Source organism: Schistocerca gregaria, unplaced genomic scaffold (genome assembly GCF_023897955.1).
Source record: "Schistocerca gregaria isolate iqSchGreg1 unplaced genomic scaffold, iqSchGreg1.2 ptg000178l, whole genome shotgun sequence".
Classification (NCBI taxonomy): domain Eukaryota; kingdom Metazoa; phylum Arthropoda; class Insecta; order Orthoptera; family Acrididae; genus Schistocerca; species Schistocerca gregaria.
Genome location: NW_026061728.1, coordinates 12,316,802 through 12,388,890, shown reverse-complemented (window position 1 = coordinate 12,388,890; position 72,089 = coordinate 12,316,802).

Genomic DNA, 72,089 nt, shown 5'->3' with positions numbered 1-72,089 from the left:
TGTGCTTCGGAAACTACTACTGCTCTCCCAGGAATCGATCAAACCGTAGACAGTTTGAGAAATTACTCCCATGGAGAATAGTCGTAATGGTGACTGTTGTACTCAATCCCGATGCAATTTCTGTGTTTCATCACACTCTGAAGGTCCACAGATAACAGGATGCTTCCAGATGTGCTTCGGAAACTACTACTGGACACCCAGGAATCGATCAAATCCTAGACAGTTTGAGACATTACTCGCATGGAGAAAAATCCGCATTTGGCCTGTTGTATTCAATCCCGATGGAATTTCTGTGCTTCATCACCACTCTGAACGTCCACAGATTACGGAAGGAATCCAGATGTGCTTCTTAAACTACTACTGGTCTCCCAGGGAACGATCAAAGCGTAGACAATTTTAGACATTACACCGATGGAGAAAAGTCCGCATGGTGCCTGTTGTATACAATGCCGTTGCAATTTCTGTGTTTCATTAACACTCTGAACGTCCACAGATTACAGGAAGCATCCAGATGTGCTTTGTAAACTGCTACTGGTCTCCCAGGGAAATATCAAAGCGTAGACAGTTTGAGACATTACTCCCATGAAGAAAAGTTTGCATGGTGTCTGTTGTATTCAATACCGGAGAAATATCTGTGTTTCATCAACACTTTGAACTTCCACAGACTACAGAATGCCTCCAGATGAGCTTCGGAAACTACTACTGGTATCCCTCGGATCCACAGAGCGTAAACAGTTTGAGACATTACTCTAAATTAGGAAAGTATGCTTGGTGCCTGTTGTATTCAATGCCGATGCAATTTCTGTGTTTCATCAACACTCTGAACGTCCACAGATTACGGAAAGACTCCAGATGTGCTTTCTAAACGACTACTGGTCTGCCAGGGAACGATCAAATTGTAAACAGCTTGACATTATTACACCCATGGAGAAAAGTCCTCATGGTGCCTGTTGTATTCAATCCCGATGGAATTCCTGTGTTTCATCAACACTCTGAACGTCCACAGATAACACAATGCCTACAGTTGTGCTTCGGAAACTAATATTGGCCTCCCAGGAATCGATCAAAGTGTAGACGGTTGAGACATTACTCCCATTGAGCAAAGTCCGCATTGTGCCTGTTGTATTCAATCTCGACGCAATTTCTGTGTTTCAACAACACTCTGAAGGTCCACAGATTACAGAATGCCTCCAGATGTGCTTCGGATACTAATACTGGTCTCCCCGGAATAGATCAAAGCGTAGACAGTTTGAGACAATACTCCCATGGGGAAATGTCCGCATGGTGCCTGTTGTATTCAATCACGATGCAATTTCTGTGTTTCATCGACACTCTGCAATTCCACAGATTACAGGAAGCCTCCAGATGTGCTTCGGAAACTACTACTGGTGTCCAAGGGAACGATCTAAACGTAGACAGTTTGAGACATTACTCCCATGGAGAAGAATCCGAATTTGGCCTGTTGTATTCAATCCCGATGGAATTTCTGTGTTTTATCACCACTCTGAACGTCCACAGATTACGGAAGGAATCCAGATGTGCTTCTTAAACTACTACTGGTCTCCCAGGGAACGATCAAAGCGTAGACAATTTTTGACATTACACCCATGGAGAAAAGTCATCATGGTGCCTCTTTTATTAAATCCCGATGGAATTTCTGTGTTTCATCAACACTCTGAACGTCCACAGATTATATAAAGCATCCAGATGTGCTTCGTAAACTACTACTGGTCTCCTAGGGAACGATCAAAACGTAGACAATTTGAGACATTACTCCCATGAAGAAAAGTTTGCATGGTGACTGTTGTATTCAATACCGGGAAATATCTGTGTTTCATTAACACTTTGAACTTCCACAGATTACAGAATGCCACCAGATGTGCTTCGGAAACTACTACTGGTATCCCAGGGAACGATCAAACCGTAGACAGTTTGAGAAACTACTCCCATGGCGAATAGTCGGAATGGTGATTGTTGTACTCAATCCCGATGCAATTTCTGTGTTTCATCACACTCTGAAGGTCCACAGATTAAAGAATGCCTCCAGATGTGCTTCGGAAACTACTACTGGTCTCCCATGGAACGATCAAAGCGTAGCCAGTGTGAGATTTTAGTCCCATGGAGAAAAATCCGCATTTGGCCTGTTTTATTCAATCCCGATGCAGTTTCTGTGTTTCATCAACACTCTGAACGTCCACAGTTTTCGGAAAGACTCCAGATGTGCTCTTAAACTACTACTGGTCTGCCAGGGAACGATCAAAGCGTAGACAGTTTGAAATTATTACACACATGGAGAATAGTCCTCATGGTGCCTGTTGTATTCAATCCCGATGGAATTTCTATGTTTCATCAACACTCTGAACGTCCACGGATAACACAATGCTCTCAGTTGTGCTTCAGAAACTACTATTGGTCTACCAGGAATCGATCAAAGCGTAGACGGTTGAGACATTACTCCCATTGAGCAAAGTCCTCAAGATGCCAGTTGTATTCACTCTCGATGCAATTACTGTGTTTCCTCAACACTCTGAACGTCCACAGATTACAGGAAGCCCCCAGATGTGCTTCGCAAACTACTACTGGTGTCCCGGGGAACGATCTAAACGTAGACAGTTTGAAACATTACTCCCATAGAGAAAAGTCCGCTTGGTGCTTGTTGTCTTCAATCCCGATGCTATATGTGTTTTTCATCAACACTCAGAACGTCCAAAGATTACAGGAAACTTCCAGATGCGCTTCGGAAACTACTACTGGTCTCCCAGGGAACGACCAAAAGGTAGACTGTTTGAGACATTATTCCCAAGGAGATAAGTCCGCATGGTGCCTGTTGTATACAATGCCATTGCAAATTTCTGTGTTTCATCAACACTCTGAACGTCCACAGATTACAGGAAGCATCCAGATGTGCTTCCCAGGGAACGATCAAAGCGTAGACAGTTTGAGACATTACCCCCATGAAGAAAAGTTTGCATGGTGACTGTTGTATTCAATACCATTGAAATATCTGTGTTTCATTAACACTTTGAACTTCCACAGATTACAGAATGCCTCCAGATGAGCTTCGGAAACTACTACTGGTATCCCAGGAATCCACAAAGCGTAAACAGTTTGAGACATTACTCCCAATGAGGAAAGTATGCTTGGTGCCTGTTGTATTCAATGCCGATGAAATTTCTATTTTCGAGCAGCACTATGAACGTCCAGTGATTACAGGAAGCCTCAAGATGTGCTTCGGACACTACTACTTGTCTCCCAGGGAACGATCAAAGCGTAGACAGTTTCGGATTATTACACACATGGAGAAAAGTCTGCATGGTGTCTGTTGTATTCAATCCCGATGCAATTTCTGTGTTTCATCAACACTCTGAACGTCCACAGATTACAGGAAGCCTCCAGATGTGCTTCGGAAACTTCTACTGGTATCCCAGGAACGATCAAATCGTAGACAGTTTGGGAGATTTCTCACATGGAGAAATATCCGATTTGGCGTCTTCTATTCAATCCCGATGCAATTCCTGTGTTTCATCAACAGTCTGAACTTCCATCGATAACAGGAAGCCTCCAGATGTGCTTCGGAAACTACTACTGGTCTCCCAGGTAACGATCAAAGCATTGATAATTTAAGACATTACTCCCAAGGAGAAAAGTCCAATTGGTGCCTGTTGTGTCAATCCCGATGCAATTTCTGAGTTTCATCAACAATCTGAACGTCCACAGATTACAGGAAGCCTCCAGATGTGCTTCGGAAACTACATCTGGTCTCCCACTGAACGATCAAACGTAGACAGTTTGAGACATTACTCCCATTTAGAAATGTCCGCATAGTGCTTGTATTCAACCACGATGCAATTTCTGTGTTTCCTCAACATTCTGAAGGTCCACAGATTACAGGAAGCCTCCATATGTGCTTCGGAAACTACTACTGGTCTCCCAGGAATCAATCAAGGCGTAGACAGTTTGAGACATTACTCGCATGGAGAAAAGTCCGATTGGTATCTGTTGTATTCAATGCCGATGCAATTTCTGTGTTTCATCAACACTGAACGTCCACAGATTACAGGAAGCCCCCAGACGTGCTTCGGAAACTACTACTGGTCTCACAGGGAACAATCAAAGCGTAGAAAGTTTGAAACATTACTCTCACGGAGAAACGTCTGCACGGTGCCTCTTGTATTCAATCCCGATGCAATTCCTGTATTTCATCAACAATCTGAACGTCCACAGATAACAGAATGCTTCCAGACGTGCTTCGGAATCTTCTACTGGTCTCCCAGGATTCGATCAAAGCGTAGACAGTTTGAGACATTACTCCCATGAAGAAAAGTTTGCATGGTGACTGTTGTATTCAATACCGGTGAAATATCTGTGTTTCATCAACACTTTGAACTTCCACAGATTACTGAATGCCTCCAGATGAGCTTCGGAAACTACTACTGGTCTCCCAGGGAACCACCAAAAGGTAGACTGTTTGAGACATTATTCCCAAGGAGATAAGTCCGCATGGTGCCTGTTGTATACAATGCCGTTGCAAATTTCTATGTTCGATCAGCACTATGAACGTCCAGAGATTACAGGAAGCCATAAGATGTGCTTCGGAAACTACTACTGGTCTCCCAGGGAACGATCAAAGCGTAGCCAGTTTGAAACATTACTTTCACGGACAAAAATCCGCATTTGGCCTGTTGTATTCAATCCTGATGCAATTTCTGTGTTTCAACAACACTCTGTACGTCCACAGATTAGAGAATGCCACCAGATGTGCTTCGGAAACTACTACTGGTCTCCCAGGGAACGACCAAAGGGTAGACTGTTTGAGACATTATTCCCATGGAGATAAGTCCGCATGGTGCCTGTTGTATACAATGCCGTTGCAATTTCTGTGTTTCATCAACACTCTGAACGTCCACAGACTACAGGAAGCCTCCCAGGGAACGATCAAAGCGTAGACGGTTTGAGACATTACCCCCATGAAGAAAAGTTTGCATGGTGACTGTTGTATTCAATACCGGTGAAATATCTGTGTTTCATCAACACTTTGAACTTCCACAGATTACTGAATGCCTCCAGATGAGCTTCGGAAACTACTACTGGTCTCCCAGGGAACCACCAAAAGGTAGACTGTTTGAGACATTATTCCCAAGGAGATAAGTCCGCATGGTGCCTGTTGTATACAATGCCGTTGCAAATTTCTGTGTTTCATCAACACTCTGAACGTCCACAGATTACAGGGAGCATCCAGATGTGCTTCCCAGGGAAAGATAAAAGCATAGTCAGTTTGAGACATTACTCCCATGGAGAAAAATCCGCTTTTGGCCTATTGTATTCATCCCGATGCAATTTCTGTGTTTCATCAACACTCTGAACGTCCACAGATTACGGAAAGACTCCAGATGTGCTTCTTAAACTACTACTGGTCTGCCAGGGAACGATCAAAGCGTACACAGTTTGAAATTAATACATCCATGGAGAATAGTCCTCATGGAGCCTGTTGTATTCAATCCCGATGGAATTTCTGTGTTTCATTAACACTCTGAACGTCCACAGATAACACAATGCTTTCAGTTGTGCTTCACAAACTACTATTGGTCTCCCAGGAACCGATCAAAGCGTAGACGGTTGAGACACGACTCCCATTGAGCAAAGTCCTCATGGTGCCTGTTGTATTCAATCTCGATGCAATTTCTTTGTTTCAACAACACTCTGAACGTCCACAGATTACAGAATGCCTCCAGATGTGCTTCGGAAACTACTACTGGTCTCCCCGGAATAGATCAAATCCTAAACAGTTTGAGACAATACTCCCATTGAGTAAAGTCCGCATGAGGCCTGTTGTATTCACTCTCGATGCAATTTTTGTGTTTCATCAACACTTTGAACGTCCACAGATTACAAGAAGCTTCCAGATGTGCTTCGGAAACTACTACTTGTCTCCCAATAATCGATCAAATCGTAAACAGTTTGAGACATTATTCCCATGAAGAAATATCCGCATTTGCCTGTTGTAATCAATCCCGATGCAATTTCTGTGTTTCCTCAACACTCTGAACGTCCACAGATTACGGAAAGACTCCAGATGTGCTTCTTAAACTACTATTGGTTTCCCACGAAACGATCAAAGCGTAGACAGATTGAGACATTACACCCATGGAGAAAAGTCCTCATGGTGCCTGTTGTATTAAATCACAATGGCATTTCTGTGTTTCATCGACTCTCTGAACGTACACAGATTACAGAATGCCACCAGATGTGCTTCGGAAACTACTACTGGTCTCGTAGGGAACGATCAAAGGGTAGACTGTTTGAGACATTATTCCCATGGAGAAAAGTCCGTATTGTGCCTGTTGTATACAAAGCCGTTGCAATTTCTGTGTTTCATCAACACTCTGAACGTCCACAGATTACAGGAAGCATCCAGATGTGCTTCCCAGGGAACGATCAAAGCGTTGACAGTTTGAGACATTACTCCCATGAGGAAAAGTTTGCATGGTGACTGTTGTATTCAATACCGGTGAAATATCTGTGTTTCATCAACACTTTGAACTTCCACAGACTACAGAATTAGTACAGATGAGCATCGGAAACTACTACTGGTATCCCAGGAATCAACAAAGCGTAAACAGTTTGAGACATTACTCCCAATGAGGAAAGTATGCTTGGAGCCTGTTGTATTCAATGCCGATGCAATTTCTATGTTCGAGCAGCACTATGAACGTCCAGTGATTAATGGAAGCCATAAGATGTGCTTCCGAAACTACTACTGGTTTCCCAGGGAACGATCAAAGCGTAGACAGTTTGAGACTTTAGTCCCATGGAGAAAAATCCGCATGGTGCCTGTTGTATTCAATCCCGATGCAATATCTGTGTTTCATCAACACTCGGAAAGTCCACAGATTACATAATGCTTTAAGATGTGTATCGGAAACTACTACTGGTCTCCCAGGGAACAATCAAAGCGTAGACAGATTGAGACATTACTCCCAGTAAGCAAAGTCCGCTTGGTGGTTGTGGAAATTCAATCCCGATGCAATTTATGTGTTTCATCAACACTCTGAAGGTCCGCAGATTATAGAATGCCTCCAGACGTGCTTCGGAAACTACTACTGTTGTCCAAGGAATTGATCAATGGTTGGCAGTTTGAGACATTACTCCCATGGAGAAAAGTCTGCATGGTGCCTGTTGTATTCAATCCCGATGCGCTTTCTGTGTTTCATCTACACTCTGCAGTTCCACAGCTTACAGGAAGTCTACAGATGTGCTTGGGAAACTACTACAGGTCTCCCAGGAATCAATAAAATCGTAGACAGTTTGTGACATTACTCCCATGGAGAAAAGTCCCCATGGTGCCTGTTGTTTTCAATCCCGATGCAATTTCCTTGTTTCATTAACACTCTGAACGTCCACAGATTACTGGAAGCCTCCAGATGAGCTTCGGAAACTACTACTGGTGTCCCAGGGAACGGTCTACACCTAGATAGTTTGAGACATTACTCCCATGGAGAAAAGTCCCCATGGTGCCTGTTGTTTTCAATCCCGATGCAATTTCCTTGTTTCATTAACACTCTGAAGGTCCGAAGATTACAGGAAACTTCCAGATGTGCTTCGGAAAGTGCTACTTCTCTCCCAGGAATCGATCAAAACGTAGACGGTTTGAGAAATTACTCCAATGCAGAAAAGTCGGCATGGTGACTGTTGTACTCAATCCCGATGCAATTTCTGTGTTTCATCACACTCTTAAGGTCCACAGATTACAGAATGCCTCCAGATGTGCTTCGGAAACTACTACTGGACTCCCAGGAATCGATCAAATCCTAGACAGTTTGAGACATTACTAGCATGGAGAAAAATCCGCATTTGGCCTGTTGTATTCAATCCCGATGGAATTTCTGTGTTTCATCACCACTCTGAACGTCCACAGATTACGGAAGGAAACCAGATGTGCTTCATAAACTACTACTGGTCTCCCAGGGAACGATCAAAGTGTAGACAATTTTAGACATTACACCCATGGAGAAAATGCCTCTTTTATTAAATCCCGATTTCTGTGTTTCATCAACACTCTGAACGTCCACAGATTACAGGAAGCATCCAGATGTGCTTCGTAAACTACTACTGGTCTCCAACGGAACGATCAAAGCGTAGCCAGTTTGAGATTTTAGTCCCATGGAGAAAAATCCGCATTTGGCCTGTTTTATTCAATCCCGCTGCAGTTTCTGTGTTTCATCAACACTCTGAACGTCCACATTTTTCGGAAAGACTCCAGATGTTCTCTTAAACTACTACCGGTCTGCCAGGGAACGATCAAAGCGTAGACAGTTTGAAATTATTACACACATGGAGAATAGTCCTCATGGTGCCTGTTGTATTCGATCCCGATGGAATTTCTGTGTTTCAACAACACTCTGAACGTCCACGGATAACACAATGCTTTCAGTTGTGCTTCAGAAACTACTATTGGTCTACCAGGAATCGATCAAATCGTAGACGGTTGAGACATTACTCCCATTGAGCAAAGTCCTCAAGATGCCTGTTGTATTCACTCTCGATGCAATTTCTGTGTTTCATCAACACTCTGAACGTCCACAGATTACAGGAAGCCTCCAGATGTGCTTCGGAAACTACTACTGCTCTCCCAGGAATCGAGCAAAGCGTAGACAGTTTGAGTAATTACTCCCATGGAGAAAAGTCGGAATGGTGACTGTTGTACTCAATCCCAATGCAATTTAAGTGTTTCATCAACACTCTGAACGTCCACAGATTACAGAATGCCTCTAGATGTGCTTCGGAAACTACTACTGGTCTCCCAGGAATCAATAAAATCGTAGACAGTTTGAGACATTACTCCCATGGGGAAAAGTCTGCATGGTGCCTGTTGTATTCAATCCCGATGCAATATCTGTGTTTCACCAACACTCGGAAAGTCCACAGATTACATAATGCTTTAAGATGTGTATCGGAAACTACTACTGGTCTCCCAGGGAACAATCAAAGCGTAGACAGATTGAGACATTACTCCCAGTAAGCAAAGTCCGCTTGGTGGTTGTGGAAATTCAATCCCGATGCAATTTATGTGTTTCATCAACACTCTGAAGGTCCGCAGATTATAGAATGCCTCCAGACGTGCTTCGGAAACTACTACAGTTGTCCAAGGCATTGATCAATTGTTGGCAGTTTGAGACATTACTCCCATGGAGAAAAGTCTGCATGGTGCATGTTGTATTAAATCCCGATGCACTTTCTGTGTTTCATCTACACTCTGCAGTTCCACAGCTTACAGGAAGTCTACAGATGTGCTTGGGAAACTGCTACTGGTCTCCCAGGAATCAATAGAATCGTAGACAGTTTGAGACATTACTCCCATGGAGAAAAGTCCCCATGGTGCCTGTTGTTTTCAATCCCGATGCAATTTCCTTGTTTCATTAACACTCTGAAGGTCCGAAGGTTACAGGAAACTTCCAGATGTGCTTCGGAAAGTGCTACTGCTCTCCCAGGAATCGATCAAAGCGTAGCCGGTTTGAGAAATTACTCCAATGCAGAAAAGTCGGCATGGTGACTGTTGTACTCAATCCCGATGCAATTTCTGTGTTTCATCACACTCTGAAGGTCCACAGATTACAGAATGCCTCCAGATGTGCTTCGGAAACTACTACTGGACTCCCAGGAATCGATCAAATCCTAGAATGCCTCCAGACGTGCTTCGGAAACTACTATTGTTGTCCAAGGAATTGATCAATTGTTGGCAGTTTGAGACATTACTCCCATGGAGAAAAGTCTGCATGGTGCATGTTGTATTCACTCTCGATGCAATTTCTGTGTTTCCTCAACAGTCTGAACGTCCACAGATTACAGGAAGCCTCCAGATGTGCTTCGCAAACTACTACTGGTGTCCCGGGGAACGATCTAAACGTAGACAGTTTGAAACATTACTCCCATAGAGAAAAGTCCGCTTGGTGCTTGTTGTCTTCAATCCCGATGCTATATCTGTTTTTCATCAACACTCAGAACGTCCAAAGATTACAGGAAACTTCCAGATGCGCTGCGGAATCTACTACTGGTCTCCCAGGGAACGACCAAAAGGTAGACTGTTTGAGACATTATTCCCATGGAGATAAGTCCGCATGGTGCCTGTTGTATACAATGCCGTTGCAAATTTCTGTGTTTCATCAACACTCTGAACGTCCACAGATTACAGGAAGCATCCAGATGTGCTTCCCAGGAAACGATCAAAGCGTAGACAGTTTGAGACATTACCCCCATGAAGAAAAGTTTGCATGGTGACTGTTGTAATCAATACCAGTGAAATATCTGTGTTTCATTAACACTTTGAACTTCCACAGATTACAGAATGCCTCCAGATGAGCTTCGGAACCTACTACTGGTATCCCAGGAATCCACAAAGCGTAAACAGTTTGAGACATTACTCCCAATGAGGAAATTATGCTTGGTGCCTGTTGTATTCAATGCCAATGAAGTTTCTATGTTCGAGCAGCACTATGAACGTCCAGTGATTACAGGAAGCCTCCAGATGTGCTTCGGACACTACTACTTGTCTCCCAGGGAACGATCAAAGCGTAGACAGTTTCGGATTATTACACACATGGAGAAAAGTCTGCATGGTGTCTGTTGTATTCAATCCCGATGCAATTTCTGTGTTTCATCAACACTCTGAACGTCCACAGATTACAGGAAGCCTCCAGATGTGCTTCGGAAACTTCTACTGGTATCCCAGGAACGATCAAATCGTAGACAGTTTGGGAGATTTCTCACATGGAGAAATATCCGATTTGGCGTCTTCTATTCAATCCCGATGCAATTCCTGTGTTTCATCAACACTCTGAACTTCCATCGATAACAGGAAGCCTCCAGATGTGCTTCGGAAACTACTACTGGTCTCCCAGGTAACGATCAAAGCATTGATAATTTAAGACATTACTCCCAAGGAGAAAAGTCCAATTGGTGCCTGTTGTGTCAATCCCGATGCAATTTCTGAGTTTCATCAACAATCTGAACGTCCACAGATTACAGGAAGCCTCCAGATGTGCTTCGGAAACTACATCTGGTCTCCCACTGAACGATCAAACGTAGACAGTTTGAGACATTACTCCCATTTAGAAATGTCCGCATAGTGCTTGTATTCAACCACGATGCAATTTCTGTGTTTCCTCAACATTCTGAAGGTCCACAGATTACAGGAAGCCTCCATATGTGCTTCGGAAACTACTACTGGTCTCCCAGGAATCAATCAAGGCGTAGACAGTTTGAGACATTACTCGCATGGAGAAAAGTCCGATTGGTATCTGTTGTATTCAATGCCGATGCAATTTCTGTGTTTCATCAACACTGAACGTCCACAGATTACAGGAAGCCCCCAGACGTGCTTCGGAAACTACTACTGGTCTCACAGGGAACAATCAAAGCGTAGAAAGTTTGAAACATTACTCTCACGGAGAAACGTCTGCACGGTGCCTCTTGTATTCAATCCCGATGCAATTCCTGTATTTCATCAACAATCTGAACGTCCACAGATAACAGAATGCTTCCAGACGTGCTTCGGAATCTTCTACTGGTCTCCCAGGATTCGATCAAAGCGTAGACAGTTTGAGACATTACTCCCATGAAGAAAAGTTTGCATGGTGACTGTTGTATTCAATACCGGTGAAATATCTGTGTTTCATCAACACTTTGAACTTCCACAGATTACTGAATGCCTCCAGATGAGCTTCGGAAACTACTACTGGTCTCCCAGGGAACCACCAAAAGGTAGACTGTTTGAGACATTATTCCCAAGGAGATAAGTCCGCATGGTGCCTGTTGTATACAATGCCGTTGCAAATTTCTATGTTCGATCAGCACTATGAACGTCCAGAGATTACAGGAAGCCATAAGATGTGCTTCGGAAACTACTACTGGTCTCCCAGGGAACGATCAAAGCGTAGCCAGTTTGAAACGTTACTTTCACGGACAAAAATCCGCATTTGGCCTGTTGTATTCAATCCTGATGCAATTTCTGTGTTTCAACAACACTCTGTACGTCCACAGATTAGAGAATGCCACCAGATGTGCTTCGGAAACTACTACTGGTCTCCCAGGGAACGACCAAAGGGTAGACTGTTTGAGACATTATTCCCATGGAGATAAGTCCGCATGGTGCCTGTTGTATACAATGCCGTTGCAATTTCTGTGTTTCATCAACACTCTGAACGTCCACAGACTACAGGAAGCCTCCCAGGGAACGATCAAAGCGTAGACGGTTTGAGACATTACCCCCATGAAGAAAAGTTTGCATGGTGACTGTTGTATTCAATACCGGTGAAATATCTGTGTTTCATCAACACTTTGAACTTCCACAGATTACTGAATGCCTCCAGATGAGCTTCGGAAACTACTACTGGTCTCCCAGGGAACCACCAAAAGGTAGACTGTTTGAGACATTATTCCCAAGGAGATAAGTCCGCATGGTGCCTGTTGTATACAATGCCGTTGCAAATTTCTGTGTTTCATCAACACTCTGAACGTCCACAGATTACAGGGAGCATCCAGATGTGCTTCCCAGGGAAAGATAAAAGCATAGTCAGTTTGAGACATTACTCCCATGGAGAAAAATCCGCTTTTGGCCTATTGTATTCATCCCGATGCAATTTCTGTGTTTCATCAACACTCTGAACGTCCACAGATTACGGAAAGACTCCAGATGTGCTTCTTAAACTACTACTGGTCTGCCAGGGAACGATCAAAGCGTACACAGTTTGAAATTAATACATCCATGGAGAATAGTCCTCATGGAGCCTGTTGTATTCAATCCCGATGGAATTTCTGTGTTTCATTAACACTCTGAACGTCCACAGATAACACAATGCTTTCAGTTGTGCTTCACAAACTACTATTGGTCTCCCAGGAACCGATCAAAGCGTAGACGGTTGAGACACGACTCCCATTGAGCAAAGTCCTCATGGTGCCTGTTGTATTCAATCTCGATGCAATTTCTTTGTTTCAACAACACTCTGAACGTCCACAGATTACAGAATGCCTCCAGATGTGCTTCGGAAACTACTACTGGTCTCCCCGGAATAGATCAAATCCTAAACAGTTTGAGACAATACTCCCATTGAGTAAAGTCCGCATGAGGCCTGTTGTATTCACTCTCGATGCAATTTTTGTGTTTCATCAACACTTTGAACGTCCACAGATTACAAGAAGCTTCCAGATGTGCTTCGGAAACTACTACTTGTCTCCCAATAATCGATCAAATCGTAAACAGTTTGAGACATTATTCCCATGAAGAAATATCCGCATTTGCCTGTTGTAATCAATCCCGATGCAATTTCTGTGTTTCCTCAACACTCTGAACGTCCACAGATTACGGAAAGACTCCAGATGTGCTTCTTAAACTACTATTGGTTTCCCACGAAACGATCAAAGCGTAGACAGATTGAGACATTACACCCATGGAGAAAAGTCCTCATGGTGCCTGTTGTATTAAATCACAATGGCATTTCTGTGTTTCATCGACTCTCTGAACGTACACAGATTACAGAATGCCACCAGATGTGCTTCGGAAACTACTACTGGTCTCGTAGGGAACGATCAAAGGGTAGACTGTTTGAGACATTATTCCCATGGAGAAAAGTCCGTATTGTGCCTGTTGTATACAAAGCCGTTGCAATTTCTGTGTTTCATCAACACTCTGAACGTCCACAGATTACAGGAAGCATCCAGATGTGCTTCCCAGGGAACGATCAAAGCGTTGACAGTTTGAGACATTACTCCCATGAGGAAAAGTTTGCATGGTGACTGTTGTATTCAATACCGGTGAAATATCTGTGTTTCATCAACACTTTGAACTTCCACAGACTACAGAATTAGTACAGATGAGCATCGGAAACTACTACTGGTATCCCAGGAATCAACAAAGCGTAAACAGTTTGAGACATTACTCCCAATGAGGAAAGTATGCTTGGAGCCTGTTGTATTCAATACCGATGCAATTTCTATGTTCGAGCAGCACTATGAACGTCCAGTGATTAATGGAAGCCATAAGATGTGCTTCCGAAACTACTACTGGTTTCCCAGGGAACGATCAAAGCGTAGACAGTTTGAGACTTTAGTCCCATGGAGAAAAATCCGCATGGTGCCTGTTGTATTCAATCCCGATGCAATATCTGTGTTTCATCAACACTCGGAAAGTCCACAGATTACATAATGCTTTAAGATGTGTATCGGAAACTACTACTGGTCTCCCAGGGAACAATCAAAGCGTAGACAGATTGAGACATTACTCCCAGTAAGCAAAGTCCGCTTGGTGGTTGTGGAAATTCAATCCCGATGCAATTTATGTGTTTCATCAACACTCTGAAGGTCCGCAGATTATAGAATGCCTCCAGACGTGCTTCGGAAACTACTACTGTTGTCCAAGGAATTGATCAATGGTTGGCAGTTTGAGACATTACTCCCATGGAGAAAAGTCTGCATGGTGCCTGTTGTATTCAATCCCGATGCGCTTTCTGTGTTTCATCTACACTCTGCAGTTCCACAGCTTACAGGAAGTCTACAGATGTGCTTGGGAAACTACTACAGGTCTCCCAGGAATCAATAAAATCGTAGACAGTTTGTGACATTACTCCCATGGAGAAAAGTCCCCATGGTGCCTGTTGTTTTCAATCCCGATGCAATTTCCTTGTTTCATTAACACTCTGAACGTCCACAGATTACTGGAAGCCTCCAGATGAGCTTCGGAAACTACTACTGGTGTCCCAGGGAACGGTCTACACCTAGATAGTTTGAGACATTACTCCCATGGAGAAAAGTCCCCATGGTGCCTGTTGTTTTCAATCCCGATGCAATTTCCTTGTTTCATTAACACTCTGAAGGTCCGAAGATTACAGGAAACTTCCAGATGTGCTTCGGAAAGTGCTACTTCTCTCCCAGGAATCGATCAAAACGTAGACGGTTTGAGAAATTACTCCAATGCAGAAAAGTCGGCATGGTGACTGTTGTACTCAATCCCGATGCAATTTCTGTGTTTCATCACACTCTTAAGGTCCACAGATTACAGAATGCCTCCAGATGTGCTTCGGAAACTACTACTGGACTCCCAGGAATCGATCAAATCCTAGACAGTTTGAGACATTACTAGCATGGAGAAAAATCCGCATTTGGCCTGTTGTATTCAATCCCGATGGAATTTCTGTGTTTCATCACCACTCTGAACGTCCACAGATTACGGAAGGAAACCAGATGTGCTTCATAAACTACTACTGGTCTCCCAGGGAACGATCAAAGTGTAGACAATTTTAGACATTACACCCATGGAGAAAATGCCTCTTTTATTAAATCCCGATTTCTGTGTTTCATCAACACTCTGAACGTCCACAGATTACAGGAAGCATCCAGATGTGCTTCGTAAACTACTACTGGTCTCCAACGGAACGATCAAAGCGTAGCCAGTTTGAGATTTTAGTCCCATGGAGAAAAATCCGCATTTGGCCTGTTTTATTCAATCCCGCTGCAGTTTCTGTGTTTCATCAACACTCTGAACGTCCACATTTTTCGGAAAGACTCCAGATGTTCTCTTAAACTACTACCGGTCTGCCAGGGAACGATCAAAGCGTAGACAGTTTGAAATTATTACACACATGGAGAATAGTCCTCATGGTGCCTGTTGTATTCGATCCCGATGGAATTTCTGTGTTTCAACAACACTCTGAACGTCCACGGATAACACAATGCTTTCAGTTGTGCTTCAGAAACTACTATTGGTCTACCAGGAATCGATCAAATCGTAGACGGTTGAGACATTACTCCCATTGAGCAAAGTCCTCAAGATGCCTGTTGTATTCACTCTCGATGCAATTTCTGTGTTTCATCAACACTCTGAACGTCCACAGATTACAGGAAGCCTCCAGATGTGCTTCGGAAACTACTACTGCTCTCCCAGGAATCGAGCAAAGCGTAGACAGTTTGAGTAATTACTCCCATGGAGAAAAGTCGGAATGGTGACTGTTGTACTCAATCCCAATGCAATTTAAGTGTTTCATCAACACTCTGAACGTCCACAGATTACAGAATGCCTCTAGATGTGCTTCGGAAACTACTACTGGTCTCCCAGGAATCAATAAAATCGTAGACAGTTTGAGACATTACTCCCATGGGGAAAAGTCTGCATGGTGCCTGTTGTATTCAATCCCGATGCAATATCTGTGTTTCACCAACACTCGGAAAGTCCACAGATTACATAATGCTTTAAGATGTGTATCGGAAACTACTACTGGTCTCCCAGGGAACAATCAAAGCGTAGACAGATTGAGACATTACTCCCAGTAAGCAAAGTCCGCTTGGTGGTTGTGGAAATTCAATCCCGATGCAATTTATGTGTTTCATCAACACTCTGAAGGTCCGCAGATTATAGAATGCCTCCAGACGTGCTTCGGAAACTACTACAGTTGTCCAAGGCATTGATCAATTGTTGGCAGTTTGAGACATTACTCCCATGGAGAAAAGTCTGCATGGTGCATGTTGTATTCACTCTCGATGCAATTTCTGTGTTTCCTCAACAGTCTGAACGTCCACAGATTACAGGAAGCCTCCAGATGTGCTTCGCAAACTACTACTGGTGTCCCGGGGAACTATCTAAACGTAGACAGTTTGAAACATTACTCCCATAGAGAAAAGTCCGCTTGGTGCTTGTTGTCTTCAATCCCGATGCTATATCTGTTTTTCATCAACACTCAGAACGTCCAAAGATTACAGGAAACTTCCAGATGCGCTGCGGAATCTACTACTGGTCTCCCAGGGAACGACCAAAAGGTAGACTGTTTGAGACATTATTCCCATGGAGATAAGTCCGCATGGTGCCTGTTGTATACAATGCCGTTGCAAATTTCTGTGTTTCATCAACACTCTGAACGTCCACAGATTACAGGAAGCATCCAGATGTGCTTCCCAGGAAACGATCAAAGCGTAGACAGTTTGAGACATTACCCCCATGAAGAAAAGTTTGCATGGTGACTGTTGTAATCAATACCAGTGAAATATCTGTGTTTCATTAACACTTTGAACTTCCACAGATTACAGAATGCCTCCAGATGAGCTTCGGAACCTACTACTGGTATCCCAGGAATCCACAAAGCGTAAACAGTTTGAGACATTACTCCCAATGAGGAAATTATGCTTGGTGCCTGTTGTATTCAATGCCAATGAAATTTCTATGTTCGAGCAGCACTATGAACGTCCAGTGATTACAGGAAGCCTCCAGATGTGCTTCGGACACTACTACTTGTCTCCCAGGGAACGATCAAAGCGTAGACAGTTTCAGATTATTACACACATGGAGAAAAGTCTGCATGGTGTCTGTTGTATTCAATCCCGATGCAATTTCTGTGTTTCATCAACACTCTGAACGTCCACAGATTACAGGAAGCCTCCAGATGTGCTTCGGAAACTTCTACTGGTATCCCAGGAACGATCAAATCGTAGACAGTTTGGGAGATTTCTCACATGGAGAAATATCCGATTTGGCGTCTTCTATTCAATCCCGATGCAATTCCTGTGTTTCATCAACACTCTGAACTTCCATCGATAACAGGAAGCCTCCAGATGTGCTTCGGAAACTACTACTGGTATCCCAGGGAACGATCAATGCGTAGACAGTTTGCGACATTACTTTCACGGACAAAAATCCGCATATGGCCTGTTGTATTCAACCCCGATGGAATTTTTGTGTTTCATCAACACTCTGTACGTCCACAGATTACAGAATGCCACCAGATGTGCTTCGGAAACTACTACTGGTCTCCCAGGGAACGACCAAAGGGTAGACTGTTTGAGACATTATTCCCATGGAGATAAGTCCGCATGGTGCCTGTTGTATACAATGCCGTTGCAATTTCTGTGTTTCATCAACACTCTGAACGTCCACAGATTACAGGAAGCAACCAGATGTGCTTCCCAGGGAACGATCAAAGCGTAGACGGTTTGAGACATTACCCCCATGAAGAAGAGTTTGCATGGTGACTGTTGTATTCAATACCGGTGAAATATCTTTGTTACATCAACACTTTGAACTTCCACAGATTACTGAATGCCTCCAGATGAGCTTCGGAAACTACTACTGGTATCCCAGGAATCCACAAAGCGTAAACAGTTTGAGACATTACTCCCAATGAGGAAAGTATTATTGGTGCCAGTTGTATTCAATGCCGATGAAATTTCTATGTTCGAGTAGCACTATGAACATCCAGTGATTACAGGAAGCCATAAGATGTGCTTCGGAAACTACTACTGGTCTCCCAGGGAACGATGAAAGTGTAAATGTTTGAGACATTACTCCCATGGAGAAAAATCCGCATTTGGCCTGTTGTATTCTATCCCGATGCAATTTCTGTGTTTCATCAACACCCTGAACGTCCACAGATGACAGGAAGCCTCCAGATGTGCTTCGGAAACTTCTACTGGTATCCCAGGAATCGATCAAATCGTAGACAGTTTGGGAGATTACTCATATGGAGAAAAATCCGATTTGGCCTCTTCTATTCAATCCTGATGCAATTCCTGTGTTTCATCAACACTCTGAACGTCCATCGATAACAGGAAGCCTCCAGGTGTGGTTCGGAAATTACTACTGGTCTCTCAGGGAACGATCAAAGCGTTGATAATTTGAGACATTACTCCCATGGAGAAAAGTCCGCATGGTGCCTGTTGTGTCAATCCCGATGCAATTTCTGAGTTTCATCAACACTCTGAACGTCCACAGAATACAGGAAGCTTCCTGATATGCTTCAGAAGCTACATCTGGTCTCCCACTGAACGATCAAACGTAGACAGTTTGAGACATTACTCCCATGAAGAAAAGTTTGCATGGTAACTTTTTTATTCAATACCGGTGAAATATCTGTGTTTCATCAACACTTTGAACTTCCACAGATTACAGAATGCCTCCAGATGAGCTTCGGAAACTACTACTGGTATCCCAGAAATCCACAAAGCGTAAACAGTTTGAGACATTACTCCCAATGAGGAAAGTATGCTTGGTGCCTGTTGTATTCAATGCCGATGCAATTTCTATGTTCGATCAGCACTATGAACGTCCAGAGACTACAGGAAGCCATAAGATGTGCTTCACAAACTACTACTGGTCTCCCAGGGAACGATCAAAGCGTAGACAGTTTGAGACATTACTCCCACGGAGAAAAGTCCGCATGGTGCCTGTTGTATACAATGCCGTTGCAATTTCTGTGTTTCATCAACTCTCTGAACGTCCACAGATTACGGAAGGACTTCAGATGTGCTTCTTAAACTACTACTGGTCTCCCCGGAATAGATTAAAGCGTAGACAGTTTGAGACATTACACCCATGGATAAAAGTCCGCATGGTGCCTGTTGTATTCAATCCCGATCCAATTTCTGTGTTTCATCAACACTCTGCAATTCCACAGATTACAGGGAGTCTCCAGATGTGCTACGGAAACTACTACAGGTCTCCCAGTAATCGATAAAAGCGTAGACAGTTTGAGACTTAACTCCCATGGAGAAAAGTCTGCACAGTGCCACTTGTATTCAATCCCGATGCAATTCCTGTGTTTCATCAACACTCTGAACGGCCACGGATAACACAATGCTTTCAGATGGGCTTCGGAAACTACTACTGGTCTCCCAGGGAACAATCAAAGCGTCGATAGTTTGAGACATTACTCCCAGTAAGCAAATGACGCATGGTGCATGTTGTACTCAATTCTGATTCAATTTCTAGGTTTCATCAACACTCTGAACGTCCACAGATAACAGAATGCTTCCAGATGTGTTTCGGAATCCTCTACTGGTCTCCCAGAATTCGATCAAAGCGTAGACTGTTTGAGACAGAAGTCCCATTTAGAAAAGTCAGCATGGTGCCTGTTGTATTCAATCCCGATGGAATTTCTGTGTTTCATCAAATATCTGAACGTCCACATATTACAAAATGCCTCTAGATGTGCTTCGGGAACTACTACTGGTCTCCCAGGGAACGATCAAAGCGTAGACGGTTTGAGACATTACTCCCATTGAGAAAAGTCTGCATGGTGCCTGTTGTATTCAATGCCGATTCAATTTCTGTGTTTCATCTACACATTACAGAATGCCTTCAGATGTGCTTCGGAATCTTCTATTGGTCCCACAGGAATCGATCAAAGCGTAGACAGTTGGAGACATTACTCCCATGGAGAAAAGTCAACATTTTGAAAGTTGTATACAATCCCGATGCATTTATGTGTTTTATCATCACTCTGAACGTCCACAGATTACAGGAAGCCTCCAGATGTGCTTTTGGATTTACAACTGGTCTCCCAGGGAACGATCAAATCGTAGACAGTTTGAACATTACTCCTATGGAGAAAAGTCTGCATGGTGCCTGTTGTATTCAACCCCGATGCAATTTGCGCGTTTCATCAACACTCTGAAAGTCCACAGATTGCAGGAAGTCTCCAGTTGTGCTTCGTAAACTACTACTGGTCTCCCAGGGAACAATAAAATCGTAGACAGTTTGAGACATTACTCCCATTAAGCAAAGTGCGAATGGTGCCTGTTGTATTCAATCCCGATGCTATTTCTGTGTTTCATAAACACTCTGAACATCCACAGACTACAGGAAACCTACAGATGTGCTTCGGAAACTACTACTGGTCTCCCAGGGAACGATCAAAGCATAGACACTTTGAGACATTACTCCCATGCAGAAAAGTCAACATGGTGCCTGTTGTATTCAATCCCGATGGAATCTCTGTGTTTCATCAACACTCTGAAAGTCCACAGATTACAGGATGTCTCCAGATGTGCTTCGGTAACTTCTACTGGTCACTCAGGGACCAATCAAACCGTAGACAGTTTGAGACATTACTCCCTATGACAAAAGTCTGCATGGTGCCAGTTGTATTCAATCTCGATGCAATTCCTGGCATTCATCAACACTCTGAACGTCCACAGATTACAGGAAGCCTCCAGAGTTGCTTCGGAAACTACAACTAGACTCCCAGCAAACGATCAAATCGAGACAGTTTGAGACATTACTCCCGTGGAGCAAAATCCAATTTGGCGTGTTGTATTTATTCCCGATGCAATTTCTCTGTTTCATCAACACTCTGAACGTCCACAGATTACGGAAAGACTCCAGATGTGCTTCTTAGACTACTACTGGTCAACTAGGGAACGATCAAATCTTAGACAGTTTGAGACATTACACTCATGGAAAATGTCCTTACGGTGCTTTGGTATTCAATCCCGATGGAATTTTTGTGTTTCATCAACACTCTGAACGTCCTCATGTTACAGAATGCCTCCAGATGTGCTTCGGAAACTACTACTGGTCTTTCAGGGAAGGATCAAAGCGTAGACGGTTTGAGACATTACTCCCATGGAGAAAAGTCCGCATGGTGCCTGTTGTATTCAATGCCGATGCAAATCCTGTGTTTCATAAACACTCTGAACGTAGACAGATTACAGAATGCCTTCATATGTGCTTCGGATATTACTACTGGTCTCCAAGTAATCGATCAAAGCGTAGACAGTTTAAGACATTACTCCCATGGAGGAAAGTCCGCATTTGGCATGTTGTGTTCAATCCCGATTCAATTTCTGTGTTTCATCAATATTCTGAATGTCCACACATTACAGAATGCCTCTAGATGTGCTTCGGAATCTTTTACTGGTCTCCCAAGAATCGATCAAAGCGTAGACAGTTTGAGACATTACTCCCCTGAAGAAAAGTCAACAGGGTGCCTGTTGTATTCAATCCCGAACCAATCTCTGTGTTTTATCAACACTCTGAAAGCCCACAGATTACAGGAAGCTTCCAGATGTGCTTCGGAAACTACTACTGGTCTCACAGGAATCGATCAAAGCCTAGACTGTTTGAGACATTACACCCATGGAGAAAAGTCAGCATGGTGCCTGTTGTATTTAATCGCGATGCAATTTCTCTGTTTCATCAACACTCTGAACGTCCACAAATTACGGAAAGACTCCAGATGTGCTTCTTAGACTACTACTGGTCAACTAGGGAACAATCAAATCTTAGACAGTTTGAGACATTACACCCATGGAAAATGTCCTCATGGTGCTGTTGTATTCAATCCCGATGGAATTTTTGTGTTTCATCAACACTCTGACAGTCCACATATTACAGAATGCCTCCAGATGTGCTTCGGAAACTACTACTGGACTTTAGGCGTAGATCAAAGCGTAGACGGTTTGATACATTACTCCCATAGAGAAAAGTCCGCACGGTGCCTGTTGTATTCAATGCCGATGCAAATCCTGTGTTTCATGAACACTCTGAACGTCCACAGATTACAGAATGCCTCCATATGTGCTTCGGAAATTACTACTGGTCTCCTAGGAATCGATCAAAGCGAAGACAGTTTAAGACATTACTCCCATAGAAAGAAGTCCGCATGGTGACTGTTGTATTCAATCCCGATGCAATTTCTGTGTTTCATCAACACTCCGAAAGTCCACGGATTACAGAATGCCTCCAGATGTGCTTCGGAAACTACTGCATGTCTGCCAGGAATCGATCACAACGCAGACATTATCAGATATTACTCCCATGGAGAAAAGTCCGCATGGAGCCCGTTGTATTCAATCCCGATACAATTACTATGTTTCATCAACACTCTGAACGTCCACAGATTACAGCAAGCCTCGAGATGTGCTTCCGAAGCTACTACTGGTCTCCTAGGAATCGTTCAAACCGTAGACAGTTTGGGACATTACCCTTATTGAGACAAGTCCGCATGGTGCCTGGTGTATTCAATTCCGATGCAATATCTGGTTTCATCAACACTATGAACATCTACAGATTTCAGGAAGCCTCCAGATGTGCTTCGAAAACTACTACTGGTCTCCCAGGTATCGATCAACGCGTAGACTGTTTGAGACATACTCCCATGGAGAAAAGTCGGCATTTCGCCCTTTGTATTCAATCCCGATGCAATTTCTGTGTTTCATCAACACCCTAAACGTCCAAGATTACAGGAAGCTTCCAAATGTGCTTGGAAACTACTACTGGTCGCCTAGGTATCGATCAAAGCGTTGACAGTTTGAGACAATACACCCGTCGAGAAAAGTCCGCATGGTGACTTTTGTATTCATTCCCGATGCAATTTCTGTGTATCATCAACTGTCTGAACGTCCACAGATTACAGAATGCCTCCAGATGTGCTTCTTAAATTACTACTGGTCTTCCAGGAATCGTCAACGCGTAGAAAGTTTGAAACATTACTCCCATGGAGAAAAGTCGTCATGGTGCCTGTTGTATTCAATCCCGATGCTATTTCTGTGTTTCATCAACAATCTGAACATCCACAGATTACAGAATGCCTCCAGCTGTGCCTCGGAAACTACTACTGGTCTCCCAGGAATCGATCAAAGCGTAGACAGTTTGAGACATTACTCCCATGGAGTAAAGTCCGCCTGGTTCCTGTTGTATTCATTCCCGATGCTATTTCTGTGTTTCATCAAGACTCTGAGAGTCCACAGATTACAGTAATCCTCCAGATGCGCTTCGGAAACTACTACTGGTCTCCCATCGATCGATCAAAGCGTAGACAATTTGACACATTACTCCGCCTGGTTCCTGTTGTATTGAATCCCGATGCAATTTCTGGTTTCATCAACACTATGAACATCCACAGATTACAGGAAGCCTCCAGATGTGCTTCGAAAAGTACTACTGGTCTCCCAGGTATCGATCAACGCGTAGACTGTTTGAGACATACTCCCATGGAGAAAAGTCGGCATTTCGCCCTTTGTATTCAATCCCGATGCAATTTCTGTGTTTCATCAACAGTCTGAACGTCCACAGATTACAGAATGCCTCCAGATGTGCTTCCTAAACTACTACTGGTCTTCCACTAATCGATCAAAGCGTAGAAAGTTTGAAACATTACTCCCATGGAGAAAAGTCGTCATGGTGCCTGTTGTATTCAATCCCGATGCAATTTCTGTGTTTCATCAACAATCTGAACGTCCACAGATTACAGAATGCCGCCAGCTGTGCTTCGGAAACTACTACTGGTCTCCCAGGAATCGATCAAAGCGTAGACAGTTTGAGACATTACTCCCATCGACAAAACTCCGCATGGTGCCTGTTGTATTCAATCCCGATGCTATTTCTGTGTTTCATCAACACTCTTAGAGTCCACAGATTGCAGTAATCCTCCAGATGCGCTTCGGAAACTACTACTGGTCTCCCAAGGAACGATCAAAGCGTAGACAGTTTGAGACACTACTCCCACGGAGAAAAGTCCGCATTTGGCCTTTTGTATTCAATCCCGATGCAATTTCTGTGTTTCATCAACACTCTAAACGTCCACAGATTACAGGTAGCCTCCAGATGTCTTGCGCTGCTATATGCTAAGCCAGTAAATGCATAATAGTAGAACACAGAAGAAGCTTCTAAATTGATGTAATCGGCCAGTAAGAAGCTTTACATTTTAGGTTGACTTGGACATGAGCTAGGATCTTAAGACTTTGCATTAAACGAGGTCTGTCAGCCACGTTACACGGGAGGATGTGAAAAGTGTTGAAAAGTAGTAGAATCCCGAGAAATCCGGCCGTTTTCGTCATTTGCTATCGAATCGACTTAATGCCAGATCGTCACATTTTTCGCTTTCCTCTCTGCAACGGTTACATTTATCGTCTGCAAAACTATGTCGTGTGCTGAGGTAATGCGGAGACACTAAACGCACCATAGTAAAACACAGACAAATTTCTAAGTTCATGTAATCGACCAGTAAGAAGCATTACAGTTCAAGTTTTCGTTATCGATTATTGACTTAATAGCCGGGTTTGGTGCCTTGGACATGAGCTAGGACCTTAGGATTTTGCATCAAACGAGGTCTTTCAGCCACGTTGCGCGGGAGAATCTGAAAAGTATTCATATGTTGTAAAATCCTGAGAAATCTAGCCGTTTTTGTCATTTGTTATCGAATCGACTTAATGCAAGATCGTCACATTGGCCACTTTTCTCTCCGCAACGGTTACATTTATCGTTTGCAAAGCTATGTTCCGTGCTGCGGTATGCGGAGACACTAAAAGCACCATAGTAGAGCACAGAAGAAGCTTCTAAGTTGTAATCATAGGCCAGTAAGTACCACTACAACTCAAGTACTACTTATCGGTATTGAATTGTTAGCCGGCTTTGGTGCCTTTGACATGAGCTATGACCTTAATATTTTGTATGAAACGAGGTATGTCACCCACGTTGCACGGAAGAATGTGAAAAGTGTTCAATGTAGTAAAAACCTGAGAAATCCGCCCGTTTTCGTCATTTTCTATCGTATCGTCTTAATGACAGATCGTCACATTGACCGCTTTTCCCTTTGCAACGGTTACATTTATCGTCTGCAAAGCTATGTCGTGTGCTGCGGTAATGCGGAGACACTAAATGCTACGTAGTGAAACACAGAAGAAGCTTATAAGTTAATGTAACTGGGTAGTAAGGAGCACTACAATTCAAGTTTTAGTTATCGATTATTGACTTATGAATCCTTTTTTATTGCCTTGGCCATGAGCTAAAACCTTACGATTTTGCATGAAACGAGGTGTGTCAGCCACGTTGAACGAGAGAATGTGATAACTGTTCACATGTAGTAAAAACCTGAGAAATCCGCTAGTTTTCGTCATTTGCTATCGAATCGACTTCATGCCAGATCGTTACATTGGCAGATCTTCTCTCTGAAACAGTTACATTTATCGTGTGCAAAGCTATGTAACATACTGCGGTTTGCGGAGACACTAAGTGCACCATTGTAAAAGACAGAAGAAGCTTCTAAGTTGATGTAATCGCACAGAAAGTGCCACTCCAACTCAAGTTTTAGTTATCGATTATTGACTCTTTAGCCAGCTTTGGTGCTTTGGACATGAGATGGGACCTTAAGATTTGGCATGAAACGAGGTCTGTCAACCACGTTGCACGGGAGAATGTGAAAGTTGTCCATATGTAGTAAAAACCCGAGAAATCCGCCAGTTTTCGTCATTTGCTACGAATCGACTTAATGCCAGATCGTCACATTGGCCGCTTTTCTCCCTGAAGCAGATACAGTTATCGTCTGCAAAGCTATGTCGTGTGCTGCGGTAATGCGGAGACACCAAGAGCACCATATTAAAACACAGAGGAAGCTTCTAAGTTGATGTAATCGGCCAGTAAGACGCACTATAATTCAAGTTTTAGCTATCGATTATTAATTTATTAGCCGGGTTTGGTGCCTTGGACATGAGCTAGGTCCTTAAGATTTTGCATCAAACGAGGTCTGTCAGCCACTTTGCACGAGAGAATGTGAAAAGTGTTCATATGTAGCAAAAATACGCCCGTTTTCGTCATTTGCTATCGAATCGAATTAATGCCAGTTCGTTATACTGACCGCTTTTTTCTCTGCAACACTTACATTTATCGTCTGCAAAATTATGTCGTGTGCTGCGGTAATGCGGAGACACTAGATGCACCGTATTAAAACACAGAAGTAGCTTATAAGTTGATGTAATCCGCCAGTAAGAAGCACTATTAACCAAGTTTTAGTTATCGATTATTGACTTACAGCCGTCTTCGATGCCTTGAACATGAGCTAGGACCTTAGGATTTCGCATGAAGCGAGGTGTGTCAGCCACGTTGCATGGGAAAGTGTGAAAAGTATTCATATGTAGTAAAAACCTGAGAAATCCGCCCGTTTTCGTCATTTCCTATCGATTCGACTTAATGCCAGATCGTCACATTGACCGCTTTTCTCTCTGCAACGGCTACATTTACCGTCTGCAAAGCTATGTCGTGTGCTGCGGTAATGCGGAGACACTAAAAGCACCATAGTAAAACACTGAAGAAGCTTCTAAGTTGATGTAATCGGCCAGTAAGAAGCACTACAATTCAAGTTTTAATTTTCGATTATTGAATTAATAGCCGGCTTTGGTGCCTTAGACATGGGCTAGGATCTTGAGATATTGCATTAAATGAGGTCCGTCAGCCACGTTGCACGGGAGGAAGTGAAAAATGTTCATATGTAGCAAAAACCTGATAAATCCGCCCGTTTTCGTCATTTGCTATCGAATCGAATTAATGCCAGATCGTCACATTGGCCGCTTTTCTCTGTGAAACGGTTACATTTATCGTCTGTAAAGCTAAGTCGCGTACAGCAGTATGGGGAGACACTAAAAGCATCACAGCAGAACATAGAAGAAGTTTCTAAGAAGATGTAATCGGCCAGTAAGAAGGTGTACAATTCAAATTTAGTTAATTTTCGATTACTGACTTATTAGCCGGCTTTGGTTCCTTGGACATGAGCTAACACATTGCGATTTTGCATGAAACGAGGTCTGGACGCCGCGTTGCACGGGAGAATGTGAAAAGTGTTCATTTGTAGCTAGGACCTTAGGATTTAGCATGAAGCGAGGTGTGTCAGCCACGTTGCATGGGAGAATGTGAAAAGTATTCATATGTAGTAAAAACCTGAGAAATACGCCAGTTTTAGTCATTGGCAATTGAATCGACTTAATGCCAGATCGTCACATTGGACGCTTTTCTCTCTTAAACGGTCTCATTTATCGTCTACAAAGTTATGTCGCATGCTGCGGTATGCGGTGACACTAAATGCAACACAGTAGAACACAGAGGAAGCTTGTAAGTTGATGTAATCGGCCAGTAAGGAGCAGTACAATTCAAGTTTTAGCTATCAATTATTGATTTATTAGCTGGCTTTGGTGCGTTGGATATGACCGAGGCCCTTAAGATTTGGCATTGAACGAGGTCTGACAGCCACGTTACTCGAGAGAATCTGAAAAGTGTTCATATGTAGTAAAATTCTAAGAAAACCTTTCGTTTTCGTCATTTGCTATCGAATCGACGTAATACCAGATCGTCACATTGGCCGCTTTTCTCTCTGAAACTGTTACATTTATCGTCTGCTAGCTTATGTCTTGTGCTGCGGTATGCGAAGACACTAAAAGCAACACAGTATAAAACAGATGAAGCTTCTAATTTGATGTAATCGGCCAGAAAGAACCAGTACAATTCAAGTTTTGGTTATCGATTATTGACTTATTAGCCGGCTTTGGTGCCTTGGACATGATCGTGGACCTTAAGCTTTTGCATCAAATGAGGTCTGGCCGCCACGTTGCACGGGGAAATGTGAAACGTGTTAATATGTAGTATAAATGTAAGAAAACCTTTCGCATTTATTTAAGTTCCGTTAGTACAATTCAAGTTTTTGTTATCGATTACTGACTTATTAGCCGGCTTTGGTGCCTTGGACATGATCGTGGACCTTAAGCTTTTGCATCAAATGAGGTCTGGCCGCCACGTTGCACGGGGAAATGTGAAACTGACTACAATAATCATAATCTTGCTCTACAAGGGAAGTAACTACTATTATTAACAGTATTTATCAACAGCAAATATAACAAAATACTAAACAGAAAGATAATCAAACGTCTAATGACACAGTAACGAAACTGAAAACAGTTGCGAAAATTTCTTTTGAAATTATTTCACCAGAAGACAACAAGAACACCGGACGAAGACTACTAAAGTTCCAAAATAAACCACTATACACAAACAAGTAATTAGTACTTAGCCTTGGATGCGCCGCTACATCTGCAACTGATCAGCGCGGAATGTAAACACAGGTAAGAAGTTAAGTTGCTCGATACGAAACACTCACAAAGATCAGGGTACAACACAAGAAAGGCGGAGGTGAATGAAGAAACCACTAATAAGTTACTTATATAGTAAATATCACAAAAACCGTTAAAATATGTATCTGAAACCTAAAAATTTATGAAAACTTAGAGAGCGATCTCACACGCACTCACCCGCCTAACCGTAATGGCAGATCGTCGCAGTGGCAGCTTCGCTCACGGAAATGTTTACATATACATCTGGAAACTTACGTCATGCGCTGAGGTATGCGGTGGCACCACAACCAACAAAATAGGAGCTTCTAAGTTGTTGCAATAGGTAGGTAAGAAGTAGTACTACTCAAGATTTAGGTATCGAAAATTAAACTGTAGGCCGGTTTTGGTGCCTTGCATTTGACCGAGGACCTTACGATTTTGCATGAACCGAGGTCTGGCAGCCACATTACACGAGAAAATGCGAAAGGTGATAATATGAAGTAAAAAACTAAGAAAACCTCACGATTTCGTCTTTTTCTTTCGTAATCACGTAATGGCATCTCGTCACATTGACCCCTTTTTTTCCGGAAATGTTTACATTTATCGTCTGAAAACTTCTCTCGCCTGCTGATGTATGTGGTGGCACCACAAGAAACAAAATAGAACCTTCTAAGTTGATGTAATAGGCAAGTAAGACATATTATAATTCTAGTTTAGTAATAGAAAATTCAGTTATTGGCCGGTTCTGGTGTCTTGCAGTTGATAGAGTATCTTGGAACATATCTGTCTATCTACCACCCCCCCTCGTAAGATGACTGCTTACGTACAACCCCCCCCCCCCTTCGTAAGATGTCTGTCTACCTACTTCCCCCTCAGAAGATGTCTCTTTACTTATCCCCTCAACCAGAAAACGTCAGTTTTCCAAACACCCCTCCCCCCTCAGAACATGTCTTTCTTCGTAGACACACTTGGAAGATACCTGTCTACCTACCTCCCCCCCTTCCCCCCGGAAGATGTCTGCCTATCTACCTAGGTACCGCCATTTAGAAGGTGTCTGCATACCTACCCCGACTTCAAAAGATGTTTAACTGCCTACCCCACCTCTGAAGATCTCTGTCAAACCCTCCCCCCATCCCTGGAGGATGTCTGTGTACATACCCCCCTCTTGGAAGTCATTTGACAAACGAAAAAACCGCTTTGGAAGATGTATGACTTCCTATCACTACCCTCGGAAGGTGTATGTCTACCTAGGACCCCCCTAGAAGATGTCTGTCTATCTAACGAACCTCGGTATATGCCTGTCTCACCCCCTCAGAATATGTCTGTCTACGTACCCCACATGGAAGATGTCTGTCTACCTACCCCCACCTCCCCTTGGAAGGTGTTTGTCTACCTAGCCAATCTCGGAAGATTTCTGCCCACATAAACACCCCCTCGGAATATGTATGACCAGCTACCACTCCCCTCGAAAGATATATGTCTACCTACCCCACTCCCGGACACGTCTGTCTACCTACGCCCCCACTCGTAAGTTGTCTGTCTACCAACCAACCATTTGAAGATGTCTGTCAACCTGGCCCTCCGTCGGAAGATGTCTGTCTACCTGCCCACCTTGGAATATTTATGTCTACCAAAACCCGGAGGATGTCTGTTTACCCAACCCCCCCTCAGAAGATGATTGTCTACCTACCCCCAGAAGATGTCAGTCTACCTGCCCCCCCACACTTTGGAAGATGTCTGTCAACCCACCCCTCCAACAGAAAATGTCTGTCTACCTACCGCCCCTCAAAAGTTGTATGTCTCCCACCCCTCCTCGGAAGATGTCTGTCTACCTATCCCCCTTCAGAAGATGTCTGTCTACCTACCCCCTTCGGAAGATGTCTGTCTACCTACCCCCTCGGTAAATGCCTGTCTACCCAACCCCCTCTCGGCAAATGTATGTCTACCTATCCCCGCTTGGAAGATGGCTGTCTACCTACCACCTCTCTCGGAATATGTCTGTATACCCAACCCGAACTCGGAATATGATTTTCCACCTACCACATGGGAGATGTCAGTCCACCTGCACCCCACTTTGTAAAATGCCTGTCTACCTTCCACCCCTCTGGAAGATATCTATCATCCCACCTCAGAAGATGTCTGTCTACCTACCCCCCTCGGAACATGATTGTCTACCGAACTACACCTCAGAAGATGATTGTGTACTGATGACCCAGAAAATGGAAGCCTACCTGCCCCCTCCAACTACAACAGAAGATGACTATCCATCTAACCCCATTGGTGGATGTCCGTTTATCTCCCCCCCTTGGAGGACTTTGTCTTCCTACTCCCTCGGAACATGTATGTCTTCCAGTCCCCCCTCAGAAAAGGTCTATCTTCCTACCCCCCTCAAAATATTTTTGTCTACCTACCCTGCCCTGGTATATGTATGTCTTCCTGCAACCCCTCATACGATGCTGCCTACCTACCCCCCTCGGAAGAAGTCTATCATCTCTCAGTTGGAAAATTTCTGTCTACCTACCCCCCCCCCCTCGGAAGATATATGTTTTTATATCCTCTACCCTTGGTGTCTACATACTCAACCTCAGAAGATGTCTACCTACCTACCCCCCCTCATAAGATATTTTTCTACCTACCCCCCTCATAATATTTATGTCTACCTACCTCCTGGAGGATGTCTGTCTACTTGCCCCCACCCCCCCCTCGGAAAATCTCTGACTATATACCCCAGTTGGAAAGATGTCTATCATCCCACTCTCAGAAGGTGTCTGTCTACCTATCCTCCCACTCTGAAGATGTCTGTGTACCTTCCCTCCCCCAGAAGTTGTCTGTCTACCTGCCCCCTCAGAAAATGTCAGTCTACCTACCCCCCCCCCCCCTTGGAAGATTTCTGTCTACCTATAACCCCTCTTGGAAAATATCTGTCTACCAACCCTCTCTCAGAAGATGTCTGTCTACCTACCCCCCCCCCCCCCCCAGAAGTAGTACATCTATCTACCCTACCCTTGAAACATGTCTGTCTACCTACACCCCCCCCCCCCAGTCAGCAGACATCTGTCTATCACCTTCATAAGTTGTCTACCTACACCCCCTCAGAAGATGTCTGTCTAATACACCACCCTCAGAAGGTGTCTGTCCTACCACTCTCGAAAATGTTAGTCTACCTACACCCCAGATAATGAATGTCTACGAACCCCACCTCGGAAGATGTTTGTCTACCTACCCCATGGGAGATGTGTTTACCTACCACCACTCATAGTATGTGTGTCTATCTACCCCCATGGGAAAATATTGGTCTACTTACCGCCCTGGAAGATGTATGCCTACTTACCCAACACCCTCGGAAGATGTCTGTCTACCTAGCTCCCCCTCACGAAGATATCTGCCTTCATACCCACTTCCCTGGAAGATGTCTGTCGACATACCCAAATGCTGAAAACGTCTGCCTACCTACCCCACCTCAGAAGATGTCTGTCTACCAAGCCCCCCTCGGAATATGTATCTCTACCTACACTCATTCGGAATATGGCTTTCTACCACCCCTGCCTCTAAAGATGTCTATCTACCTACCTCCCTCAGAACATGTCTGTCTACCAACATCCCCCACCTCCTAAGAATCTCTCACTACCCCTCCTTCGAAAGTGACACTCTACCTACCATCCTCAGGAGATGTCAGACTATCCCCATGGACAATGTCTGTCTACATACCCCTAGCCTCAGAAAATACCTGTCTAACTACACCCCCTCAGATGATTTCTGTCTACCTACAACCCACTCTCGGATAATGTCTGTCTACCTACCACCCTCACTAACTGTATTTCTACCTACGCCACCTTAGAAGATGTCTGTCTACATATCCCTCATCCTCTGAAGCTGTATGTCTACATACATCTGCTCAGAAGAAGTCTGACTACTTAATACCCCATCAAAAGATGTCTGTCTACCCATCACCCATCCTTTGAAGAAGTCTGTCTACCAATCCCTCCTATCGGAAGATGTCTGTCTACCGCCCCCCCCCCCCCCCAGTAGATGTTTGTCTATCTATCCCTCCTTGGAACATGTCTGTCTAACAACCCCCCCCCCCCCCCGAGTTGTCTCTCTACCTATCCCCTTGAAGATGTCTGTCTACCTACCACCCACAAAATGTCTGTGTACCCATCTTCCCCTCAGAAAATGATAGTCTACCTACCCCTGTATGTGAGATGTTTCACTACCTACCCCTCCCTCCCCCCTTCGGGAAAAGTCTGTCTATCTACCCAATCCACTCATGAAAGATGCTTATCTAACCACCTTGGAAGATGCCTTTCTACCCCAGCTCAGATATTGTCTATCTACTCCCTCGTCAGAAGATGTCGGCCAACATACCGCCCCCTCAGAAAATGTCTATCTATCACCTTTGGAAGATGTATGTCTGTCTACCCCCTCAAAGATATATGTCTATCTGCCCAACTCGGAAAATGTCTGTCATCGTGCCCCCCTTTGGAATATGTCTAACAGCACCAAGCTCAGTAGATGTGTGTCTATGTGTCCTGCCCCCTCGGAAAATGTCTATATTTCCCGCCTCCCTTGGAAGAAGTATGTTTACCAACCCTCCATCAGGAGAATTCTGTCAAACTACCCCCAACAAGGTCTCTGTCTACCTACACCCCCCCCCCCCCCCCCATTGAATATATCTGTCTACCCAACCCATCCTTGGAAGATGATTGGCTACCTACCCTATGGAAGATGTCAGGCAATCTGCCCCCTCACTTAGGAAGATGCCTACCTCCCCCTTGGAAGTTGTCTACTTTCCACCACTCAGAAGATGTTTAACTAACCCCCCTCCCAATACATATGTCTATCAAATCCACACAAATGATGTCTGCTTACCCACTCCCGTAAGATGTCTATCATCCCCTTCAGAAGGTATCTTCCTATATACCCCCTCCCCTTGGAAGATGCCTGTCTACATACGCAAACTAAGATGATGTCTGCCAACCTACTACCGCACAGAAGATGTCTGTCTATCTACCACCCTTGGAATATCTATGTCTTTCTACCCCCCGGAAGATGTCTGTCAGTCTGCCCAACTTGGAAAATGTCTGTCTACATGCCCTCCTTCGTAAGATTTCTATCATTCCCAGCCTCAGAAGAATTGTGTCTATCTGTCCTGCACCAACAGTAGATGTTTGTGTACCTACACCCCTTCAGAAGAAGTCTGTTTACCAACCCCCCATCAGGAGATGTCTCTCAAACTACCCACCAAGGAAGTCTCTGTCTACCTACCACCCTTTGGAAGATATCTGTCTACCTATAACACAACTCGGAAAATGTCTGTCTACCTACCCTTCAGAAGATGTCTGTTTATCCACACCTCCACAGATAATGTCTATCTACCTACCCCCCCATCCTCTGAGGATGTCTGTCTACCTACCCCCTCGGAAGATGTCTGCCTACCTACCGCCCCCCAACCCCCGCTTGGAAGATGTTGGTCTGCTTACCCCTCTAGAAGATGTCTGTCTAAGTACGCCCCTCGGAAGTTGGCTGTCTACCAACACACCAATGGGAGATGTCTGTCTACCTACCCCCCTCGGAAGGTGCCTTTCTGCCTACCCCCTCAGAAGATTGTCTACCTACAAACACTCAGAAAATATATGTATACCTACCCCCCCTCGGAAGAAGTCTGTCTAATTATTCCCCACCCCTTGGTAATTTCTCTCTACATATCACTCCCTTGCAAGATGTCTGTCTACCTGCTCCCTCTCGAAAGTTATCTGTTTATCTACATCTATTGTGGGGAGGTAGGAAGACACACATCTTCTGCGAGGGGTAGGTAGACAGACATATTCCGAAGCAGGGTATGTGGTCAGACATCTTCTGAGGGGTGGTAGGTACACAGACATCTTCCAAGAGGGGGAAGGGAGTTGACATCTTCTGTGGTGATAATGGTAGACAAACAATTCCGAGGAGGGGTAGATAGACAGACATCTTCTGAGGGGTTGTTTCTTAGACAGACGTCTTCTAGGAGGGAGCTTGGTAGACAGACATTTTCCAAGGGGGTAGACATTTTTCGATTGGGGCCAGATAGGTAAACAAATATCCTTCGAGAGAGAGGGTAGACATTTTCCGGGGGGGGGGGGGGGGTGTAGATATTTTCGAGAAGTAGATTGACATCTTCTGGGAGGGGGGAGATAGTATTCTTCCATGGGGGGAGGTGAGTAGTCAGACATCTTCAAAGGGGAAGGGGGGTAGACAGACATCTTCCAAGAAAGGTCGGTAAGTAGACAGACATCTTCTGTGGGGAGTTATGGTATGTACACTTACATCCTCCGATGGGTTCGTGTAATAAACAGGCATCTTCCATGAAGGGGGGATAGAGCTCCTCGAAGATGGGGTGTAGATATCTTTAGCGAGGAGGGTAGATATACACCTTCCGAGAGGGGGTTAGATAGATTTCTTCCATAGTGGGGGATAGATAGACTTGTCCCGAGTTTGTGAGGAAGACAGACATACAGACATCTTCCTAGAATTTGGAGGTAGACAGACATCATCAGAATGGGCGGCAGACACATTCCAAGTGTAGCGAAGCTGTAGAAATCTTTTGAGTGTAGGATAAACATCCTCTGAGGGGCTAGATGGAAATCTTCACAGGGGTGGGGTGGTAGACAGACATATTCCGAGAGGACGGGGTTGGTAGACAGGCATCTTTCATGAGGTAGGTTATAGACATCCTCCTGGGGGATATACATCTTCTGAGGTGGGAATAGGTATCTTCCAGAGGGTGTAGATAGACGTCATCTGAGGGTGGGGTAGATAGACATCTTCCGAGCTGTTGGTTGATTGTCACCTTCCGAGTGGAGGGATATATAGATATTTTCCGCATGGGCTGGGTAGATTGACATCTTCCGAAGGGAGGTAGATATCTTCCAAGGGGGTAGAGAGACAGCTTCCAAGGGGGGTAGATAGACATTTTCCAAGATTGGGGATAGATACAAGTCTTCTGAAGGGTGTAGATAGACCTCTTCCGAGGAGGGAGATTGGCATTTTTGGAGGGAATGGATAGATAATCTTATGAGGTGGGTGTGGGTAGGCATCAAACGAAGGGGGCGAGATCGGCATCTTCTGATGTGGAAGGGGTTAGGTAGGCATTTTTAGAGGGAGGGATATCTTCCTAGGGGTTTAGATAGGCATCTTCCAAGGGGATGTAGAAAGACATCTCAGAGAGGGGGTAGACAAAATCTTCCGAGAGGGGGTAGGTAGACAGGCATCTTTGGTTGGGAGAGTAGGTAAGCAGACATCTTTTGAGTGGGGTTGGTAAACTGACATCTTCCAAAGGGACAAGGTAGACAGACAGTTTCTGAGGGTGGGGCATAAGTAGACTGACACTTTCCGAGGTGTGGTAAGTAGAATTACATCTTCTGAGCTGATGGTGTAGGTAGACAGACATTTTCCGAAGGGGTGTAGGTATACAAAAAAAATGGTTCAAATGTCTCTGAGCATTATAGGACTCAACTGCTGTGGTCATCAGTCCCCTAGAACTTAGAACTACTTAAACCTATCTAACCTAAGGACATCACACACATCCATGCCCGAGGCAGGATTCGAACCTGCGACCGTAGCAGTCGCACGGTTTCGGACTGCGCACCTAGAACCGCAAGACCAACGCGGCCGGCTGTAGGTATACAGACATATACCTAGGGGGGAATGTAGACGGATACGTCCCGAGTGGGGGTAGGTAGACAGCCATCTTCCAGGTGGGTACGTACACAGACATCATCCGAGGGGGTTAGAAGGACAGACACTTTCCATGTGAGGGTTGGTAGATACACATCATCTGATGGGGAAGAGACATCTTTCGAGGGGAGGGTACATAGACAGTCATCTTCAGAGAGGAGGTAGTCATCCTCCGAGAGGGAGATAGTCATCCTCCGAGAGGGGGAGTAGATGTCTTCCGAGATGTGAGGTAGTTGTACATCATCCACTGGTCTTAGGTAGGCAGACATCTTCTGAAGGAGGGTATGTAGACAGACATCTTCTGAAGAGGATAACGTCGACAGTCATCTTCTGATGGGGGTGGGTAGGTAGACAGACATCTTCCGAGTGGTGGTAGGTATGGAGACATCTTCTGAGGCTGGGTTCAGTAAACAGACATCTTCCAAGGTGGGGGGGGGGGGTGTTGGAAGACAGACATCTTCCAAGGGGTGGGAAGCACCTTCTAAAGGATGTAGTTTGGTAGACAGACATCCTCCGAGAGGGGGTGTAGACATTCTCAGATGGGGAGTGTATATCTTCTGAGAGGAGTGGTAGTTTGACATCTTCCGAGAGGGGGGAGATACTTTTCTTCCATGGTGGCAATAGATAGATATCTTTAGAGAGGAGGTACATAGATAGACATCTTCAAATGTGTGGTGAATGTAGAGAGACAACTTTCGAGAAGTTGGGTAGGTATACAGACACCCTCAGAGGGGGTGGGTAGGGAGACAGACATCTTCCGAGATAGGTATAAGATAGACACAAATCATTCGAGCTGGGGTAGGTAAATATACAGCTTCTGAGGTGTTCAGGTAGACATTCATATTATGAGGGGTTGTGGGTGTAGGTAGACAGGAACCATCTGAGGAGGGGTATTTAGGCAGATAACGTCTGAGAAGGGGTTAGGTAGACTGACATCTTCTGAGGGGTTGTAGAAGGTCAGATATCTTCCAAGTGGAAGGTTGGTAGACAGACATCTTCAGAGGTGGGGTGGGGTAGGTAGACAGACATCTTCCAATAGGGGGTTGGTTGGCAGACATCTTCTGTGAGGGGATGGTAGTAGACAGCCTTCTTCTGATGGGTGGGTGGGTAAACAGACATCTTCCACGATGGGGCATAGGTAGAGAGACATTGTCCGAGATAGGGTGACTATAGACATTTTTCGAGAGAGGGGGTAGGTAGACAGACTTCTTCTGGGGGTTTTAGGTTGTAGGTTGTAGGTTGGTGTAGAATGACATTTGCCAAGAGGGGATCGGTAAAGAGACACATTCCGATGGTGGTAAGTAGACACCATCTTCTGATGGGTGTAGGTAGACACTCATCTTCTGTGGGGGATGTGTAGGTAGACAGACATCTTCAGATGAGGGGGTAATTAGACAATCATCTTCTGGGGGGTAGATAGACAGACATATTCCGAGGTATGGGTTGGTAGACAATATTTTATGACTGGGGCTACGTAGAGAGACATCTTCCAAGGGGTGTAAGTAGGTAGACAGACCTCTTCTGTTGTAAGATTTGTAGGAAGGCAGACATCTTCCGAGGCAGAGGGGTTGGTAAATAGACATCTATTGTGCAAATGGTTAGGTAGGCAGACATCTTCCGGGTGAAATTTTGTAGACAGGCATCTTCCAAGGAGGGGTTAGGTAGACTGACACCTTCTGAAGCAGGGTAGGTAGATAGTCATCTTCGGAGGGGTGTTTGGTATACAGCCATCTTGCGAACGGGTGTAGGTATACAGACATATACCTAAGGGGGAGGTAGACAGACATCATGGGAGTAGACAGACAGGTGGGTAGGTACACAGACATCTTCCGAGGGGGATTAGGAGGACAGACATTTTCCATTTGAGGGTTGATAGACTTACATCATCTGGCGGAGGAGAGATACCTTTCGAGAGGAGGGTACGTAGACAGATATCTTCAGAGAGGGGGTAGACATCCTCCGAGAGGGAGGTAGTCATCCTCCAAGACAGGGGTAGATATCTTCCAAGAGGGGTGTAAATAAATATCTTCCAAGATGGGAGAAGATGGACCTCTTCCAAGGGTTTTAGGTAGGCACACATGTTCCGAGGGGTGGTATGTAGACATACACCTTCTGAGGGGAATAAGGTAGACAGTCATCATCTTATGGGGAATTGGGTAGGTAGGCAGACATATTCCAAGGGGGGGGGGGGGGTAAGTAAGGAGGAGACATATTCTGAGGGTGAGTTGTAGACATACATCTTCTGAGGGGTGTCCTTGGTAGACAGACATCTTTCAAGGGGGGGGGGGGGAGGAGACATCTTTCAAAGTATGCGTTTTGGTAGACAGACCAAGAAGGGTGTAGACATTCTCTGATGTGGGAGTAGATATCTTCCGAGAGGAGTGGTAGTTTGACATCTTCTGAGAGGTGGGGTAGGTAGACAGATATCCTCAGAGGTAGGGGTAGGGAGACAGACATCTCCCACAGGAGGGATAAAATCGAATCATTTGAAGGGGGGTAGATAGGCATACATCTTCTGAGGGGCTTAGGTAGACATTCATGTTATGACGGGGGAGGGGGGTAGGTAGACAGATCATGTGGGGGGGGGGGGGTATGTAGAGAGATATCTTACAAGACGGGGGTTGGTAGGCCGACGTATTGTGAAGAGTTGTAGGAGGATAGACATCTTCCAAGGGGGTAGGTAGACAGGTTTCTTCAGATGGCGGTTAGGTAGACAGTCATCATCAGAGGGTTACAGGTAGACAGACATCCTCTAAGGGGGTTGGTAGACCGACATTTCCTGAGGGGGTGGGCACGTAGACAAACTTCTTCTAAGTGTGGGTGGGTATGTAGACAGACACCTTCTGAAAGGAATTGTAGGTGGACAGACATCCTTCGTGATAGAGGGTAGGTAGGCAGAAATATTCTGAAGGAAGGGTTGGAAAACATACATCTTCCAAGGGGAGGGGTAGGTAGTCATACATCTTCTGAGAGGTGGGTTTAGGTAGATAGAGATCTTTCCGAGGGAGGGCAGGTAAGTAGACAGACATATCCTCAGGTGGGGGGATGAGAGAGAGACATTTTCCGAGGGAGAGAGGTAGGTAAACAGACATCTTCCGATGGTTGGGTAGGTAGGCAGACATCTTCTGGGGTGGATAGCTAATCGGACATGTTTTGAGCGAGCTTAGGTAGACAGACATTTCCGATGGGGTGTGTAGGTAGACAGACATATTCCAAGGGTGGGGAGATGAGACAGACATTTTCTGATGTGGGGATAGGTAGACAGACATCTTCTGAGGGCGGTTTTAGGTAGACAGACATCTTCCAAGCGGGAGCTGTAGGTAGACAGACATCTTCAGAGGGCGATTGTAGGTTGATGGACATCTTTTGTGCTGATAATGACAGATAAACAAATTCCAAGGGGTGGTAGTTTAACAGACATCTTCCCAGGGGGGCTGAGTAGATAGACAGACAGACATCATCCAACGTGAGTAGACAGACATATTCCAGGGGGAGTAGACATCCTCCAAGGGGGTAGACATCTTCGAATGGTGGTGAGGGTAGGTAGACAGACATCGCCTGAAGGGCTGGAAGACACCTTCTGAAGTTTGGAGGTCTCTAGACATCTTCCGAGACAGGGGTAAACAACTTCCAAGCGGGGGGCTGAATGGGGGTTGGGACAGGTAGACAGACATATTCCGAGAGGGCAGGTAGGTAGATAGACATCTGCTTAGCGAGGGGGAGGGGGGGGGGGGTTTGAGAGACATCTTCAGGGTGATAGACATCTTACGATGTGGGGAGAAAGTTTTTCTGGGAGATGTAGATAGACATCTTCAGAGGGTGAGGTAGGTGGACAAACGTCTTCCTTAGGGGGGTGAGGTAGGCAGACATCTGCCGAGGGGATTAAGTAGATAGACGTCTTACACGGGGCAGGTAGACAGACATCTCCTGTGGGGGGTTATGTAGACTGACATTTTCTGAGGAGGCAAGTAGGTAGAATGACATATTAGGTGGTGGGGCGATGAGAGACAGACAGTTTTCGATGAGGGAGAGGTAGAATGACATCTTCCGATGTGGGAGGTGTAGGTAGATATCTTCAGAGAGGGGTAGGTACACAGACATCTCCCGAGGGGTGGGGTAGGTAGACATACATATTCCGAGGGGAGTGGTAGGTAGTCATACATATTCTGAGGGAGGGGGGGGGTTAGGTAGACAGACATCTTCCAAGGGTGTGGGTAGGTACACAGACATCATCTGTGGGGGTGAGGCGGTAGATGCAGGTTGACATAGATCTTCCAAGGAGGGGTAGGTAGACAGATATCTTCTGAGTGGGGGTAGCTAGGCAGATATCTTCTGAGGGGGATAGATAGGCATATTTCGAGGGTGGGCTGGATAGCACCTTCTCAGGGCGGGGGGGGGGGGGGGGGGCACATCATCATGGGTGTGACGTCACATGAGCTGCACTGCTGTTGAAATAGCTTGTTAATGTTTTATAAATTTTAGACTTCATTTACGTATTTTAAAGTTTGTTTGTGTTATTATTTTTGCCGTAAAAGCAACTTATTAGTGGATATTCATTTATCTCCGTCTTTCTTCCTGTTGTATTGACTCGAGTGGTCTATTATTTGTGAGTGTGCTTTCGTGGTTCGTCTAAGCCTCGCGCCTCATCAGTTTGTTTACATTCTGCGGCGTGCACTGCATCTGTAGCGGTTATAAGCTAAGTACTGACTAACTTGTTTGTGCTCTGTAATACAGTTATTAAATTGAATGGATTGCAGTGGTGTTGCTTGCCGTTTGTGGCGAAGTAATGACTTAATAAACTTTTGTAATCGTTTGCTCGCTGTGTTTTATAGAGTTTTCAGTAAATTTCGTGCTTTAGTTTTGAACTGGCGTTTAGTTTTAATTTTTTGGTTTTAGCCAATAATTTTGTGAAGTTTTGCTGGTATTGGTATCGGCTGTGTTGTAGTAGTATTAATACAAGTAGCTGCTTTCTTAGTAGGTAGAGAATTTTGAGACCATAGTTGTTAGCTGCTTTTGTAACTGAACTTTGGTAACGTAGACGTATAGTTTTTTTTAGTAACTGTAAAATTTTATCATGAGTGAGAAGTGTGGGCTCTGTCGTAGGTTTGTGAGTAGTGGATTACGCTGTGGGATTTGTTCAAAGTATTTTCATTGGCGGGAATGCATTGGGGAAGCCAGTGGTAATTTTAGGGTGATCCTGTCCTGGGAATGTAGAATCTGTAGTAGAAACAAGTTAATAGAGGAGCAGGAGTGTAAGATCTGTGCCCTTCAGGTGCAGTTACAATGCGCAAAGGAGGAACTAGATAAGTTGAGGAGGGTGAAGGGTGCTGGGGAATGGGAACTGGCAGTTGGCAAGATGATAGCTATGAAAAGGAGGTAGTCAGACAGTTTTACTTTGCATACATGCAATAGATACGACAAACTGTCAGAGTTGAGCGGAGAGGAGCCTCGTGAAGCTGTATATGTAGGTAACTTGCAGCAGTCCTCAGCAATTAGGAGGCCTAGGTTCTGCTGCTAGGTAGTTCCCATGGTAGAGGTGTGGGCCAGCATTTGCTGGAAGTTTTGTGGAGTGAGTACCAGGTCACAAGCATTGTGAAGCCTAGTGCAGGGTTGGCTCCGGTGGCTGAAAGCGTAGGGGAGGTATGTAAGAATTTTACAAAGGAGGATCAGGTAGTGATAGTGGTTGGAGCTGGGAGCAGTCGCAATAGGGACAAGGGGTATGATGTCAGTGGTGACTTGGTTAAGATAGCTACTCAAACTGGTGGCACTAATGTGCTTTTCGTGAAACTGTTTCAGCATCGTGATCGGCCACACCTTAATGCTGCTGTTAGGCGCGTTAATGTGGGGCTGGGGAGTGCACTGATGGCAGAGGGCATGGATCACATCTCAGTGGTACCAGTTGGGTCTATCAGTAGATTGGGTTTCACTAGGCATGGCCTGCACCTCAATAGGTATGCGAAGGGGAGGCTACCTAAGCTTATAGGTGACAGAGTAGTGAGTGCTGGTGGCGGTAGTTGTGTCACTCATGGAAAAATTCCTCTAGTGGTTGGTGTTAGAGCTGAACCTTTTTAATACTGAAGTCAGCTGATAGGTATACCTGCTTAAAGGAAGTGTCTTTAAGGGCTCTCCTCCAGAGGATGTAATGTTTCCAAGTAGAGAAGGAATTAGCATATTTCATCAAAATATAAGAGTTATTAGAGATAAAGTTAGTGAACTGCTAATAGATCTTAAAGCTGAAATTATTGGCACATCAGAGCACCACTTCAATAAATTGATAATTTATAGGCTTGCTTTACCAGGCTACAGATTAGCTGGCTGTTTCTCAAGGAGTTCCTTGTGGGGTGGGGAAGTGTCTCTGTACATAAAAAACAGTATGTTATTTGAGTCCATAGACTTGTCGCGACACTGCACTGAACAGATATTTGAAAGTTGTGCAGCATTTGTTGAATTTAGTGCAGTTAAATTTCTAATTGCTGTTGTTTATAGGGCCTCTAACTCCAACTTCAGAGCATTTTTGCTTAAGCTAGAGAGGGTCCTTGATTCACTTTGTAGGAAGTACCAGAAAGTAGTTATATGTGGGGACTTCAATATTAATTTTGTATATGATTGTGCAAGAAAAAGGGGGATTGGGTTGTTTGGGGAAGGAGACCACACAGCGAGGTCATTGGTCTCGTCGTATTAGGGAAGGATGGGGAAGGAAGTCGTCCATGCCCTTTGAGAGGAACTAACCCGGCATTTGCCTGAAGTGATTTAGGGAAATCACGGAAAACCTAAATCAGGATGGCTGAACGCGGGACTGAATCGTCGTCCTCCCGGATGTGAGTCCAGTGTCTTAACCACTGCGCCACCTCGTTCGGTCCCAAGAAAAATGATGTTGGTAGATCTCCTAAATTCATATGATCTGATGCAAACTGTGTTTTTTTTTCAACTAGGTTGCAGGGGAACAGTAGCACAGTCATAGACCATATTTTTATTCGTTCTTCATTACTAGATGGGCATTCTGTTAGTAAAAGAGTGAATGGCCTTTCAGACCATAATGCACAAATTTTAACACTAAAAGGTTTTTGTACTCCAACCAATGTCATGTTTAGTTACATAGAACGTAGGAAAGCCAATCCAACAGCAATAGAGAGTTTTTTTAAACTTGTCAACGAACAAGAGTGGCAAGATGTTTATAGTGCCAATAATACAGATGATAAATGCAATGCTTTCCATAACACATTTCTTATGCTCTTTGAGAGTTGTTTTCCATTAGAACATTCTAAATGGTGTACTAGCAGTAATGGACAGCCCGGTTGGCTGATTAGTAGGATAAGGATATCATGTAGAACATAGCGGGAATTACATCAAAATGTTAGAAGTAGTCACATTCAAGCTACCATAGCCCCTTACAAACAGGATTATAAGGTGCCTAAAAATGTTATTAGCAAGGCAAAAAGTATGCAAATAGAATAGCTTATTCACAGGATAAAATTACAGACATATGGTTAGTTGTGAAGGGAGTGACTGGTCATCAGCACAAGGTCTATGATATAAAGTTAGTTCTAAGTAATAATATTTTCGTTAGTGATAAATCAGATATATGTACGGTATTTAACAATCACTTTCTGAGCATTGCTGGCAAGCTAAATAAAAATTTAGTTTCAACAGGAAATCATACAAATTTCTTAGCAAATACCTTTCTGAGATTGATGTCTGAAATACTCCTCTGTGATACAGACAAGAGGGAGATTGAGTCAATAATTAAATCACTGAATACTAAGGACTCTCATGGTTATGATGGAGTGTCTTGCAGAATATTAAAGTACTGTGCTGCACATGTTAGCCCTGTATTCAGCCATATTTGTAATTTTTCCTTTAGGAATGGTCAGTTTCCTGAGCGATTAAAGTACTCAGCAGTAAAGCCGCTTTATGAAAAGGGAGACAGGTATCATGTAGAAAATTTTAGACCTATTTCTATGCCATCAGTGTTTGCAAAAGTTACCGAAAAGGCTGTGCATGTAAGGTTACTTGATCATTTTATATCACACAATTTGCTATCAAATGCGCAGTTCGGTTTTAGAAGTAGTTTGACAACTGAAAATGCTATATTCTCTTTTCTCTGTGAATTACTGGATGGGCTAAACAAAAAGGTAGAGAGAACCTTACGAGGGGAGGTAAGCAGACAGACATCTTCCAAGTGTAGGGTAGGTAGACAGACATCTTCCCAGGGGGGTAGGTAGACAGACATGTTCCGAGGGGTGGGTAGGCAGACATACATCTTCATAGAGAGTGAGTATGTAGACAGATATCTTCCAAGTGGGGTAGGTAGACAGACATCTTCCAAGGGTGCTGATAGGTAGACGGACATCTTCAGATGGGAGGTAGGTAGACAGATATCCTCTGAAGGGGGTAGGTAGACAGACATCTTCCGAGAGTAGGTAGACATCTTCCGAGTGGTGGTAGACATCTTCCGAGGGGGTTAGACACCTTCTGAGAGGGTGGTAGATAGACATATTCCGAGAGGGGGGAGACATCTTCCGACAGTTGGTTAGATAGTCTTCTTCCTAGGGGTGGTAGGTAGAGTTAAATCCTCCAAGACGGGAGGGGTAGATAGACACACATCTTCCAAAGCGGTGTGTAGGGTAGAAAGACATCTTCCGAGTGAGGGATAAGGTCGACAGACATCTTCTGTGGGGAGGGTTGGCAGACAGACATTTTCTGAGGGGGAGTGGGAAGACATGCTCCAAGAGGGGGTAGACAGACATATTCCAAGGGGGGGGGGGGGATAGACACATCCTGGCATGGGGTTGGTAGACAGACATCTTCCAAGGGGGGTATATACACAAACATCTTCCGATTGGGTGGGTGGGTAAACGAACATCTCTGGAAAAGGGGAGGTCGACAGACATCTTCTGATGGGGGGGAGGTAGAGTGACATATTCCATGGAGGGGAGTAGGTAGACAAATGACTTCCAATGGGTGTGGTAGGTAGAGAGAGATCTTCCAAGGGGTGGTAGGTAGGTTGACCTAATACGAGGGTAGCGGTAGCGGAAGAGCGATAGGTAGACAGAAATCTTCTGTGCGGGAGGGGAGAGGGGACGGGGAAGTAGACAGATAAGTTCCCAGGTCCTCAATCAACTTCAAGACACCAAAACTGGCCAATAATTGAAATTCCGTAACCGAAACTTGTCTTGTACTACTTCTTACTAGTCAATTGCAACAACTTAGAAGCTTCTATTTTGTTCCTTGTGTTACCACTGGATACCTCAGCACGCGACATTGGTTTCCAGACCATAAATGTAAACGTTTCCAAGAGAAAAGATACCTATGTGACTATCTAGCAATACGTCATAAGGCAAGTGACGCAAACGGGTGGTCTTCTAAAGTTTTTTAATACATATTAAAACTTTTCACATTTTTTCGTTTAACGTGGCTGCCTGACCTCGGCTCATGCAAAAGCGTAGGGTCCTCGGTCACATGCAAGGCAATAAAAGCCGGCCAATAATTCACCAATCAATAACAAAAATCTCACTTATACTACTTCTTACTGGCTGATTGCATCAACTAAGAAGCTCTTATTTTGTTGCTTGTAGTGTCACCCCACACCGCAGCAAGCGAAATAAGTTTGCAGACGATAAATGTAAACGTTTCAGAGAGAATAGGGGCCAATGTGACGATATGGCTTTACGTCGATTCGATAGCAAAAGGCGAAACCGGGTGGATTTCTCAAGTTTTACCATATATGAACACTTTTCACATTCTTCCGTGCAACGTGGCGTCCAGACGTCGTTTCATGCCAAATCGCAAGGTATTACCTCATGATCAAGGCACCAAAGCCGGCAAATAAGTCAATAAATGATAACTAAAACTTAAACTGTACTGCTTCTTACTGGCCGATTACATCGATTTAGAAGCTTCTGTGTTCTACTGTGGTGTTTTAGTGTCTCCACATACCGCAGCACGCCACACAAGTTTGCAGACGATAAATGTAACCGTTTGAGAGGAAAAAGCGGCCAATGTGACGATCTGGCATTCCATCGATACGATTCCAAATGACGAAAACGGTGCGATTTCTCAGGTTTTTACTACATATGGACACTTTTCACATTCTCTCGACTAACGTGGCTGGCAGTCGTTGTTTCATGCTAAATCTTAAGGTTGTCGGTCATTGCCAAGACACTAAAGCCTTCTAATTAGTCATTAATCGATAACTAAAACTTGAATTGTACTGCTTCTTACTGGCCGATTACATTGAATTAGAAGCTTCATCTGGGTTCTACTGTGGTGCTTTTAGTGTCTCCGAATACCGCAGCACGCCACTAAATGTTGAAGACCATAAATGTAGAAGTTTAAGGGAGAAAAGCGTCCAATGTGACGATCTTGCATTACGTAGATACGATAGCAGATGACGAAAATGGTGCGATCTATCACGTTTTACTACATATAGACACTCTTCACATTCTCTCGTGCAACGTGTCTGCCATATTTCGTTTCATGCAAAATCTTAAGGTCGTCCGTCCAGTCCAAGGCACAAATGCCAGCTAATAAGTAAATAATCGATAACTAAAAGTTGAACTGTACTCCTTCTTACTGGCCGATTACATCAACTTAGAAGTTTCTTCTGTGTTCTACTGTGGTGCTTTTAATGTCTGCGCATACCGCAGTACGCGACATAACTTTGCCGACGATAAATGTAACCGTTTGAGAGAGAAACGCGGCCAAAGTGACGATCTGGCATTACGTCGATAAGATCGCAAATGACGAAAACGGTGCGATTTCCCAGGTTCTTACTACATATGTACACTTTTCACATTGTCTCGTGTAACGTGGCTGCCAGTCGTTGTTTCATGCAAAATCTTAAGGTCGTCGGTCATCTCCAATGCACCAAAGCCGGCTAATTATTCAATAATCGACAGCTAAAACTTGAATTGTACTGCTTCTTACTGGACGATTACATCAACTTAGAAACTTCTTCTATGTTCGACTGGGGTGCTTTTAGTGTCTCCGCATACCGCAGCACGCGACATAGCTTTGCACACAATAAATGAAACCGTTTCAGAGAGAGGAGCGGCCAATGTGACGATGTGGCATTAAGTCTATTCGATAGCAAATGACGAAAACGGGCGGATTTCTCCGGTTTTTACTACATATGAACACTTTTCACATTCTCCGGTGCAACGTGGCTGCTACACCTCCCTTCATGCAAAATCGTAGGATCCTAGCTCACGTCCAAGGCACCAAAACAGGCTAAAAAATCAATAATCGATAACTACAACTTAAATTGTACTGCTTCTTACTGGCTATTACATCAATTTGGAAACTTCTTCTGTGTTCTACTGCGTTGCTTTTAGTGTCTCCGTTTTCCGCAGCACGCCACATAAGTTTGCAGACGGTACATGTAACCGTTTGAGAGAGAAAAGCTGCCAATGTGACGATCTGGCATTACGTCGATACGAAAGCAAATGATCGATAACGGTGCGATTTCTCAGGTTTTTACTACATATGGACACGTTTCACATTCCCTCGTGCAACGAGGCTGCCAGTCGTTGTTGGTTGCAAAATCTTAAGGTCCTCAGTCAAGTCCAAAACATCCAAAGCCAGCTGATAAGTCAATAATCGATAACTAAAACTTGAATTGTACTGCTTCCTACTGGCTATTACATCAACTTACAAGCTTCTTCTGGGTTCTACTATGGTGCTTTTAGTGTCTCCGCATACCGCAGCACGCGACATAGCTTTGCCCACGATAAATGTAATCGTTTGAGTGAGAAGAGCGGCCAATTTGACGATCTCCCATTACGTCGATACGATAGCAAATGACGAAAACGGGCGGATTTCTCAGGTTTTTGCTACTACTGAACACTTTTCACTTTCTCTCGTGTAACGTAGCTGCCAGTCGTTGTTTCATAAAAAATCATAAGGTCGTCGGTCATGTCCAAGGCACCAAAGCTACCTAATAAGTCAATAATCGATAGCTAAAACTTGAATTGTACTGCGTCTTACTGTCCGATAAGATCAACTTAGAAGCTTCTTGTGTGTTCTACTGTGGTGCTTTTAGTGTCTCCGCATTCCGCAGCACGCCACATAAGTTTGCAGACGACAAATATTTCGTTTTGAGAGGAAAAAGCGATCAATATGACGATCTCGCATTATGTCGATACGATAGCAAATGACGAAAACCGCGCGATTTCTCAGGTTTCTACCACATATGGACACGTTTCACATTCTCTCCCGCTACGTGTCTGCCATTCGTTGTTTCATGCAATATCTTAAGGTCGTCATGTCTAAGGCATCAAAGCCAATTAATACGTCAATAATCGATAACTAAAACTCGAATTGTACTGCTCCTTACTGGCCGATTACATCAACTTAGGAGCATCTTCTATGTTCTACTATGGTATTTGTAGTGTCTCCACATACTGCAGCACGCCACATAGGTTTGCAGACGATATATGTAACCGTTTGAGAGAGAAAAGCTTCAAATATGACGATCTGCATTCCGTCGATACGATAGCAAATGACGAAACCGGAGGGATTTCACAGGTTTTTACTACATATGGATACTTTTCACATTCTAACGTGTAACATGGCTGCCAGCCGTTGTTTCATGCGAAATCTTAAGGCCGTCGGTCATGTCCAAGGCACCAAAGCCACGTAATAAGTCAATATTCGATAACTGATACTTGAATTGTACTGCTTCTTACTTTCCGATTACATCAACTTAGAAGTTTCTTCTGTGTTCCACTGCGGTGCTTTTTGTGTCTCCGCATTCCGCAGCACGCCACATAAGTTTGCAGACGATAAATGTAACCGTTTGAGAGAGAAAAGCGGCCAATGTGACGATACGGCATTCCGTCGATACGATAGCAAATGACGAAAACGGTGCGATTTCTCAGGTTTTTACTACTTATTGACACGTTTCACTCTCTCTCATGCAACGTGGCTGCCTGTCGTTGTTTCATGCAAAATCTTAAGGTCGACGGTCATGTCCAAGGCACCAAAGCTACCTAATAAGTCAATCATCGATAACTTAAACTTGAATTGTACTGTTTCTTACTGTCCGATAACATCAACTTAGAAGCTTCTTCATTGTTCTACTGTGGTGCTTTTAGTGTCTCCGCATTCCGCAGCACGCCACATTAGTTTGCAGACGATAAATGTATCCGTTTGAGAGAGAAACGCGGCCAAATTTACGATCTCGCATTACGTCGATGCGATAGCAAATGACGAAAACGGTGCGATTTCTCAGGTTTTTACTACGCATGGACACGTTTCATATTCTCTCGTGCAACGTGGCTGCCAGTCGTTGTTTCATGAAAAATCGTAATTTCGTCGGTCATGTCCAAGGCACCAAAGCTACCTAATATGTCAATAATCGATAACTAAAACTTGAATTGTACTGCTTCTTAATGTCCGATAACATCAACTTAGAAGATTCTTCTGTGTTCTACTTCTGTGCTTTTAATGTCTCTGCATTCCGCAGCACGCTACATAAGTTTGCAGACGATAAATGTATCCTTTTGAGAGAGAAAAGCGGCCAATTTGACGATCTCGCATTACGTCGATACGATAGGAAGTGAAAGAAACGGTGCGATTTCTCACTTTTTTACTACTTATGGACGCTTTTCACATTCTCTCGTGTAACGTGGCCACCTGACGTTGTTTCACACAAAATCTTAAGATCGTCGGTCACGTCCAAGGCACTAAAGCCACCTAGTAAGTCAATAATCGATAACTGGAACTTGAATTGTACTGCGTCTTACTGTCCGATAACATCAACTTAGAAGCTTCTTGTGTGTTCTACTGCGGTGTTTTTAGTGTCTCCGCATACCGCAGCACCACACATAGGTTTGCAGACGATAAATGTAACCGTTTGAGAGAGAAAAGCTTCAAATATGACGATCTGCATTCCGTCGATACGATAGCAAATGACGAAACCGGAGGGATTTCACAGGTTTTTACTACATATGGATACTTTTCACATTCTAACGTGTAACGTGGCTGCCAGCCGTTGTTTCATGCGAAATCTTAAGGCCGTCGGTCATGTCCAAGGCACCAAAGCCACCTAATAAGTCAATAATCTATAACTGAAACTTGAATTGTACTGCTTCTTACTGGCCGATTACATCAACTTAGAAGCTTCTTTTGTGTTCTACTATGGTACACTCCTGGAAATGGAAGAAAGAACACATTGACACCGGTGTGTCAGACCAACCATACTTGCTCCGGACACAGCGAGAGGGCTGTACAAGCAATGATGACACGCACGGCTCAGCGGACACACCAGGAACCGCGGTGTTGGCCGTCGAATGGCGCTAGCTGCGCAGCATTTGTGCAACGCCGCCGTCAGTGTCAGCCAGTTTGCCGTGGCATACGGAGCTCCAGCGCAGTCTTTAACACTGGTAGCATGCCGCGACAGCGTGAACGTGAACCGTATGTGCAGTTGACGGACTATGAGCGAGGGCGTATAGTGGGCATGCGGGAGGCCGGGTGGACGGACCGCCGAATTGCTCAACACGTTGGGCGTGAGGTCTCCACTGTACATCGATGTTGTTGTCGCCAGTGGTCGGCGGAAGGTGCACGTGCTCGTCGACCTGGGACCGGACCGCAGCGACGCACGGATGCACGCCAAGACCGTAGGATCCTACGCAGTGCCGTAGGGGACCGCACCGCCACTTCCCAGCAAATTAGGGACACTGTTGCTTCTGGGGTATCGGCGAGGACCATTCGCAACCGTCTCCATGAAGCTGGACTACGGTCTCGCACACCGTTAGGCCGTCTTCCGCTCACGCCCCAACATCGTGCAACCCGCCTCCAGTGGTGTCGCGACAGGCGTGAATGGAGGGACGAATGGAGACGTGTCGTCTTCAGCGATGAGAGTCGCCTCTGCCTTGGTGCCAGTGATGGTCGTATGCGTGTTTGGCGTCGTACAGGTGAGCGCCACAATCAGGACTGCATACGACCGAGGCACACAGGGCCAACACCAGGCATCATGGTGTGGGGAGCGATCTCCTACACTGGCTGTACACCTCTGGTGATCGTCGAGGGGACACTGAATAGTGCACGGTACATCCAAACCGTCATCAAACCCATCGTTCTACCATTCCTATATCGGCAAGGGAACTTGCTGTTCCAACAGGACAATGCACGTCCGCATGTATCCCGTGCCTCCCAAAGTGCTCTAGAAGGTGTAAGTCAACTACCCTGGCCAGTAAGATCTCCGGATCTGTCCCCCATTGAGCATGTTTGGGACTGGATGACGCGTCGTCTCACGCGGTCTGCACGTCCAGCACGAACGCTGGTCCAACTGAGGCGCCAGGTGGAAATGGCATGGCAAGCCGTTCCACAGGACTACATCCAGCATCTCTACGATCGTCTCCATGGGAGAATAGCAGCCTGCATTGCTGCGAAAGGTGGATATACACTGTACTAGTGCCGACATTGTGCATGCTCTGTTGCCTGTATCTATGTGCCTGTGGCTTTGTCAGTGTGATCATGTGATGTATCTGACCCCAGGAATGTGTCAATAAAGTTTCCCCTTCCTGGGACAATGAATTCACGGTGTTCTTATTTCAATGTCCAGGAGTGTATTTTTTGTGTGTCCACCTACCGCAGCACGCCACATAGGTTTGCAGACTATATATGTAACCGTTTGAGAGAGAAAAAGCTTCCAATGTGACGATCTGGCATTCCGTCGATACGACAGCAAATGACGAAAAGGTGCGATTTCTCAGGGTTTTACTACATATGAACACTTTTCACATTATCGCGTGCAACGTGGCTACCAGTCGTTGTTTCATGCAAAATCATAAGGTCGTCGGTCATGTCCAAGGCACCAAAGCGACCTAATAAGTCAATAATCGATAACTAAAACTTGAATTGTACTGCTTCTTACTGTCCGATAACATCAACTTAGAAGTTTCTTCTGTGTTCTACTGCTGTCCTTTTAATATCTCCGCATTCCGCAGCACGCCACATAAGTTTGCAGACGATAAATGTAACCGTTTGAGAGAGAAAAGCGGCCAATGTGACGATCTTGCATTACGTCGATACGATAGCAAATGACGAAAACGGTGCGATTTCTCACTTTTTTTACTACTTATGGACGCTTTTCACATTCTCGCGTGTAACATGGCTGCCAGCCGTCGTTAGATACAAAATCGTATGGTCCTCGGTCATGTCCAAGGCACCAAAGCCGGCTAATGAGCCAACAATCTATAAGTAAAACTTGAATTGTACTGCTTCTTACTGTCCGATAACATCAACTTAGAAGCTTCTTGTGTGTTCTACTGTGTTGCTTTTAGTGTCTCCGCATACCGCAGCACGCGACATAGCTTTGCAGACGATGTAGGTAACCGTTTCAGAGAGAAATGAAAAATTCTGTGTCATATTGTTTAAAGCAGGTTGCTCTAAATGCCCAGTGGATCTGATTCCCTTGATACATTTTAAACAAACTCGGAATGGGAAAGACCAAGTTCTGCTTATTCTTATAGTCTGGAAAGTTGATATATCTTACACAGTAAAATATGATGGTTAAAGAGGTCCACTGAGTATTTCCATATACACTGAAATTAGCTTTGAACAACAAATTATTAATAGGCCACCTACTCATGACTCAATAGCTACTGAGCTCTTTCACTGGTGAAGGAGGTGACGACGTTGTTACGTCCATTAGAGGCTTCAGTAGTTTGCTGAGGATGATGTGAAGTAATTGTGCCACGTGATTTTCTGTGGAGTTTAGAGTAAGTTCTATTCTGGTGCAGGACATTCATTCCTGCTGTTCTCATTCGAGGCAATCTTGGATTCTGAATCTCAAGCTCCGGAAGATTAGAAACAGCAATACAACCTCCGTCTTCCTGGCTGTGCACTATTTCAAAGTGCTGAGGTTGACAGTCTCTTCTCATTGTGCAGAACTTGTAGATTATTGTAAATAGATTAATCTGTTATATTTAGAACATCTCATTCTAAACTTTCTAAAGAATGGGACTTTTCTGTCATAACCACTTTTTGTGTGAGGTGATAAATACCAGAAATTTGGTTGCATTTTGAGAAGCTAATGGTGACTGAGATTAGTGTCTGTGTAAATTAATGGAACTGGATTTTTCCCGAGGTCGGCGGTTTTCCGAAGTTCGGCGTTTTTCCCGAGGTCGGCGTTTTCCCCGAGGTCGTCGTTTTTCCCGAGGTCGTCGTTTTTCCTTAGGTCGACATTTTTCCCTGAGGTCGGCGTTTTTCCCCGAGGTCTGCGTTTTTCCCCGATGTCGGCGTTTTTCCCCCGAGGTCTGCGTTTTTCCCCTGAGGTCGGCGTTTTTTCACGAGGTCTGCGTTTTTGCCCCAAGGTCAGATCGGCTTTTTGTTTCCTGAGGTCTAGAAATCTATCGATATATTGAAAATCGAAAGTATTTTCATGTATATCGAACTATACTGATATGTCTTGTCATCTTGAAACATATATCCGACCACTAGATATCGTTATTCATCGAGTTAACGATATATTTCGATATATTTATTTATTTCGAGAAATGTTTTCTTAGAGGTCAGATTTACATTGAGACATCTATACATTTCAAACAATCGATTCATTTCTATATATCGATTTGTACCGAGGCTCAAATTTATACCGAGAAGTCGATTTACTTAGATATATCTGTCTATATCGAGTAGTCGAGTAGTCGAAGTATCCGTTTATGTCGACATATCGATATATTTTGATATACCGACACAATACGAGTTGTCTATATATTTCGAGGTATCTATATCTTTCCATGTATAGGTGTACTTCAGACAGCGATTTATTTCGAGATATCGATATATTTCGAGATATCACTATAGCTCAAGTAAACCATAAATTTCTAGATACCGCTTTTTTTAGATAATTTTTATATTTTGAGGTATCTATATATTTCGAGATATCGATGTTCCTAGAACACGATCTATGTCGGTACCTCGAATTACTACGAGGTATCGATACATTTCGCTTGTCGAAATGCGCATAGATGTCGATACATTTCGTTATTTCAAATCGTTTCGATGTGTCAGTTGATTTGGATGTGTCGATTTACTTCGAGGTTTCGATTTATCTCCGGGTCTTGATATATTTCGTGGTTTCGATTTATTTCGAGGTGTTGATTTATTTCGAGGTGTCGATGTATTTCGAGGTGACAATATATTTCGATATTACTTGTCGACTGCATCAGCTTAGAACCTATTTCGTACAGAGTGGTGCGACTGCATACCTCAGCACGCGACATTAATTGCCAGACAATAAATGTAAACGTTTCCGAGAGAAAAGCGTCCATTCTGACGATATCCCATTTCGTCATTAGGAAAACAAATGTAGAAAACGTAAGGTTTTCTTCGCTTTTTACTACACATTAACACTCCTCGCATTTTCCCGTGTGGTGTGGCTACCGGACCTCGGTCGTTCAAAATCGCAAGGTCCTATGTCAACTACAAGGCAGCAAATAAGGCCTATAATTGAATTTTCAATATCTAAAACAAGACAGACACTGCTCCTTACTTGTCGACTCCATCAACTTAAGCTTCTATTTCGTACAGAGTGGTGCCACTGCATACCTCAGCAGGCGACATTGATTGCCAGACGATGAATGTAAACGTTTCCGAGTGAAAAGCGTCCGATGTGACGAACTGGCACTACGTCAAACAAATGACGAAAACGTTAGGTTTTCTTCGGTTTTTCTGCCACTCAAAGTGCTGCCAAGTTTCACCCCACCCCCTCCGAACCCTCCCCAGTCGCGGCTATCAGCTGGTGTGATAGAAATGGACACAGGAAAGTAATAACGTTCCATGAAATCCGATTCAAGGGACGTTAAAGGGAAAATGTTCCAGGCGGTTTATTTCCATTAAGACACGCATACTGGGCATCTACAGTGCCACATCTGCCAGATCGTTTCTATTGTCAGCAGTGGAAAACAAAACTGTACTGAAGACGCCATAGTGAGAGGCGGTTTTTGGTAGACGAAATAATATGCAGCTTAAAACAGTGTGCCCGACCGAGACCCGAACTCGGGACCTTTGCCTTTCGCGGGCAAGTGCTCTACCATCTGAGCTACCGAAGCACGACTCATGCCTGGTACTCACAGCTTTACTTCTGCCCGTATCTGTCTCCTACCTTCCAAACTTTACAGAAGCTCTCCTGCGAACCTTGCGGAACTAGCACTCCTGAAAGAAAGGATATTGCGGAGACATGGCTTAGCCACAACCTGGGGGATGTTTCCAGAATGAGATCATCAGTCTGCAGCGGAGTGTGCGCTGATATGAAGCTTCCTCGCAGATTAAAACTGTGTGCCCGACCGAGACTCGAACTTGGGACCTTTGCATTTCGCGGGCAAGTGCTCTACCATCTGAGCTACCGAAGCACTATTCACGCCCGGTACTCACAATTTTCTTTCAGGAGTGCTAGTTCTGCAAGGTTCGCAGGAGAGCTTCTGTAAAGTTTGGAAGGTAGGAGACGGATACTGGCAGAAGTAAAGCTGTGAGTACCGGGCGTGAGTCGTGCTTCGGTAGCACAGATGGTAGAGCACTTGCCCGCGAAAGGCAAAGGTCCCGAGTTCGAGTCTCGGTCGGGCACATAGTTTTAATCTGCCCGGAAGTTTCATATCAGCGCACACTCCGCTGCAGAATGAAAATCTCATTCCGGAAACATAAAATTTATCTGCCATTGACGTAAAATCTATTTTTCAGCGCACTGTAATAAAGCCTCACTTCAGATGATTGGACAATTAAAGAGAACTCAAACCGTTGTTTTAATAGTATTCGTAGGTCCAATGCAGCATTTACCGTGGACAGTCCCTGAGCCTAGACTGTCCGTTTTATGTAGGCAGTACTACTTTAAAAAAACACTCCGTCTTCAGGCCACAAGTGGCCAATCAGGACCATCCGACCGCCACGTCATCCTCACTGAGGGTGGAGGAGGAGCTGGCTCTCCCACTCTTTGTAGTAGTTTCCTTTGACTGGAGCCGCTACTATTCGGTCGAGTAGTTCCTCAACTGGCATCGCAAGGCTGAGTGCAACCCGAAAAATGGCAACAGCACATCGCGGCCCAGATGGTCACCCATCCAAGTGCCGACCTCGCCCGATAGTGCTAAACTTCAGTAATCAGACGGGAACCGGCGTATCCACTGCGGCAAGGCCGTGGCCCCTACCACATTTACAAGATATTTTTGATCGTAGATCAGGTCCGATGGCTCGAAAGAATGGACGTTTACCATGTTATGCACATTTATATTTTCACTACGTCGACACAGCTGGTCCAATTTCGACCACAGGTGATGGTAGCCATAATGATCGTGCCAAGCATCCCGTGTACATTAGTTGCACCCAAGTGTGTGGGCATCACAGCATTCATGACATTTAAATTTGTTACTTCTTTGCTACTATATTCGCAATAAATTTCGCAGACAGTATCCGCATATGACGCTGAATGTACCTACAAAATTATATCATTGTACGACACATGTTTCAGGAGATAGGTCATAAAACTCAGGACAAGGCCAGACGCTGCATAGTACGGGCGTGGACGCACAGCTGTATATAAATGCCTGGTCAACGCCAAGCTTTTCCGCTAGTCATCTATAAAGATAAAAAATCCCCAATATTGTCCACCAGCGTATTTTTCAAAAACCTTTATTTCGTAATCCATTATTTTCCTGTAAAAATCGAAAATACCGTCCATCATTGTGTTTTTAAAAATCGTCTCTTATTGTCATCTATTTTTATGTATTTTAAGCCATCTATCGCTTGTGTAACATGTGGCTACAAGTCCATTCCCTTTATGGGGGAATCGAAATAATACACAACGGAAAAATGTGTGGGTCAATTTCTTCCTCATTTTTCGGAACTTCTGATAATAGTAAATCGTTGGCTTTTTGAGAGCGTGGTAGGTAGATACAAGAGATTAGTGTAAGATTAGAATTTGGGTCAGATACAGTGCCAGAAACTTCTGTTTCTATCTGGCTAGCTTCAGAGTATTTCACCATCTACTAAGTGATGCTTTTCAATGTGAATGGTGTGTTCTGTCCTAGGTCTACCCTTTACTGCACAATGCTGTTCCTTCGATGCTATTAAAACCAGGATGTTATCAAAATATATGCACAGTGGCAGACTGGAGTCTGCAGAAATATTTCCAGTGGAGGGGAGTGCGGGAGGAGCGTCGGGGCTGGAGTGCATGATTCTGAAACTGGCACTCTGTGTACAAATCAGCTGGTCAGTTACGAGATGCAACAAGCAGCAAGACACTAACTCTATAAGCCCTACAACTGATCAAAGCTAAGGTTTAGCAGTATTGTGGAGAAGTCTTATCTGGAAGAGTATGAGTATACTGTAACGAATAAAAACTCTTTACTCCAGATTCCAGGGAGGGTTGGGGGCGATGGGTGAAAGTGCCCCTTTGCCTCTCCTCCCCTCCCCACCTCCTCCCCTCCCCCTCCCCCTCGAGGACGACAATGGCTGGCCCGTTCATTTTGAGAACATCAGAGCTGCAGTAACCTTTCTGAGAAACTGTTCTAGATGTGAAACTTCCTGGCAGATTAAAACTGTGTGCCCGACCGCGACTCGAACTCGGGACCTTTGCCTTTCGCGGGCAAGTGCTCTACCAACTGAGCTACCGAAGCACGACTCTCGCCCGGTACTCACAGCTTTACTTCTGCCAGTATCCGTCTCCTACCTTCCAAACTTTACAGAAGCTCTTCTGCGAAACATGCAGAACTAGCACTCCTGAAAGAAAGGATATTGTGGAGACATGGCTTAGCCAGAGCCTGGGGGATGTTTCCAGAATGAGATTTTCACTCTGCAGCGGAGTGTGCGCTGATATGAAACTTCCTGGCAGATGTCCTTGCCCGTCAATCTTACCACGCAGAACTCCAGTGGAAATGTCGGTTATCGCTGAAACAACTGGTTTTCGGCTCACTTTAACCTAATTTTTAAAGCCCGTCACTATTCCACTTCTTGTAATAACCGATTTTCAGCCTTTTATTTACATTATTTCCTCTAGTAAACGTAGGAATCAAACAAAGAATTAAAAATTTGACTTTCTCAGTTTCTTGATAAATGGAATCAACACGTTAAATTAAATACTTTTATGATGACCGGCAGCCGTCCAGAACGAAATTAGAATTATATTAATACCGTCAGCTGCTCACGGGTGTCGATATATATCAACGGGGACAGGTGACAATATGTGCCCCGTCTGGGACTAAAGCCCGGGATCTCCTGTTTACATGGCAGACGCTCTGTCCATCTGAGCCACCGAGGGCACAGACGATAGAGTGACTGCAGGGACTACCTCGCGCACGCCTCCCGCGAGACTCACATGCTCACCTTGTATGTCCACACACTACATTCGTAGTGTCCCACACCAGCACACTCATTACTCGTGGAAGACATTCTTACCAAGTCCCGTAACAGTTCGGGGAATACGTGTGCATCTTCACAGAAGAAGGTCGTGGCTGGTATTGCCAGAACCATATACGTATATGGATATGGTGTCTGTTCTTTCGGACATAATTTAAATTAAATAGTCAAATAAAACTTTGTCCGCTGTTCGCTGCTTCTCTCAAAATATGGCGAGTGCTTCTGTACTACAGAAAACTGCCAGTATTCTCCTACTGATTTTAGTTTTTAGAAGCTCTGCTCAGAAATTATATTGTAATCGGTTATCACAGCACTATGCGGGGGTTACGTATAGTCCAGCGATAAAGGGTGAAAACTTCGGCTGGAGAACTCTCTTTTTCGTTTTAATTTCTCTGTTTTCAAGGGCTACAAGCAGATAACGGCATACTCCGTAGACACAGGCAGCAGATCAGGCACTTTCTATTTTTATCCCGAAAATTTTAACTTTTTTCTTTGTATGATGTCGCAAGTCGACCAAATCAACCATTGTGCTTCACTCGTACCGCATATCGTAAAATACTTCCAGATGGTGCCATTCTGTGTTACAACTGACGTTCGACAACAGCGAGAAACTGCGTCCAGTCTCGCGGACTGCTTGTATAACAAGAACAATATTGTCTCGGCAATGCTGGACCAATCCATTTGTTGCTCGTTTCTGTCAGCAGTGTTATTAAAGTGGCATACATCACTTTTCCCATTTTTTCTGTAATAACGCAGTATTTCAGAGCTATGGAAATCTTACGAATAAAAATTACTCGTCTTTTTTAAAAAAGGATTACTTGAAAACTAAAAATTTTACTACGGCTGCTGTGGCTAATTGATATATCTGTTTTTACGTGGTTATCAGGAAAAAATAAAAAGATACTTGTTATAACCGAGAGCAAACAAATACCGAAAGACATCGGTTATTCAGAACTAAAATACCCATATTGTTTTAACTGATCGGTTTTTCTATCTCTAAACTGCAGTGTCGCCATAGAAAAGTGTGTCGTTCCATCATTGTCCATAGCAACTTTGAGATATGTAAGTGTTTATGCGCAATATCGACAAATGGAAACACGAAGAGGTAATAAGCACCTGAGCGATAGAATTTATTTCACGGTCAGAAAAGTCGAGTGACAGACAAGACTAAATCACTGTAATAGAAATTATATGAAAAGCTGTGTAAAGGAAAATTTCCAGTTTTTTCGTGGATTCCAAAATTGAAGCAAATTTCGGGACATCAAGGTGACATAGTCTTATACGGATAGTATTCCATGACTAACGTAATTGGCCCACATACTGTACTGATATACGGATAATATTACACGACTAACGTAATTTACCTGAAATAATTTACAAACATGTTACTATAACATTCGCTACTACTCATTGCGCTAATTCACCTTCAGCCATTAAGCGCAAGCGCAGATCTCAGTTATGATACGTGCGCCATCCAAAAATTTATCAAGTTAGTAACTCAACACAACTACAAACGATCATTGTGTGCAAAATAAACCTCATAAGAAGAACATGACGGGTTTGAATCATTCCCACCGCATAGGATGAAAAATTCAGGCTCGCACACAAGACCACTTGATAACTAACCAGAAATTCAGATTAGTTGTAGCTTCGGTGACAATCGCGTTTTTTACATTTTCCCCGTAAACTAGATAATTATGAAACGTTAGCAACTACTCTAAAATATCTGCGGCAATGGCCTTGCCCCGGAGGTTGCATCGGTTCACGTGAGATCACCGAAGTTAAGTGCGTTGTCGGGCGTGGTCGGCACTTGAATGGGTGGTCATCCAGGCCGCCATGCGCTCTTGCCATATTTCGGGGTGCACTCAGCCTCGTGGTGCCAATCGAGGAGCTACTCGACCGAATAGTAGCGGCTCCGGTCAAAGAAAACCACCATAACGACTGGGAGAGCAGTGTGCTGACCCCACGCCCCTCCTGTTCGCATCCTCCACGGATGATGACACAGCGGTCGGATGGTCCCGTCCCAGTAGGCCACTCGTGGCCTGAAGACGGAGTGCTTACAAAGCAGCTACTCTCCAGTGCATGGCCGTACTACTGAGACCTTGATGCCTGGCATCAACAACAGATGGCAGCACCCGAGGTTGGCTTACGCCTACTGCCGAATTTGGCGATCTGTCGTAAGCCTGCGTTAGCACGTGGGGCCTTCCGTCTTAAGTGCAAGCATATCCATTGCGTGTTCTGCCGTGCGACTTGAGTGGAATGTTTCATTATTTCTGAAATTTTATAGAAATGTTTTTCGTTGTATATCCTCTCCATCGGTACTGAATTTACTGTAAAATTACTTGCTCACTTTTCGGAAATTCCGTTCATGGTAAATCGATACTATTTGAAGCCGTGGTAGACACGAGTCTAGTGTGCTTCACCTTCAGCATCTTCTGTGTCAGTCTCGGTTCCTATGTCGCTGATTTCACAACGAACAGTTCGTTGTCTACTGAGTATACTGTCTGTTGCACGACACTATCCCTCCTACACTGCAAGGGGGAGACACAGGAAATTATAAGATTTTTGAAACATGTAGCTATTAAGGTAATTTTGAAGCTAGGCATACGAAAATTTGTATCTAGTTTCTAGGTCAGAAATAAAGAAATATGTGTTCCATTATTATTGGGAATGAAGTGAAATAGTGGGTGAACATTTTAAGATAAATAAATTATGGAAGAACTATGAAAGTATTTTTAAGGCTACATCTACGAAAATTGGTATTTGACTTCAAGGTTACAAATAAGAAAATACGTGTTTTGGTGTTTTTGGAAGTTCAACCCCTAAGGGGATGAAATAGAGCGAGCTGGTGCGTTTCTGGCGCCAGTTTCCATCGATCGTTGTTTCGATCTTTGAGTCCCGGTCCAGAGGACACTGCTCCCTAAGCGACTGTAGTAGTTCTCTGTGCGTCCCCACATCGGGCTTACCGCGCTTCCACTGGACACAGTTGCCAACAAATTGCCTGACATCGCGATATAGGTTGGGCCAAAACGTGTTCCCGAACTCGGTTCTAGGTCTTGTATAACGCCAAATGACCCACGACCACCGAATCGTGGATATATCATGCTAACTCGTTCCTCTGGAATACAGACCTTCACTTCACCACAGTTGTCTCCCCCGAAGGCAACAGCCAGTACCGACGTCGCCATCCGCCTATTGCTGCCTATTCGGTCCCCACCTGGGGTCCACAGCCTGTTTGCCGGCTGAGTCGCAGAAGAAACCGGGTGTCTCGGAGAGAAGGAAATTCGCCCCAAGATCCGGCTCCACGTGGCCCTTGCCTTCCCCAGACTCTCCCGCGACATACGGCTAAGAGCGTCGCCAATTCATTGTCTCTGCCCCTAATATGCCGAACCTGGAGATAAATCTTGTCATCTTAACTTCGGCATGACTTTTAGCGAACTTATTAATCAAAGTTTAAGGGCTGGAACTGGCCAAGTAACTCACGGAGGCTCATTTGTTTCAGTTCAGTTGTAATGCTCACCTATTCTCCAGATAAGGTTGTGTAGTATATGTCACAGAAAACTGTCTGCCCTTGATGTGTGTTGTGTTAGAGATAATTGGCAGAGGTCGACGCTAGAATACTGGGAGCACAGCACCACGGAGACAGAGAGATATTTAAGGCCATGTCCTCTCCTTTACATCTTGGGTTATGTTGTCACTTTTGCGTGATTCCATCTTTCCGGTGGAGAACTATAGCATCCAAAGTTCAATTGCATTGCCAAGTTGAGTATATTTCTATGTCACTCCCTGTCTCGTGGATCTCTCGTATTGATTTGAATCCTTGTTCTGCTCGCGTCTATCGCCAATTCACACGAAATATTGAAGCAACCTTATTTTAAGGGTATTGTCATATGGTCATGTTCTAGTTGTAATCATTCTAAGAATATTGTTGATTAATCAACTGAGTAAGTAAATTTGAAGGTCGGTTTGGTCAAAATTAAAGCACCTCCTTAATTGCTTTAATCATTTGTATATAGTTTTGTTTAGGAAAGTTGGCTAGCCAAACGTTAAAAAATCTGTTTATTAGGCTTAATCTGTTTCTCTGCTGATTGGAAGTAATGAGAGTTCTGCTGCACATTCTATGGACATTTGTACTATTTAAGTAAAGCCTTACCTAAGTATATTTACCTAGTCATATTAAAATTTGAAGTTTAACGGATCTTGTTTCACGTAAAGAAATTTATTTACTATTTGTCCAAAAGATCTGGCCTTATAAGGCAATCTCTTGTATTTTTGTGATTGTGATTTTATAATGCTTTTGATTGTAATAAAATATGTAGCAACTACAACGGATTACTATTGTGATTTTGGTGTGTCACTACCACAATCCCATTACATAGAGGATGAAATGTTTCATGAAATATTTAATTATGAAAGCATATTTAAAGCTAAATATATTTACACCTGAATTTGGCTTCTCGGTTGAAGTAAAAATAAAAAAAAATTACATGTCTCACTGTTTTTGATACATTCAATTCATAAGGAGGTGGAATATACGATGAAATGTTTTATGAAAATAATTCAGTGTGAAAGAATTTTTAAAGCTAAATCTATGAAAATTCTGTTATTGAAAAATACGTGTTTCACTGATTTTGAAACTACAACCTCCAAGGAGTTGCGATAGGGGCACATGTATTCATTCACTCATCGCCTTCCAGCCCAACCTGCAAAGTATACGGACTTGAAATTTGATGAAGGTGTAAATATTACGCTGAAAGAACCATTTAAGAAGAAATTTTTCGAAATTCCACTCCTAAGGGGGTGAAATATGGGTTGAAAAGTTTTTTTGAAAAAAAATATGTCCCTATGTTACTGTTGAAGCTAGAACTACAAAACTACGGAAATTGACATTTGGTTTCTCAGCCAGAAACAAAAAAAATCTTTATTAAAGAACTAATAAAGCATTTTTAAAGCTACATCTATGAAAATAGGTATTTGACTTCTCAGTTGGATGTAAAAAAAATGTGTTTCGTTGCTTTTGGAAATTTAACTCATTAATAGAGTGAAATAGGGGATGAAAAGTTTTATGAAATATTTCACTATGAAAGCACTTTTAGAATTAAATGGATGAAGATTTGAATTTGGCTCCTTGGTTCTAAATAGAAGAATACATGTTCAATTGTTTTTGAAAACCTAACTCCTAAAGGGTGTGAGATATTTCTGAAAATGTTTCATTATGAAAGCATTACTAAATATATCTGACAATTCGCATTCGGCTCCTCTGTTAGAATTTTTAAAAACTATATGTTTCAGTGATTTTGGAACTTCGATACTAAGTGGATGAAAATTTTAATGAAATATTTATTGCGTTATATTAAAATATTTTAAATCTGCATCTATGAAAACCTGTATTTCACTTCTCAATTATATAAAAGAAATATGAGTTGCGGAATGAAAGATTCTATGGAGATATCACCACAAGAATACAAACGGTTTGATTAACAAAAACCTTCGACTCCAGCTGTCGGCATAGCTTTTTGGTCATTCAGTAAAAGACCATACTTCAATGGCGTTAAGTTTAGAAAGTGTTGCAGTTTATAAAAGACATAAAAAAACGATTAAAGAAAAAAATTCTTTGCAGACCATAAACGGTCTATGCAAGTAAAGAAGCGGATGATAAGCTAGCTCTTTATGCAAATGAGTTGGTCAGTTTCAGTGTCATGCAGCAGGAACCAAATCCTATAGTTGGTACGATTGGCTAAAGGAAAAGTTTTGCAGAATCACGGGAAATCACTTCTGCAAGTGGCTGAGAATCTCGTAATGAATAAAAGTTATGTATCATCCTTCTTTCCCTACAGCAAATAAAAAAAAAAAAAACCCTAGAGAAATTTCCGCTGTGAAACTATTTGCAAACAAGAGAACGGCTCTTGAAATTTAACGCTTCAAAGTTTTAAGCCCTGCTCATTCCGGATATTGATTAGGAAGTGTTAATCCACATGTGAAAGCTGAGTACATAATCCCTGTGACATTTTATCAACGGTATTCCATAGGGACAGGTTCTCATTCAAAAAGTGTCACGACTGCCATGGGCCGCGCCGGGTATCCGCCATGTCTCAAACGCCTTGTCACTGTTCGCGCGGCTCCCCCCGTTGGAGGTTCGAGTCCTCCCTCGGGCATCGTTGTGTGTGTTTGTTGTCCTTAGCATAAGTTAATGTAAGTAGTGCATAAGCATAGAGACTGATGGTTCAAATGGCTCTGAGCACTACGGGACTTAACATCGGAGGTCATCAATCCCCTAGAACTTAGAACGACTTAAACCTAAGTAACCTAAGGACATCACACACATCCATTCTCGAGGCAGGATTTGAACCTGCGACCGTAGCGGTCGCGCGGCTCCCGACTGAAGCGCATAGAACTTCTCGGCCACATAGGCCGATCTATCATCTATTCTAGAGAAGCTGCCCGGTCGTCAGTGGCGCCTGTTCTTTCGAGAAAAGTTACTATGTTCATATATATGGTTAAACGCTACCCAGCCATTGAGCTTCGTCTGTGCGAATGCGCACAGGTTGCCCGAAATCTTACGGGAATCGTCACCTTAGTGTGGGCCAGTATTGAGTGGATGGGCAAATACCTATTACGTACATTACGTTTGTGGATTGTGGACAGTTGGGAATGTGAGTCTCACGGGAAGCGTGGAAGGGATAAATGCCTGCAGTCGCGGTATTCATCTGTGTTCTCGGTGGCTCAAATGGATAGAGCGTCTGCCATGTAAGCAGGAGATCCCGGGTTCGAGTCCCAGTCGGTGCACACATTTTCAGCTGTCCCCATCGAAGTATATCAACAACACCTGTCGGCAGCTGAGGGTTTCAATTAACTATCAATTGTGAAGGGAATTCGAAGAACCCTTTGCCAGGCACTTAAATGTGATTTGCAGAGTATCCATATAGATGTAGATCAAAGCTCATCCCGTGACGCACGTGCACAAAATGATTCATACTGCACAATGCATGCAAACATACTAGCCGAAAACACTGACGAATAACGAGTGCTGCATATCCAGGTTAGACAGATCGGTTTTTCCTGCCAAGAAGAACAGGGAGTTGCTATCTAGGAACAATTCCAGTTAGAGGAAGGGTTGATAAGTGCTCCTTGGATTGCACACTAAACGTAAATAACGAAAATGCATTTTTGGTAAAAATTGGTCAAAACATAATCCTGTGCTCTCCTTATTGCATTAGCCGTTTTGAATATTGAAAATCTGACTGCAGATTCGTGTTCAGCGACAATAAAAATATATATGTAACACTCAGTTCTTGCAAATCGAAGTAATAATATAACTAAAAGGTTTCCCTAGACGTTGAACTTTTTTGAAGAAACGATGTTCTCAGAACGGCATGCAGCATTAACTAAAAATGGTTCAATCTCTTAACTTCTACCTCTGATCCAGAAAAGTAAACACTTTTCGTAGGAGCTTATACCTATAATATATGACACTGATTAATATTAACTAATTTTTGTGAAGGCATAAGTAGTGAAATAAACCCCTAAAAAATCTAACTCAGAGTTCGAATTAGCTCCGTATCGCTAAATTTACGGTTGTTTCATTGCGGTTAGGTATGCGCTCCCATAAATTTTATGTAATATCGACTGATGTTTTCCATTTTTAATTTCAGAGAAGTAATTTAGTATCAACTAATTTTATCCATTTTTTATTTCAGGTAACATCTGAGGGGCCACACTGCACGCAGTCTGCGTGATCAAATCATAATTGCGGGCGCCATTTTTTTTACTGAAAATCTAAAATAAAGGTCATAGTATGATCACTCGTAATTCCCAAAAAGATCCTTCAAATGTATTTTCACTGTCTCAAAAAAAAAAGTACCATTTTTTGCTCATTTGAATGAGAACCTAGCCGTAACGCCGGAATATAGTCACGAGATTTTTTTCGGAGACGCTGTACGTTCGCCAGAAGAATTTCGTTCTGCGCGTGTCGATGGACTTAGACAGATATTACTGTGTGTGTGTGTGTGTGTGTGTGTGTGTGTGTGTGTGTACTACTCAGTCGTGCCATTCGAGTGTACATCTTTGCATAGTTTTCCTTTGACGATGTAAGCAGTGTTAGGCTCAGTTGCTAACTGGCCAGTGAGTGGTTCCGAAGGTGTCGGATGTGCGGTGCGTTCTGTCTGCTAGGACAACAACAGACTGGCGTGGTGCGATGGCAGATGCAGACACTGAGGGAGCTAGCTGCTGGGACGCCAGCGAACAATGTATGCCAAGTAAGACGACGAGGACTATTCTAAAATTATGAGCCGCCTCAATAGTGTTTATCATTAGTAAATCTTGTAGTTGAGGCTGACAATCAATCTACAATAACTGACAGTTTTGCCTAGAGAGAGATTAGTGAGAAATACAGGAAATCCCCCACACACTGAAATTTTGGTTGTGATGACAGGCCGATGGGCAGTGTAGCCCGAGATCTAAGTTAGGTTGGAAGGGGGTAATTTGATTTAGAGATGTTTACGCCAACGATTATGAATGCCGAGTAAACGTTGTGTGAGCAGATTTCCCTGTAGCGTAGCCTAGTGTTTCCGTCCGCGCCATATTTAACACATTTTCTCTGGCGGTGTACAAAAGTCGCACAACAGCGACGAAAACTACGTTTCTGGTGGGGGGAGGGGAGAGTTCACTATGTAACTTTCACTACAAATTTTAGTAGCCACCGAAACTAGCCGAATTAGAAGCGTAATTTTAACTATATTTCCGTTTGTGGGAAAATAGTGATTCTTCTCTTTCGGCAGCAACTATAATACGTAGGCGACATATTATTTTTTTTTTTTAACTCTGAATCATGATCTCAGTAGACGCAGTGCTGTTTACGTTACTTGATTCGTGGTCGATAGTAAACAATGCAATGTATTGGTAAATTCTTTGAAGTGTGACGTGTGTTGCATAGACGGCGTCTGCAATGTTCGTAAGGCCAAGTTTGTATATATTCTGTGTATGTTTAATTAAGGCGAGGAGGATAATGTTCAAGGAGCACTGCATTAGCGGTCTATGGAGAAATTTAGAATTTGGATCTGACGAACGGCATGCTCTGGCAGTTTGTGCTATTATGTTGACCACTGCGTAATTCGGACACAGTGATCATTGCCTCTCCCTAGTAACCAGGAGACTCGGGTGGTAATCCTGGTCTGGCACAAATTTTCAACAGAGCCTATTGTCAGATAATTTTATTAGTTGTTTCGGTCTTAAATTGTGTTTTGTCAACAAAACGTCGTTTAGCTCTTTCTTGGATGACAGCTTTGGAAAGCGTACAGTCTGTACAGGTTACATTGATATTCACTCGTCGTTAGTCCAAGGCAACTATAGCTATTTTTAAACACAGTTGTAGCGCATATTAAGCCTACATACGTATTTGTGTCCTGTGTTTCTTTACCAAGAACTTCTTCTTAGGTAGTTTCCCTGTAGTGGTATTTTGTTTTGGTATTTATAGACTGTAGGCTTGGATGAAATATGAAACACATATCCGAAGTTTCTGTTGATGCTGTAGATCCAGTTTTATCCGTACTAGGGGCACAAACACTTCATCTAATACTGGAGAACAAAATTTGTCTCGAGATTTAGCAATTTTTCGTAATGTAGGCCTAGCTTCGATATATTTTTCTCTAATTCTTGTTTGGATTTAATCTTAAAACACACTAACTTTTCCACCAATTATTCTATATGTGGTTTCATCCCTTTCGTAGCATAGAGTTCCTACACGGTCGATAATATTAATAATTTCCTTTCTCACTTTGATTTTCTGTAGAATCTCGTGTTTATGGTTATTGCTAACCTGTTTCACATTCTCACTTTTATTATTTTTATTTTGCTAGTTTTGTGACTGGTAGCCAAATTTTCTTTGAATTCAGTTTTTAATTCTGAAATAGTAACAGTTAAAGGTCAAGTGAAGATTGTGATCTATTTGAGGAGAATTGTTCGGAGATCTTTTATATTAGACGTACACAGGTCATTGAGATCCTTATCTATATAAAATTACTTCGAGTTTGATGTAGCCCATTCTCTTGTCATGATGTCGGCTGTATCGTAGCGCATTGTGTCGATTAGGATGGAGATTTTGGTTGAGAGTTGCCGAAGTCGACGAAAGTGTTTACGAAGTTAAGACTGTACTAACAGAATGATCTGTAGCGTAGTCCAAAACGCTCTTTCCGTCCTTTTAAGATGTCTTTTAATTAAAAATAACTAAAGCTGCAAGATACAATCACAAAAACTGTGTTACGTAATACAGAAATCCCAGACTATTGTGGTGTATGTTGTGTATGTACACCAATTTTTTGTCACTGAATATATATTTTTTACTCATTTGCTGGAAAAAACCTTTCCCTGCGAAGGGCCCAATAGCATGTCGGTTATATTCGTGACTTTACCGACGGTCAGTAATTTCATGATAGTCTATCCACCGGCGTCATTGTTAACATCGAATATAGATTTAAGTATTAGGAAGGCTAATATGAACCTAACGCATGAGTAGGTCTAATGATGAATAAAAAAAATTCGAATGCGGGTTAGCTACTACAAGCAGCATAGTGAACGCGTTATTGTGGCCAAGATAGACACGAAGCCCACACCTACCACAGTCTTAAAAGTAGTCCGCAGATGAGGAAGAAATTGATGAAATGTGTGATGAGATAAAAGAAATTATTCAGATAGTGAAGGAAGATGAAAATTCAATAGTCACAAGTGATTGGAATTTGATAGTAGAAAAAGGAAGAAAAGGAAACGTAGTAGGTGAATATGGAATGGTGGTAAGAAATGAAAGAGGAAGCCACCTGGTAGGTTTTCGCCCAGAGCATAACTTAATCATAGCTAACTATTGGTTCAAGAATCGTGAAAGAACGTTGTATACGTGGAAGAGACCTGGAGATAATGCAAGAATTTAGATAGATTATATAATGGTGAGACAGAGATTTAGAAACCAGGTATTAAATTGTGAGACATTTCCAGGGGCAAATGTGTACTCTGACCACAATCTATTGGTTATGAACTGTAGATTAAAACTGAAGAAACTGCAGAAATGTGGGAAATTAAGGAGATGGGACCTGGATAAACTGAAAGAACCAGAGGTTGTACAGTGTTTCAGGGAGAGCATAAGGGAACAATTGACAGAAATGGGGGAAAGAAATACAGTAGAAGAAGAATGGGTAGCTTTGAGGGATGAAGTAGTGAAGGCAGCAGAGGATCAAGTAGGTAAAAAGACGAGGGCTAGTAGGAATCCTTGGGTAACAGAAGAAATATTGAATTCAATTGATGAAAGGAGAAAATATAAAAATGAGATCGACATGAAGTGCAAAATGGCTAAGCAGGGATGGCTAGTGGACAAATGTAAGGATGTAGAGGCGCAAATCACCATGGATAAGATAGACACCGCCTACAGGAAAATTAAAGTGACAGCATTGATAGGGGTGGTGGGATCACTCATGGGAAAATTCCTGCAGTAGTGGATGTTAGAGCTGCACCGTTTTTAGATTGAAGTCATCTGATAGGTATTCCTGCTTAGGGGAAGTCTCTCTAACAAAAGATCCACTTTTAACAAAGCTTAAGTATCCAAGTAATGAGAGAATTAGTATATTTCATCAAAATATACAAGATGTTAGAGATAAAGTTAGTGAACTGCTTATAGATGTTGACTCTGAAATTATTGGTATATTTGAGCACTTCTTAAATAAGGAGATAATTCAGAGGCTTCCTTTACTAGAATACAGGTTGGCTGACAGCTTTTCTAGGAGCTCTTTTCGGTGTGGGGGAGTAACCATGTATGTGAAAAACAGCATCCCATTAGAGTCAATTGATGTTTCAAAGTACTGCACTGAAAAGGTGTTAGAATGTTGTGAAGGTATGGTTAAATTTAATGGAGCTAAATTTCTAATTGTTATTTATAGAGCTCCAGACGCCAATTTCACAACACTTTTGCTAAAGCTAGAGGAGGTTTTTGGTACACTTTGTAGGAAATACAAAAAATTATTTATATGTGGTGATTTCAATATTAATTGTAAAGTGAGTGTGCAAGTAAAAGGATGCTGGTAGATCTCCTTAATTCATATAATCATATGCTAACTGGTATGGCAAAGTGGTATGCAGATAGAATAGCTAAGTCTCAGGATAAAATTAAAACCATATGGTCAGTCGTAAAGGAAGTGGCTGGTCTGCAGAGACAGGTCGACGGTATGGAATCAGTGCGTAGTGGGAATGTTCGTGTTGCTGATAAGTCGCTTATATGTACAGTATTTAATAATCACTTTCTGAATGTAGCAGATGAACTAAATAGAAACCTAGCCCCAACAGGGAATCATATAGCGCTCTTAGAAAAAAGTGTTCCGAGACTGTTACCTGAAATGGTCCTCCATGATGATGACAAGAGGGAGATTGAGTTAATAATTAAATCACTAAAGACCAAGAACTCTCATGGATATGACGGGGTATCTAGCAGAATACTGAAGTATTGTTCTGTGTATGTTGGCCCAGTACTTAGCCATATCTGTAACTTTTCCTTTAGCAGTGGTCGGTTCCCTGACCGATTAAAGTACTCTCTAGTGAAGCCACTTTATAAAAAGGGAGACAAGGATAATGTTGACAACTTTAGACCTATTTCCATGCCATCGGTGTTTGCTAAAGTTATCGAGAAAGTTGTATACACAAGGTTACTGGAGCATTTAAATTCACATAATTTGCTGTCAAATGTACAGTTTGGTTTTAGAAATGGTTTAACAACTGAAAATGCTATATTATCTTTTCTCTGTGAGATTTTGGACGGATAAAATAAAAGGTTGCGAACACTAGGTGTTTTCTTTGACTTAACGAAGGCTTTTGAGTGTGTTGACCACAAAATATTACTGCACAAGTTGGACCATTATGGAGTAAGGGAGTAGCATACAGTTGGTTCGCCTCTTACTTTAAGAACAGAAAGCAGAAGGTAATTCTCCGCAATATTGAGAGTGGTAGTGATAATCATTCGCAATGGGGCTCTGTTAAGAGGGCATTCCCCAAGGGTCGGTTCTGGGGCCACTGCTGTTTCTTACTTATATAAATGATATGCCTTCTAGTATTACAGGTGATTCAAAAATGTTTCTGTTTGCTCATGACACCAACTTGGCAGTGAAGGGTCTTGTGTGTAATATTGAAACAGTATCAAATAATGTAGTTCATGAAATAAGTTTGTGGCTTGTGGATAACAATTTGATGCTAAATCACACTAAGACTCAGTTTTTACAGTTTCTAATTCACAATTCAACAAGGACCGATATTTTGATCAGACAGAATGGGCATGTTATAAGCGAGACGAAACAGTTCAAGTTCCTAGGCGATCGGATAGATAGTAAGCCGTTGTGGAAAGCCCATGTCCAGGATCTTGTTCAGAAACTAAA